This window comes from Sylvia atricapilla, chromosome 1 (assembly GCF_009819655.1).
Source record: "Sylvia atricapilla isolate bSylAtr1 chromosome 1, bSylAtr1.pri, whole genome shotgun sequence".
Classification (NCBI taxonomy): domain Eukaryota; kingdom Metazoa; phylum Chordata; class Aves; order Passeriformes; family Sylviidae; genus Sylvia; species Sylvia atricapilla.
Genome location: NC_089140.1, coordinates 133,496,364 through 133,568,452, shown reverse-complemented (window position 1 = coordinate 133,568,452; position 72,089 = coordinate 133,496,364). Strand labels below are relative to the sequence as shown.

Here is a 72,089-nt window from a genome sequence, read left to right as displayed (position 1 = left end):
CCATCTTGGAGCTGCTTGACATTGGCCCCATTGAACATAGAGGAAGCTTCTAACAGCTTCTCACAGAAGCCAACCCTATAGCCTTCCCACGTCCAAAATCTTGCTATGGAAACCTAATACAAAGACTTAAGAAAACTATTCAGTTATCTTGCAACTCAACATTTTGCAATGCTGCTTAACATTCAGCTACAGTAAGTGAAAGCCAGCACTGGCTAGTGTGCTGTACTTCTTATTAAAGTTAACAGAGCAGTACATAGAAAGATTTATGGTTACTAGCAGGGAGGGAGGGAATGTTTCCAGCAAGAGGGAAAAGAAAATCATTCCCAGTGCAAATGTTACTTTCATTTCGTTTGTGTACACTGTGATTTATCTACAGCCCCAAACTCAAAATATGTGATTCTGAGTAAGAGGAGGCCTTTCATTAATGAAATGTACTTTCATGAAGTCAAATGAACAACACTCATTACAGATGAAGTTTTATACAATTGTCTCAAGATTGAAGACATATCCACGAATTTAAACACTAAAAGACATAAACTGCCTAATTAAAACAGATGACAAGAAGCGCTTGGGGAAGCTGCTTAGTGTTCACATCTGTATGAGAGATCTTTTGTTCCTATTAAATCCCTTACGTATGATGTTGCACTCTTTTGACTGTTATATGATAGTCTGCTTAATTTTGGCACAAAGCACAAGGACACATAGGCTTATATAATAATAATATTTCTTCAAGACTTTATCAAAAAGGCATATACACATTTATGTACATGGCATCCTCTAAGTTCCCCAGCCTAATTGTGTATTTGGGGTGTTACAGAAGAAAGTCTTTTGCTTTTGCATAATGACATTAGATACAGAGGGACAATTTTGGGGTTTGTGAGCTGGAGGAAGCAAGCTGGTAATGAGTCCAGCCACTGCTTAGCTGGAATCTCTCCTGATTCTTCACCCTTCTGTGCCAACATGGGCTTTTGAATACCTCTCCTTTAAAAAACAGTGAGGACTGGTATATGCCTTTCACACTGAAGCGAAGATAAATAAGTTTTGGTAAGAGATAAGCTTTCTTTTTATGCTCCCACCTATTTATTTGCCATCAATTTCCAATTTGGTAGAGGTGATTTTTCCACATCATCTGTATTTGGACTTTTCTTTGAAACCTGATGGCTCTGCCCTACTGTCCTTCTTCCCTATGGCCTTGGATAAAAGATGCCCACATCTGCTGTCAGTCCATCTGCTGATCCATGAAGCTTAGCTGTGCTCTGGCCCTGCCATCCTGCTTTCTGGCTTTGTGAATATTTGTTTCATTTTGTGCATATTATGGCTAGCACCTGCAGAAACTATAAAAAGTATGACACTGCCTGTTCCAGTTGATGTGTTTATGGAATTTCTTCATATACGTTCATGATCACATTACACAAGGCAACCCTTCAAAATGAATAGGGAGACTCTTTTCACATATGAATTTAGAAAGCAATATGAATACCATGTTTGGGAAGAAATGTGCATGTCCCAGTGTCACACATGAAGTTTTGGTATGGACCATCACTGCTTAGAGTTCTGAGTTCCCCAGTATTCAAAATACACCAGTGGGGGCTATTTAATTTTATGCAAAAGTATTATAGAACCAGATTTTAAAAAAACACAATTGCATCATTTTAGAGAAAATATTGAAGTGTTTAAAGCAGGGGTGAATGTAAAATTTCCTAGGGAAGCAAAGAGACTTTTGCCTTCTGTATGTAGGAAAACTTCAACAAGAGAATTAAAGTAAATATCTTGCTTGGTAATAGTATAGATGACCAATAATTGCTAACATTTTCTTTTATTATTTTTAAGTGGTAGCATCTAACATTTTTTTGTTTATAGAAAGAAGTTCAGGAATTTAAGTTAAAATCTTAAATGCGGTGTTACTTTGATACTGTTTTAAGTCTGAGACTGTTGCCATTATGTGCATTAAAAACAGATAGAAATTTTTGCAACTTGAAGAGCTATCCAAAGAAACTCAGACCTTATTTCACAACTAAAATATCAATATTTAGTGAAAAGACTGAGTTATAGATTTGATGCTGAAGTTATTTATTATTCTAATATAGTAACTAAGATTTAATGGCAGCTGCCAGTTTTTAAAATGCTGACTTTTAAAATACAGTGTAATTTAAAACAAAACAAAACACCAAACAAACAAAAAAAACCCAGAAAATTTGGAAATGGACTGATAAAAACCAAATGGACTGAGATTAAATGAGGGGCAGTGAAAAGGCCCAAAACTTGCTAAAATTATTCCCATCAGAATCCCAAATCAGAAAATAAATGTAAACAGAGAGAGGAGAAGAACCTAAAGAAATGAAATGTTAGAAAAAAGAAGAGAAAATTCTGAAACCAAATGAAAACAATAAAAATGAATGGGATGACAAGAAGTGCATGAAAATAGACCAAAGCTTACCAAATTGATCCTCATTAAAATCACAAGATTTCATTCCCTTTCCTGAAAGGAAGAATTTCTTTTTAGGAATAAGAATGAAATTCTGAAATGAAATTCTTCCTTTCAGGAAAGGGAATCAAGTCGTGAAATCAGAGAAGAAAGGCTAACAAATGCTCTGGAAATGAGATACAAGCAAAACCAGTGCAACTGAAAAAAATCAAAAAAATTTGAAATGGGGTGACTAAAAATAAAAAGGACTGAGATGAAATGAGGGGCAGTGAATTTCAATTTACTGGCCTCTGATGTCATTGTCAAAATAACTCTAATTAAAATCCTTGAATCAGGGAAGAAAGATAAACAAAGAGTAAGGAGAAGACACAAAAGAAATGAAATGCTAAAAATAAAAAGGGAAAATTCTGACACCAAGTGAAAACAATAAAAGCGAATGGGATGACAAGAGTGCAGGGAAATAGACCAAAGTTTGCTGAAATAATCCTCATTGAAATCACAAGATTTCATTCCCTTTCCAGAGTGGAAATTCTTCCTTTCAGGAAAGCGAATAAAATCTTGAAGCCAGAGAACAAAGTCCAACAAACACTCTGGAAAGTAAATGTGATTTTAAAAAATGCAGTTTAAAAAAAGAGAAAATTTGAAAATGGACTAACAAAAATACTGATATGAAATGGGGTGAGGTAAAAAGCACCAAAACTTGCTAAAATTATTTCGATCAGAATAACAAAATCAGACAAGAAATGCAAGAAATGTAATAAAAGAGAGAGGAGAGGAACCTAAAAAAATGAAATATTAAAATAAAAGAAGGACAATTCTGAAACCAAGTGAAAACAGTAAGAGTGAATGGGACTAAAAGATATGCAAGGAAATGGACCAAAGCTTGCACAATTGATCCTCATTGACATTGCAAGATTTCATTCCCTTTCCTGAAAGGAAATTCTTCCTTCAGGAAAGGGAATGAATCTTGAAATTAGAGAAAAAGTGGAACAAATGTTTTGACAATGTGGTATGAGGAAAAAAAATTAAAAAAAAAAATTATAAAACCCCAGAAAATTTGGAAAAGGGAGGTTTCAACCAAATGGACTGAGAATAAATGAGAGGCAGTGAAAAGGACTCAAACTTGCCGAAATTACTAAAACCAAAATCCTGAAATCAGGGAAGGAATGTAAATAATGAGACAAGAATTTGAAGAAATGAAATTATATTTTAAAAAAGGAAAATTCTGATACGAAGTGAAAACAATGAGTGAATGGCCATGGGAATGTGAATGGGATGACAAGAAGGGCAGGGAAATGGACCAAAGCTTACCCAAACAATCCTCATTGAAATCACAAGATTTCATTCCCTTTCCTGAAAGGAAGAATTCCTTTTTAGGAATGAGAATGAAATTCTTCCTTTCAGGAAAGGGAATGAAATCATGAAATCGGAGAACAAAGACTAACAAATGCACTGGAAATGGGATATGATCAAAAACAATACATTTGAAAAAAAAACCAGAAAATTTGCAAAAGGGGTGATGACAACCAGATGGACTGAGATTAAATAAGGAGCATTGAAAAGAACCAAAACTTTCCAAAAATACTAAAACTAAAATCATGAAATCAGGGAAGAAAGGTAAACAAAGATTAAGGAGAAGACACTAAAGAAATGAAATGCTAAATACAAAAAAGGGGAAATTCTGACACCAATTGAAAACAATAAAAGTGAATGGGATGACAAGAAGTGTAGGGAAATGGACCAAAGCTTACCCAAATAATCCTTATTAAATGTGCAAGATTTTATTCGCTTTCCTGAAAGGAATTTCTTCCTTTCAGGAAAACGAATAAAATCTTGAAGTCAGAGAACAAAGGAAAAACAGAGATCAAACACTCTGGAAAGGAGATATTATCAAAAGCAGTTCAGTTGAAAAACCTAGAAAATATGGAAATGGAATGACTACAACCAATTGGGCTGAGATGAAATGAGGAGCATTGAAAAGTACCAAAACTTGTCAAAATGAGTATAATTAAAGTAATGAAATCAAGGAAGGAAGGTAAAGAAAGAGGAGAAGAACCTAAAGAAATGAAATGATAAAAAAAAAAAAAGGAAAATTCTTGAACCAAGAGAAAAGAACAAAGTGACTCTGATGACATAAAGTTCAGGGACATGAATTGAAGCTTGCCCAAATAATCCAGTGTGTGACTGGAAGGGAGGAGACAACCTCAATAGCTCCTTTACAATGAAAATTTTCCTGGTGTGACTTTCCCTAGCTTTCCCACAGGTAAGGACACTGTTATTGTTTACATAATGCTGAACTTGTTTTTTCCTGCAGGAAATGCATGACATACAAGCTGAATGTCTTTATAATTGTTACAACAAAATATGATGGGTTTTAATTTTCATTGTAGTTGGCCTTTTTTGATTGTTCAGACTTGAATTCTTTCATAAAATGTTGCTGGTTACACTGGAAAAAAAAATCACATCTGTTGTCTTGATTTTCAGATCAAGGAAGAACAGTATGAGGAAATGCTACATCTAATATATAATCAGTACTGTTCAAAGAGTTAGCAATATAATCTCTAAGAACATTATTTAAACTCAATATTAACTAGAAAGATGTAATTTCAGACACTGTCATTTGGATACCATTAGAATCCATTTAAATTAAGAGATGGGCATTTTATTTTATTTTTAATTTCCATAATTTTGCATCATCTGATTACTGAAATTCTTTCTTCTGTATCCCACCATTGACCAGCTAAAGCAGCATTTTGTGTTTGTTTTGTTTCTGTTTTTTTCCTTAAGAACTACAACAGTGCATCAAATTTTAAATGGGTTATCTAACAGATTTTTTACATTTTTCAATTTACTGGCCTCTGATGACATTTTGTTTCAAAGAGTATTTTTCTGATTAAGACACTCTGTGTGATTCCTTTGTATCCCTGCAGCAGTTAACCTGACTTCTTTAATTTGTCAATCATTACCGTATAGGACTGTTTGCTGAGTTAGCTAAATAAATGTAGATAGCATTCCACCTGTGGTAAAACTCAGAGGTCCTGCACGATAATTAGTACAAGCTACTCTTCTGAATTAAAAATTAAAAAAGAGGAAGATTCTTAGAAATTAAGCTACTTAGGACAGGATGAAATAAAAGTCAGATAATCCAGCAGATCAAAGACTGTCAGTATAATGCCATGAAAGTGAAATCTCATTGCCAATTCTCTTACCCCTGCAGCTCCTCACTGCTAGCACTGCTCAGACCTTGGTATAAGAGCCATACAGCCATGCTGGTGAGGAGTTGTATGGACATGGGCTTAGACCTTCATGGCAGCCTCTGTATGTTGGCATCATTACAGAGCTCCTTTCAGTGGCCAAATCCATATGGCAGCCACTGAGTATATGTGCCTGATTCCAGATATACTTCAGCTCCTGCATCCACATTCACTGCAGTTTTCTCATACTTGCACTGGAGTAACCTAGCAGGGTCTTTCCATTTCACCTCTGGAGAAAAGTGTACCACCCAGCACATCTTCACATCTGCCCAAGGGTGCAGCTGAGTGGCAGATAGATGGCAGTCATCACCCTAATGCCTTGCAAAATACTCAGAGACTACAGCAATAAATGCAGTGTAAGAACTTTATGTTGAATAAAATAGTACAAAATATTGTCTGCCTCCCACAGGAGCTCATGGGTCTTTTTTTCTTGACTTTAAATTCATGTAGAATTCCACCCATGCTTTTCAAGCTAACTGGAAAGTTTTCTTGAAAACTTCTGTCAAATTTGGAATAATTTTTTTCTTTTTCTTTCTTTTTTTTTAATGAATGCTTTTTCTGTATTTAACTAGGCTCAGCTTGTTAGAGTATGGTGCTAATAACAGCAAGGTTGTAGGTTCAATCCCCATACGAGCTATTTACTTAAGAGCTGGACTTGATCCTTGTGGGTCCCTTCCAACTAGGAATATTCTGTGAATCTATGATCTCAAACTCATATTGCTGTTGACTGTGGAATTTCTCCTCTTTCCGTAACTCCTCAAGTTCCATCAGATTCTATTGTTGTATCTAATAATCCAATGAAATTCTGACTGAAAACATTAGTGAGCCATATGCCTTTGCATCTGCATCCTTTGAATTGTTGTTAGTCCTCACTGGTGTAGATACTTACAGATGTTTTTTTTATTTATGATCTTAATTAAATTTATTTTAGTTTAAGGTATGTTTAGCAAATTGTAATTACTACTATTTCTTTATATATAACCAAAAAGATTAATGAGTCTATCTTTTCATTTCCAATCCCTTAGATATAATTCTGGCTCTGCTTTAACTTAAAAAATATAATTACAGGTCATACAGTAATTTTATTAGTGAATACCCTGAAGACTACAGGATACATATCTTCTAGAATGGCTCATCCTTATATATTCTGTTTCTTCATGTATTCCCTTACCTGCCAAATCACCAGATATAGTGGCATAATCTTCATTACTTAATTATAATTATTAGTCAGGGGGTTTCTACCCCAGACATGCAGCTTTTGAGCAGTCTGTTTAACAGATTAGCAACAGGTTTAAAAAATAAACCATTTGATAATGGGACTATTATCTGCTAGCCACCTAAGAACAGTAAGAGAATAAATATTCCTTTAATATTTGGAGAGCACATACACACATATATATATATATATAATGAGCAAGTACAAATACAGAATAAAGGCTGTCTGTGCATCCATTGCTAAAATTTATCCACTTTTGAATGCACTGCAGTTTAAAGTACTTTTTCATGCAACATATGAATTATGCATGTATATATATATACATATATGAAAAATGTTTGTATATTCCTAATGTGGACTAGGTATTTCTTGGAGGAATTAAAGTAAGAGGGAATGGCTGCTTGATATCCCAATGAAATCTAATTTGCAAGCAATTTGCAACTATAAATTTCACTCAAGACATTTCCAGGTGTTTGGTGCACAGCTACACATAGGAAGAATTTCCCAAGAAATGAACCTTAATGGCTGCAGTAAAATGGATCAGAGGCTTTACCTTTGCATCTCTACTTTCTCTGAATCTCTATTTCATTGATCTGTTTTTTGCTTTTGTACTGTCCTTGTTTTTTCTAAAGAAGGCAAATGAATAGGCTTTTTACTAATGAGTTATATTAGGCTGCTGGATTTCCAGACATATATATCATGAATTATAGTTATATATTACAAAGACAGTTTTTCAATTCAGATTACTAAACACACTGTAGCATGCTTAAAATCAGAATCCTTGAACTATGGGCACAGTATATTTTTGCAGTGAGACATTCACCATCAAAATCTTCCCAGTTTAAAGAAAATGATTCTTTTATTTTGCTTATATTCCTTTATTCTTTCCCTTGGAAACTCAGATGCAGAAAAATCTTGTTTTTTGACAAGGTCAGTGAAGATAACTGAAGCAGAGTCAAGAGGTTATCTCTTGATTTAGTGCCAGTTTGTGCCAGCTTCCATGGATGTCCTGTCTGCAGCACTCCAATCTTCTATTACTCTTGGTATTCCTTTTTTTTTTTCTTTTCTGACAAAGCCTAAATGTCACAAGTTGTCACAGAGCTATGTTACAGGTAGGCTGGATTATCCTATGCAGAACTGTCTGTACTGAAAGTGATACTTTATTCTAGGTCTGTTTAATGGGCAGCTGGAGGACTCAGCAAACTGAAATATTAAAGTTCCACTTCTCTGCACTACTAGTTAGAAGAGCAAGAAATGAGTAACTAGGAGCCTATAGAAAATTTGCAGCAATATGTGGAACTTTCAGTGACCATCCCTTTGTCAAGAACACTTCAGTCCTTAGAGAAACAAGCACCATGTCTGTACTGAGCCTGGTCAGGAAATACCAGAATGTTGCCTGCAAACAGCCCAACAGCAGCTCAGTGGGAGGTTGTCTTAATAGATTTCTTGATGCCTCAGATTTCTGAATAACGTTTTGAAGTTCTGTCCCTCTTTCATCAGATTTTATCTACTCCTACAGGAAGAAATTGCCAGGATTTGTTCCTGCACTTGATACCCAGATTCAGGCTAGGAAGTTGAAGTCTTCCAAGGAAGCATCCAAGGGAGTTTTATTTTCTCCTTAATGTCTACAGCATCTTCTCTAGAAAGCTGTATCTGTTTAGGGCACTTAGAGATTAACAGCATGGCCAGAGTGTACACTGTCTCTGGACACACAGATTAAGTGTGAGGAGATACTGGCTCCCCCTCTATTTTTATCCTTCCAGCTCTAGATTTGTGATGAATAAGGAGGAGGAGGAGGGCACACATGGGAGTAAAATGAGAGATGGGTTCAGCAATGTCAGCTAGCTGGCTTTCAGTGCAGGCCAGTCATCAGGGACAGTGATAGAAGGTTTAGTGCTGACAGAGCCTGTATCTATGCTTTGGCCCTGGACAACCATGAATAAAAAAGTAACTGTGAAAAATAACAAAATATCTTTCTGAATTATAAGACCCTCACATGCTAGTTCTCATGAAAACGATCCCTGCTGCCAGCGTTTCCAGGAGTCCCAGATATCTCCAGCAGTGCAATTATGCAGGCTCAGTAGTAAACTATTCTACACATTTGGAGCTAAAGGGCAATGTAATAAATGACTGCAGTGAACTACATTGATATTGCATCAAATTGCATCTGAATCCACTACTACTGGGTTTTCTGGTGTTGAAAATCTGCCCTTGAGGATCTCATTGTCCTCTTGTTTGTCTGCTTACATCCTCGTTGATACTGCAATGCCAGTGTGAGTCCAAGGTAGATTAGGAACAGCTGTTCTGTAGCAAACAAACAAAAGCCTTTGTCTATTAGCCACTATCACTTTTTTTCCAGTGGGGAGAAAAAGGCCAGATGTCTGTTTGCAGACAAATGAAACTTCATCAAATGCTTGAACTTTTCACAAACAGAAAATCTGAAGCTTGATCCAAGAGTGATTTCAGGCTAATCTGATATTAGTGGTGTTTCATTCACTTTGAGGAATAATGCTAATTCCTGCAGTTCATGACACAGCCTCTAACTCAAAAGTCTCTGAATATTGCCATGAAAAATTTCAGTGTTATTGTGGTACTGCTCACATGAAATGTGTCAAAGGCTTCTACATGCCTAACAGGAATATATTCAAAAAATCGTTTCAATAAATAAGCAGCATAACATGGCAAGACTAAAGCCTAAAAGGGAGAAATGAAGTGCCAAATTGCCTGGCACAATGAAGAACTAAAATGTAAAACAACTGAGTCTAGTCCTAAATGTATTTTTGGTATATTTAAATGCTCCTCCAAATGATCATTCTAATTGCAGCCCACTGATATGTGTAGCTACAGGGAAACAGGGAATATGAGGACATCTCTTCTGCTGTGAATTTCCCGCTGTCACTCACGGGAGATGCATTGAAAGATGCAAATGGGATTTAGACACTCAGGCTTTAATTTACTCCTGTAATTCTAATGACTAGATGTAAAATGTACCGTTGATATGTTCTCTGAAGAATAGGTGACAGAATGTGAGCGTCTTAATCTTCCTTTCACATTTTCTTGTATTTTAGTTATAAGATGGGAAATGCTGAAACAAAAATGTAATACATCTTTCTTCACTACAGGCTATCACTCTACACAAGGTCCAATTAAAATACTGAGTTATTAAATTTAGGACATTTTATTTCAATTTATATCACTTGAATATACTAAGGTACATCTTCAGGAATATGCACAAAGTCTTGAAATGCACTTGCTCTGTCTTATGAATGGTTTAATGCAGATTTGCTTTTACAAATAAGGAAACATTTGTGTATGGAATTTCAAATAAAGGTGGTTTTGTCAGAATAGACTAAAATGGTCTATAAAATACCTTTGTAATAGAAAACAAACTGCATAATTAAATTTTCTTTGAGTTCTAATGTACGTGCATATTTTGTACACACTTCAGAATTAAAAAGTTTGTGTTCATCTTGGGTACATTTGGAGCTTCCTAAATCCCTGGCACTCATAACATATTAGCACGTGGTTTGTCTTACCTTTACTACATTGCCAAGTTTTATGAGTCAAGTCATATCCAAAGTCTTATTGAGACCTTACATTTTTTAATAACCCTGTAATCTGGGGCAAGGGACGGTGAGAGCTAGAATGGCTACTATGATTTTTTGAAATAGGTTCTATTAAGATTAAATTACCTAAGTAACAATAGAAGGTGTAAAAGTGTATTTTAATGTAATACATACATAAACACACACAAAGGTGTGTATGTGTCTGCTATAAATTTGGACCTTTGACAGAATAACTGTCATGTTCAAAAGTTTAGGCAGAAAAGTGTGGTACTCCTTGGAATGCTTTTGCTCAAGCCAGCAGCTGTCCGTTGCTCCATCAGTATTTAACATCTAGAGAGAAGTTCTTAAAACACCCTCTCTCTCATTTAACCCTGACTATCCTATTGCTTATTTTAAGGTTTTACTATAGGTCTCTTAGGTTCTCATGAACCTAATACCATTGCTTTTGGATTTAAGACGATAGTTTCTCTTGCCAAATCCAGCTCAGTCATGCCTTAAGACCCAAACTGTAGCTTTGATGAATAGCTTCCACTGGTTGAAACAATGGAAAGGATGAGTAAAACTGAAGTAATGTAATCCCACTCTGACCATCTGGCTCATCTAGGGGTTCCTCTCTTTGAAGTTAGCAGTTATCCTACAGAGTGCTCATCATGACCTCTACAAGTTTAGGCCCCATGGTTTTCTCCAAATCACAAATCACATCAAAGAGAAGGCATTAGATATGGCTAAGCCAAACAAAATATGAAAAGAATTTTAAAACAGCATCATTTCAACTGCCATCATGTAAGTAAAACAAATCACTTCATTCTTGGTCCTGGAGAAATGGTCCTGGAGAAATGTAGACATCAGTTCTGGCATCCACTAAGGAAGGATACTGGATTAAGTCCCTGAATCATCATAGAATTGGGTTGGGATGGAAAGGACTTGAAATATCATCAAGTTCCAAGCCCCTGCCATGGGCAACGATACTTTCCATCAGGTTGCTCAAAGCACCATCCATTCTGGCCTTGAACATTTCCAGGGATGGGACAACTCTAACTTCTCTGGGAAAACAGTTCCAGTGCCTCACCATCTTCACAGTAAATAAGTTTTTCTTAATACCTAATCTAAACCTGCCTTCTTTCAGTTTAAATAAACTCTTCCTTGTCCTATCTAAAAGGCCCTCTCCCTCTTTTTTATAAGCCCCCTTTAGCTACTGAAATGTTGCTCTAAGGTCTGCCCGGACCCTTCTCTTTTCCAGGCTTAGTTCTGTCAACCTTAGTTCTGTCAACCTGTCTTCATAGGAGAGGTGCTCCAGGCCCTGGATCATCCTCATGGTCATCCTCTGGACTCACCCTATCAGGTCCAGAGCCTTCTTTTGCTGAGAACTCCTGTGTCTGGGATCCTTCCCTCTGACTCAAAGTCTTCCACTTGGATGTTATGGATGCACAGTAGAAACAGATGATCTGGAACCATGACTAAATACTAGCTGCACTCAACAAGATTAAAAAATCTATTTGGGCAAAATAGTAACATATTATGCTTGTTGCCTTTTCTTCCAGATCTATCAACATGCAAAACATGATTACTGCTATAAAACTACAACTTATTGTGCTTCTTCAAACTTTAATAAATTCAGTAAATTTTAAACTACTGTACTTTAGAAGTAGTTCACTACTTCAGACTTTGTGCTGTTTCTGCTTTAATGACCAGTGGAGACATAATGTGTATGTGCAGGCCAGATAAAGGAGGTTCTAATTTAACCTAATTAAAAATCAAGAATATTACCAGTGTCAGCATGGAGCTTGAAAAGATAATTGCTTCAAAAATGGTATGTAAGAAAAAATAAATTTAATTTAGAAAATGAAAAAATCCACACAAAAAAACCCACTCTGGGTTTTTAATAGTTCTTTCCACACTAACTAATTAGCCTCTTAGGTTTTGAAAACTGCTCATGAAATGTTCTGTTGGTATTGAAGAGATTTTTTGGTTTTCTTTGCAATCATGAAGTCTTTTGTCTTGGCTTTTTTTCTTTTTTTTTTCTTTTTTTTTTTTTTTTCACATATTCAGGATTTTTGCCTTTTTCATCCCCTTTGGTCTTTGGACTTGCTCTAAAATTAAAATGACAATTTAGTTCTTAAATTTATCCATGAATCAGCTAAACAGTTGTGCTCTTTCTGTGATGGGATAATTAAAAGAGTTAAAAGATAATTGAAATTAAGAAGATAATTGATAATTTAAAAAGTTAAAAGATATTTGAAAACTTTATGCAAATATCATCAGTTATTAAGACATTGTTTTTACTAGACTTTAAACTCAAGCCTTCCTTATGGTTTTTTTATCTTTTATACAATAACATGTAAAAATTAAACAGAGATTTCAGTAATAGAAGTTTCTTCCAGGTATCAACAAGCAGAGCTGATTCTTCAGTCCTGAGAAGACAAGTCCAAGGGTAAGAGAATGGCTGTGAAGAGCAGCCTTAGGTCTCTAACAATGGGAGTGAAAGACTAAATCGTCTTCAAGGATATAATGTATCTATAGACTCTGATTTTCTCCTATCTTCTGATGCTATTCAACCACTTGAGATAACCACAGCTGTTTATCTAATGCACTGGAAATTTTGTAGTAAAATAATGCTAATATAATGGTTCTTAAACCACTTCTGGGGCTGACATTAAGGAAGCAGGCAGAATAATGAAGATATCACCACAGTTGTTGATCTTTGCATGTTATCTAGGCCCACACTGCCACAGTAGGAGTTAAGCTGCTTTACTTAACAGTAAGGAATGAACAAAGGCAGTTTTAATACTGGTAGTGTTACCACGTTGTACTTATCTAAGCAATAACTTATGTGGTGTAATTGCAGGCTGAATTAGGTCACACTTTGCCACGTGGCTTATTCCAAATTAATGTTACTTCTGTTTGATTGCCCTTTCAGGGGCAGCAATGTACTTCAATAAATGAATAAGCTTGGGCAACATTTCCAGAATTGTTTAAAACTACAAAATTAGGCAATTGCAATTCATGCAGTCTATGACAGAAGTGCTATTACTGTCAGAAAAACTACAGAGCGTATTACTACAACTCCTGATTTGTTCTGCAGACTCAGTTGAACACAAACCAGTTGTAATATTTAAAGCATAATAGCTGATAGGTGTAAGAGAGACAGTCCAGATTTGGACGACTAGCAAAGAAAACCCCAAGTACTATCACATTAGGGACATGAAGTACTTTTAACTGAAGTAAGAAATGTTGTAGACAGTTCTTAAAACTTGTTTGTATACAAATCCTTTTCTCCTGAGTGGGATACAGTTACTTTAGATTCTAGGCAAAGAGCTTACAAACTGTCTACAAATAGGTCCTCAGTCCAGAAAGCATGGAAAGACAGCAGTGACTTGCTCAAACTGCTCTGCAGTGTTTAGAAGAAATGAACATTAATCCCAGAAGCAGCTAGTGGAGAATAATGCTTAAACTAATGTGCCCTACAAGATTAGTTTGGGTGGGTGCAAGCTATAGGGATGCAGCACTGTCTCCAGGCACACTTTATTTGCCATTAGCTGAACTATATTTGGACTATTTTCACTGCTAAATATACAGTGTGTCCTATGTTTGTACAGTCCTTAGCAAAATGGGGCCCTGCTCTTGACTGACCTCTAGACTGCACAATGATACTAATAATAAATACCAGGGAAATAAATGATTACTTAACACAATTGATATGTTTCCTCCAGCATGGAAGAGCAATATGAATATGTATGCCAGCACACTGTAAGCTGATTCTCATGTATACTACATATTTTTAGCACAATGGCCTTGATCCAGACATTTATGACAACATCTTCTACTGTCTTTCATCATTTTGCAGTGATGTTATGTAGGGCACTCTAGATTTGAGGTAGCTGTTGTCTGGAATTAAAATTAGTGTTGTATGAAAATGTAGTTTAGTAGCACCCTTTAGACAACTGCTGTGCAAGCAACTGTTTGTTAGAAAAAATAAATGACTGAATAGATGGCACAAATAACTTTTGTCCCAGTGTTCATATGTTGTGCTGCAAAATAAACATAAGTCTAGAAGAGAAATCCACTCCACTTCCTCTGCTGCCTATTTTATATGCTTTACTGTTTATAAATAATTGTTTTTTAAGAAACTAGTAAGAATATTTAGGATTCCATTTCTGTCCCTCTCATGATAAACTTCTGCAAAAAACAGTTCAAGTAAATTCAGATGTGGTAGAGGACTCACCAAAAAGTTAAATACTGGTACTGATTATAGCAATATTTCTTATGACCTCATGTGAAAGGAAGTTACGGGACAGAAAATAATGAGATTGGTAAAGGAAGACTATTATTACTCTATTAGCTGAGACCTAGTCAACATCTTAAATTGTCCTCATTCTCACTGTGTATTAAAATGGTCTTGAGAGGTTTCAGCCAGACTCAGCATTAGAGAGATACTGTAAGATTTTCTCTGGTTTTACACACAGTCAGAGCAGGAATAGAGAGAAAAGAATTAAATGTGGAGTAGTTTTACTGTTAGATCTGTGGGTGGCATTTGCTAACACCATAGACTGAACTGGGAGAACTGATGAGGAAAAGCAAAAAAAAAAAAAAAAAAGAATTTCAAGGATGGCAAAAAGGAAGTGCATTTAGCATGAAGTGAAGTGAAGTGAAATTGAAGTGACTATACTCAACTGATCATTAAAAACATAATAATGTTGCAAAGAAAAGTACAGGGGGAAAAAAATAATCATATTTTTTTCTGATATTGTCAGTAGGTGCCTGATAATTCTTGCTGAAGCTGTCTCAGTAGCTTCATGTGCCAACCTAAAGCATCAGACAGAAGAATAACTGCCTGTAACAGCAATCTTGATTTGGTTCAAGGTGAAGCATGTGTGCTTTGAGGATGTTTTATCTTCACCTGCCTTCAACTGCAAAAGAAAGGTGCTGTCAACATCTGTGCCAGTTTAAAATTATTCCTAGTAATAAACTTGTATTAGTCAACTTCAGATAAGAGTACAGAAAAAATCCAAACAAAATATGTAGTCATGATTAGAATTTCATGTACATAAAGTTATGACTGTGATTTACAACATACTTTCCAGGCATAGGAGTAAGGATATTCTTCTAAAACATCAAAGAGATTAAGAAAGCTCTCAGCTGAGACTAAAAGGAGTAGGAAAAAATGCCAAAAATGAATAAGAGGTTTTACTCATGCAATTTGGCTAGGAAAGAAGTTCATAGATCTGGTGGACTTGATAAGGGTGCTTTGTGAGTAGATGTTGCTTGACGTCCTGAGGGTTTTTATCTGGCCTACTAACACATTCTCTTCCCTGGACTTACAAGATCCAGCTCATCTCATATGCAGGCTCCTGCAGTTTTTTTTCTTTAGATCATCACTTTGATATCTCACCTTAAGTTTGCCAAGCTCATTTAGTACAGAGGCAAGACTCTTTTTCATATCATTCTTCACTCTGAATCTTTAAGAAGGATGATGGAATTAAGCCCCTGATGCCAGTAATTGATGCTCTGCTTTCTGTTGTGAAAATCAGCCTGGGTACATGGTAAAGAGTAGCCACTTGTTTGTGCAGTAGGTTGAAAGTACTTCTGCCAACACAGATATTCGAGTTGTTTGGAATTGCATGTAATCTTAAAAGATAATTAGTGTTGTCTTCTTCGTTATGCAACTAAAATCTGTGGAAAGAGAATGGTATCACATCTCTCAGTTACAGCTGTAATTACTGTGGGAGGGTTAGAAGTCCCTGTGTGTTCATAGGCTTTGTGTGATGTCTGTTCATAAATGCAGTAATGCCTCTCTCCGTAGCTATAGACCAGGCTTCCTGAGCATTCCTTCAGTGCCCCATTGTTAATAATTAAAAATAAAAAAAGGAATGGGGTTGAGTGCGTGAAAAAAGGCCACCGGAGCTTTCACTGAAGTAGTTTGTTAGACTTATGAGTAGGAAAAAACATAAAAGGTTGTTGGCCAAGCTGCTGTGAATGCTCTTATTTGTATAAACCTATAGGCTGTGTATTCTTCTTCCATGAAATAGTAATTTTGTATGCAAACTCCTGGCTTTGGAGGCATGAACACTCATAGGCTCAAACTGTGATTGGAAAAATGTACTGAAGACCAATCTAGTGAACACTGTTAAACTCAGTGATGCCATCTCAGGGTGTTTCTGGACCACAGCTTCCCGGAGTTGGAAAGCATTCACACGTGGCTAGTTTATCTTCCTCTTGTATGACAATTATTAATGCTGAATCTTCATCCTGATGCTCACCCTTAAATAAACATCTTCTCCCTGTCAAATAAGACATCCTCCCAATATATTTCTCTTCCTCCTCAAATAGATGGGATTTGCATACAAATGCAGAAGAAATCAAAGAATAATATATGAAAGGAAGTGATATCAAGTTACGACAGGAAAAGTTAGGACATATTTCTTCACAGAAAGGGTTGTCAAAGCATTAGGACAGGCAAGTGGTTGACTCACCATTCCTGGAAGTATTTAAGGGATATGTAGGTGTGGCATGTGGAGACATGGTTTAGTAGTGGACTTAGCAATGCTATATTTACAGTTGGACTCAATGATTTTAAGGGTGTTTTCCAACCAAAATGGTTTAATGATTCTGTGAAAAAATGAGATCAATGAGAATAAAATAGCACAGAGCACTCCCTATTGCAATGACCATTTGTTTAGCAAGAACTCTGGTCTGACTCAACACCAAGATGTAGCTATACAACCTTATCAACATAAGTTAACTTTAGCTTTTCTCGAGAATTGCAATACTTTGTTATTCCAAAGAAATACTTCTAGTCGAACAGGGTCAATAAACACTTCTCATGGTCTGCCACAGGCACTGCAAAATTAAAACTAAATATAAAAATTGCACTGTGAATCCCACTTGCTTTTGACAACAGATAACTGCAGCAGGAAAACAAGCAAACGTAATCGAACCGGAAGTGTCACAAAGAATTTCTCTGTGGTCCATAATTTTGAACCTACGGCAGTTGCGCTTTTTTGTGTGCCAGGGTAATTTTTCGGTCTCACTGTTAAAACGCATATTCAGAGGTCAGAAGCACAGCAGCCGTCAGCTGCCACAGTACCCCTGTGCTTCACAGACTGGGTTTGGTTTCAGGCAGTTTTACTCAGGGCAGAGAGCCAGGGCACTCGAGCTCCCACTGGATTATCCCGTGTGGGCCGGGGCCCTGGGCGGCTCAGCCGCCGGCACAGTCACCCTCCCTCCTCCGCACGCGGCCCCAGCCTCCACGGGTGGCGGCGGCCGCCTCTGTGGGACGGGGCGGGCCAAAACCCGGCGGCCGCGGCGGAGTGGGAGGGGAGGTGAGGGAGGAGGTGACGAAGGAGGAGCCGGAGGAGGCGGCAGGGCGGTGCTGCGCCGAGCCGAACGCGGCGGCCCGGGCCCGCCCCCGCCGTCTGGGGGCCGCCGCGGCGCTCCGCCCCGCTCGCCGCCCGGCCCGCGGCTGCCGGGAGCGGCTCCATGCGCTCGTGGCGGCAGTGCGCAGCCGCGGCGGGGCGCAGCCGGGAGGAGGAAGCGGCGCGCGGGGAGGGAGGCCGAGGCCGGCGGCGGTGGCGGCTCATGGCTCTGCGGGCGGACGGGCGGCCGAGGCGTGCGGGCCGCTAGCGCTCCCCGAGGCGGCGGCTCCGGCGGGCGAGGGGACGAGGCGCCGCCGGCCCCTCCTGCGGCGGCGGCAGCTCCGGCTCCGTGTCGGGGGCTCGGCGGTGGCAGCTCCGGCTCCGCGCCGCCTCCCCGCGGGCGGGTGTTATGGCCCCTTGGGGGAGCGCAGAGGGCTCCCCGGCTTGGAGGTCAGCGCAACTCCTGCTCCTCGTCGTCTCCTGCTGCGGTAGGTACCGGGCGGTGACGCCGCCCGTCCGCCTCCGTCTCGCGGGCCGGGAGGCGGCCGCGGGGGAGGGGGAACAAAGCGGCCTTTCTCCCGGCCGGCCTCGGCGGGGTCCCTGCAGCCTCCCAGGACCGCCGCCAGCCCGGCTGGTGTCCCCGGACTTCTCTGTCCCCAGCCCCGTCTCCCTCTTCGAGCTCGACTGCTCCAGAATTCGCTCCGGGGTTTTTTGTTTGTTTTGTTTTGTTTGGGTGTTTTAGTGTGCTGTTTGTTTATTTATTTAGTTATTTATTATTTGTGGGGGTGGACGGAAATCTCTGGGAAGTCCTTAGAGCTGGGGCCGGGATTCTGGGATTTGGCCCAGCTGCCCTGGGCTTGCTCTCCCGCAGATGTGCGTTGCCGGGAACTCCGGAGTTGGCGCGGGGCCGCACAAACAAGCCAGCCCCAAATCCTCTGAGTCACGAGTAGTCGGTGTGGATAATAGGGATGGATGCTTGGGAGATGTTCCACGTCCGGCCAGGACGAACGAGGCCTGGTGTCGGGGGCAGGGCGGCCCGTCCGGGCCGCGGGGTCGGGGGCTGGCACTGGCGCTGAGTTTGTGACACATCAGCACAGGCCTGGAAGACCTTCCAGGGACCTTTGCTTCTGCTCAGCCTATCTGCAGTTCATACCCGAATAGGATTTCATCCCTGCGTATAAACCCATCTTTAAACAGAACTGCTAGTGAAAAATATTTATGTAAATGTACTGAGGTTGTTTTTTACAGTACAAAGGTGGCCCAGATGACAGATGAAAACACAGATGCTTGACGAAGACGGTCATCTCATGTTTTCTCAGGGAGTTGTGTTTGTTTTATGAAGTCGAGCATAGTCCATGGGCCTCAAGCAGGAGAAGCAGCCTTTGGCACAGAGCTGGGCATGTGCCTTGCCCTGAGGAGGACAGCGACAGGGGCCCTGCTTTAGTAGTTTCTGAAGTAGATGCCTTTGCTCTAAACACGTGATTGAACATAAGTAATTGGAATGTCTTTTTCTGTTAAAAAAGCAGGCTTGTGTCCGGAACATCAAGATATTTCAGATTTGCCTTTGCAAAGTGTTTTGTCCAGCACATGCCTGTGCCACAACAATCAGTCCAAATTCTAAAAATGTAGGTGTACTACATAAACTTGTAGGACCATTTCCAGTTTCATATTTACATGAATAGAAAAGTAAGGAAGGCTTCTCAGGGCTGCAACTCTGCCAGTATCTGTAACCAAATTGTTACACTGGTAAAGTTTAATTTTTGAACAGGTGTATTTGCGTGAACAGAGTGGGGTACTGACCAGTCTTTTAAATGCGTATTAAGTAAAGCAAAAGAGTTTCATGTCAAAAGGTAAACTACAAGCCCAGCTGAAAAGAAGTTAGATCATGGTGGAGCCGGAAGTGGTAGCGAAAGTATCAAGTGTGGATATATCAAGCTGTTCTTCTGTTTTCGTACGTAATGTTCTTAAAAAAAATAATTTCTGTGAAAAGTTCTTTTTTAACAAACTCATTGTGCTGGTTTTATTATACTCATCACAGAATTGAAATTAAAAGTCAAAATTATAATTGTGGTATTCCTTCTCAGCCTGACCGAAGTAAAGTGTTTTGAATTGTGATACTGTAACTTAGGTGTTACTGTCAGCATTTCCCTTACAAAAGCTTAAATCACAAGAATAATCTTTGTTTAGAGAAAACCCAACCAAGTTAAATTCTTTCGGAATAACATTTTTTATAGACCTTTAATCAAGACTTTTGAAAGTTCGGCCCAGAAGGCTTCATAAGTTTCTTCTGCCTTGCTAAGAAACACACTAACATCTGTTAGTGCCACTGCCAGGAAGGAGAAAGTGCTTCTGATTTTGATCAGCAAAGAAATTTTGATCAGTGTCACTTTATCCTTGTAAGAAATTAGTTTCTTTTAGCAGTTTTTGTTAAAAATATCTGAGGTTCTGACCAGTTTCACTGCTCAAAGGAGAGGAACTTTATCCTCCCCAGGCTTCAGTATCCAAAACAAAAGCAAGCATTTACTGTGTAGCATAGGCCTTTCTCTAGCTTTCACTTTGATTTCTCCCATTTATTTATTTTGGGAGAAGAAAGTGAGACTGGAAACTCTGTCCTATTAAAGCTTTTTACCTTCCTGTACAACTGCTTTTTGCTCTTCCGAACTAAACTGATTTAGTATTGACATGAATTTGATCAAGACACTGCTGTCAGCATAGCTCTGGACTGTAATGTTGATCGTGAGCAGAGCCTTGCAGATATCATTATGGTAAGGCTTTGAATGCAGTAGGCAGTACCCAAGCTAAATGCATGCTTGGAAAAGCAATGGTGGTGCATCACTTCAGTTCTCTTCCATTATGCAGTCGCACAGCTAAAATGTCTAGAATTTTCTGCTAATCAAAATACTAAATTCACTAAGGTTGTTATGTGGGCATTGCGCTCTCCAGAGAATGTTTCACTGTTTCCCTGTAGTTGGTGAATTTTTGAAACCTTCTTTCTGATGATGACTATAATTATAAAAATTTGAGAAGGAGGAATACTGATGAGTGAAATATTTGAATAGCGCCAACTAAGAAGAATTATGGCTTGGTAGGGCATTGGGCAGCGGCATTTTTTGGTTTAATATTTCCAGCCTTCCAGTTGGCTTGAGAGTTTTATATCCAAGAAGTAATTGGTTTTATGTGTCTCTGTATAATCCTGGCCTAGCTTTTACTGGGACAAATACTGAGACGTTTCTGCTTATCTCAAAGGCCATAACAGTTATCTGAGTTTAAAACAGAACCATATGTTATGCAAGTAATTCTTTTTGGGGAGAAATGTCATTTGAGAAATCAGTCCTGTTCTTGAGGGAAATGTTTTTCAAATCAGAGTTCTGTGATTTATCAGCTGGAAATAAAGTAAATCTTGGAATCATAGAATCACGTAGGTTAGAAAAGACCTTCAAGATCATAAGAGTCCAACTGCAAGTCCAGCACTTCCAAATCCATCATGGAACCCTGAATGACACATATCTGTATATGTTTAAAGGACCTCCAGGGATGCTAATCTTATTTCTTTTTTTGCTAAAGCATGAGCCTAGGTTAGAGAACTGAGTTTCTAATGTTACCATTTTGTTTGATTTTTATTTAACTCTTGACAAGATGATGGTTTATATCTAATTGGTACTGTGATGGAGCACTTTCAGGACCAGCTTGTGAAGGATTGATTTTCAGAGCAGAGGCTGAGTTATGACTGAAAATTCGAATTTATGTATATGTAGTTAAGACATTCTATATTCTATATTCTATATTGATTTGAATTTCTGTCACACTGAGCAGAAGACTACAGGCAATTTCTATAAAGTTTTGTACAGTTGGTAGCAGTCAGTGCAGTGGTACAGCAGATCGGTCTCCCTGCTTCTGACTTCTAGATGTAAATGTGTGTCAAAGAAAAGTATTTATAGTAGTAGGACAGGGACAATAAAAGAGTTCCAAGGTAGAAATGGCAGCAGCAGAGGCCAGTCTTAATTATCCTTATCTCTAGGTTGTTTTTTGGTTTCGTGAGTGCCCTTGGAAGCACTAATAAGTGAGTTATTAGTGAGGATCAGAAAAGGATTATTCTCCAAAATTGTGACTGAAGCAGTGTTTTATGTTAAACTACTGAGACCGCAGTGCTACTGATAGTATTTTGTCCTCTTAAAGAAAAACATAGTACACTTATATAAGCCTTAAAACATTTAATTTTGGATTAGAACCATTCCAGGTTCCTGTAATATAGATGTTACTTGAAATTATAACAATACTGTATATATAACTCATTCTTCATTTGGTTGTAAGGGAAAACAAGTAAAATTGTCATAAAAGTTCAGTTGTCAGGACCCGAACTTGTGTGTCAGTTTGCTGACATGAGATGAGGAAGAATAAAAGGTTCTTTGGGTTCATTCACCTTGTTTGAAATAATATCCTGAATCATGTAAGCAAATAGTCTGCCAGCCAGTTTATTCAATTTTCTAAAGAAGCTGAACTCTAAAGCCAGAACAGACTGTCCTAAAGGAATCGCTTAACTTAATAAATTATTGTATCTTAAACTCTTGAATGTCAGTTGTAAGTGATATTTTGTGATATACTGAACAGACATATTTTGCTAAGCTGTAAATCGTACTATTGGCAAAGCCACTGCATTTCATTTGTTAGAACAGTTTCATAGTCCTTTAAGAGAACATGTCCCAATTTTAACACTGTAGAAATTTATGTTGTCTAATAATTTAATCGAATGCCAACTTGTCCAAGTATGTACATATTCAACTGACTGTTCAGAGTCAATATTGCATCTATAGTCAAAATGTCTGTGAGGTCATGTGGATAGTATTTAAAGCAACATTCATTTGAGAGGAGGAGAAAAAAACCCCATATCCTAAACAACCTTATAGCAAAAAGTTTGAAAATTTAATATAAGGTAGTTGCTGTGATTGTTATTATGCACAAAATGAGAATACTGTCAGCCAGAGAAAGAGCAGAGGTGTTCTTGTAACCAAAATCATGACAGAAGCCATCTGACTCCATTCCTGTCATCAAAGCAAAGCATGTAATTACATGGCTTTTTCATCTGTTCTGTCATTGCTAGGAGAGAAGTTCTACTGCGTTAGTGTTGGAAGGACCCTACAGGTGAATCTGATTCTTTTACTTTGGTCAGTCCTGTTTTAAAATCAAATAGATTGAAATTGTATCAGTATTATTTTCAGCTAAGCGCTAAATACTTGTTTTGTAACAGGTCTGGCTAAAACTTACAATTATTATCAGTCTTGTGGTTTGTTAGCAGATCTCAGATTTTTAAACTTTGTTCACTTAGTGTGCTAGGTACATTCCTTCACACATTATGTACCTTTTACAAGATGCTTCCAGTTTCCCAAGGTGTAGACATTATTTCCATGCTTATTAAGTATAATTCACTAATTTCCTTACGGGTTTTTAAAAATTCATGAGTACTGTTTGTACTGTGTAAATAGTGTGGTTTTGCTTTCTTAGATGTCTCTGCATTTTCTAGTTTTAGTCTTCCATTTATACTGTCCCAGATAGTTAATGATTATGTTAAAATACTGGAACAGCTGAGATATCTAGCTGGGCAGTAATTGAGAGAGTGTGATTTGTTGACAGCCTGGGATGGTTGTAGCTTGTATGCATTTTAGAATTACTTGCTGTGGCGTTTTTGCAGTACCAGTTATTACTTGAGGTGTCTGTTGGTTGGTAAAACTGAGCCTCCATAGTTTATATGGTTTTAAGAAAATACTGGGTACTAGTGCATTGGATACTAAAAAATTTGGTTGTAGATTTGAGTTCCTGTGTTTATCCCCTCAGTGGAAATAAATGCTCAGAGTGCTTTATAGCAGGCTGTATGATAGCATACTCTGAAGAAGAATTGTGTTGTTCTATGTTCTTTTTTTTTTTGTTTCCTACACTTGATTTTTTTGCTGCAGTTGTTACTTCACTGGTGATTCATCATGCAAAGCATTACATTTGCTTTGAAATATGTGTTATTGATTCTTGTGAGTATCTAAGTTAAAACTACTAAATCCAGCATAATTGACACATCCGCACCAACACTTCAAAAAAGCCCTAATCTAAGTTGTGGTTTGGACTTGTTTCTCTGAACAGATACTTTAAATTTGGATATACTGTAACTTTTGGTACATTGTGGTGGTGTCTTCTTATCAAGGCTAACATATTTAAATAGCTATGTACAAGACATTTTTTTTTCCCCCTCTGCTATTGTATTTGACACAATTTTAGGTTATGGGGGAATTTCTGTATATCTTTCTCAGATATTTTGTGAGGAGCAACTTTTTGGAACTAGTCGGGAAGTTAGCAAAGAAAAATAACAACCTCCCCAAATTTAAGAAAGCTTAAAGTCGAGCATGTTTTGAAGGGGGAAAGGGAGTCACACAAAACTGTTTGGTTTAGTACCTTGAGTTGAGGTGGTCTCTCACTTAAGCATCTTATGAGTTTTATTACTTATAGGACTTTCCCAGATGCATTTATTTGGTTGTGGAATTTTTTGTTGTTGAGAAAGGTCAACGTGCTCACACTTAGTAAATTATAAATTCCGCAAAGCAATGAAAGTGAACTGGTTGTATTTCTCTGTGACTAGAAAGTACATTTGAACTATATACTGGAATGGGAACTGCATGTTTCACCCAACTGATTATCTGTAATTCATGACTACCCTGTGCTTAACCTTGGAGATGTTTTCCTGGGACTGACTGTGGGTAACTAGAGCAGATATTCACAGTCAGTTGTAGCCATAAAACAGTAGAGTGATTCTCTAACAAGCTGTGTGAGCACGCTTTGGCATGTGGTGGAAGTCTGTAAGGAAGTTGCTTGTATTTAACAGTTAAGAGCATATTAGTCTGCTAGAGGGTCCTGTAACTTTATTACTCCAGCTTCAAATGACCTATTGGGAGATATCATAGATAAGTCCCTCTGTAAGTACAGAAGGATTGTGAGAATAGTTATTATGTGGAAAAAATAAGATTTTCTTCTAATTTGTATCTGGTATTACTAGAAATAAATTTGTTCTAGTCAATTATATATCTTAAAAAATTAATAATCCTACTAATTTAAGGAGCTGTTCCTTTAGAAAGAAGTTTTCAATAACTGAAGGTAAGCAGTTTAGAACAGAAAAATAAAGTCTTGTTTGATGTGCCTTGTAGTGGGAAGGTACACACTTACATTCATGTGCTCTGGCTTCTAGATTTTAGCTGAATATGAATTTTGATAAGACTTTACTTAATGCCTTTTTTTCTGTGCTTCACAAAGGATATTATAATCCAGTGAATTAGTATACCCTGGTAGGGTGTTTTCTTTCTATGAAATTGTATGGAGTATCTCAAATAAAAGCTTCTGTTAGGGATATTGTAGTAACTGGGACTGAGATAATGAATAAATCACATGCAGTAAACAAATCCATACATATGTGCTTCTCTTATCACATAGATTTAAGTGGAGACTTTAACCTTCCCTTTCTTTATTTCCTGCATGTAGAGTTCAACAGAGTAATTTTCGAACAGAGATTCATTTTAGAGTCCTAATTAAGGTGCTTTTTTGTTTATAATATTGTTGTATTTACTTCAGCCTGCTCTTCATATTACTGAAGAATTACATTTCTCCATTTGCTGTCTTCTAAAGAAGTGCTCAAGGAGACTGTACAGGGATTTAACTCAAAATAGGCTTTTAACCACACAAAAATATTTGTAACTGGACTTGAGAGAATACATATTTCATATTTTCCAATTTGTAATTTTTTAAAAGTATGAAGAAAGAACATATGTCCTTCTCATGATCTAAACATCAGTTAAAATAATCTGAGAGACATGTCTGCTCTTAAGTCAGGAAGATGAATGACACCAGACATATGACTCTTGATCACAGCAACTTGCAGCTGGAAGCACTGACAGGGATGGATTTGGGTGATTGTATAATTAGTAGAAATAGTCCCTTGTCAGGGCACCTCCCATTTGTCATGTTTCCTATCTAAAGATACTGAAGGAGCAGTCAGTTCCATGGCTAAAGTTCAGCTGGTGTCTGTGGTTGGAGAGATTCATGAAGACAGGAGAGCTGGGATGGCAAGGGAAGGAAAGTTTGGGGTGTCTTGTTAAGGCACATTCAGAGCTAAAGATGGCAGAACTGTTCTTCAGAGTGCAATAGGAGGCCAAGATATCTGCAAGAATAGCTCTTTTTTAAGAGATTGGGCAAATAGGAGGGAGGAAAGGAACCAGCCTTTTATTTTGAGGGTGTTAGGGAGGCTGAGTGAGCATCTAATCAGTCTAAGAGGTTACTCTTTTGGGCAGGCAAAAAAAAAAGGGGTTGAACGCAGAAAGGGCTTGGAAATTGCTTGAGGTCTTGATCTCTGGCCTTCCAAGTATTCTCGGGCAGAGGAGTGTTTCAGGAATATTGGATTCCCGCATTTGGCCTGCACTTTAGCAAATAAGTGAATAAACAAGTAGAGATCTTTGAACATTTTGTAATTCAGTGAATGGCTTTTGTCAATATTTTTAAGCATTCTTTTTTGTGATCCCTTTTCTGGCTGATCCTGGCATTTGGCATTTCTGCACTCCAGCAGCTTTACTGCAGGATGTGCCTGGGAGCTGCTTGTTTATAGTCTGGTTACTAATGACCTACCTCCCTATTGTTGCTGATCTGGCTAATGCTGTTTCCAGTGCCTGTTGCCTAGGTGTTGTCTAGTTTGTCTCACTTCAGTTCCAGATTTTAAATTATCTGTTGTGTCTGTCATCTGTGCACACTGTAACAAAGCCTCAGTGGTATCACAGTTCTCATGGAAATGACAATCCAGTATACCACAGGTGAGTGCTAATGCTGCTAACCTCTTTTTAGGTCCACAATACTAGCTTTCTGGTTTTCTTCATCCGTTGTGGAAATGTGGGACAGTACACTTCTGACTTTACACTGTAGATGAGTACATTTTCCTGGGGGAAAGAACTGTATCCTCTTGCTTTAGTGAGGAGCACAGTCCACTTTCCACACTGTCAACTGGAATTGTAAGGCTTGTGTGTGGCACTGTAGTGGGCTGACCCTGACTGAACACCATGCACCCACCAAAGCCACTCCTTTAACTCCCTTCTGCAACTGGACAGGGTAGAAAATGTATAACAAAGAGTTAATGGGTTGAGATAAGGTCCTTGAGGGAGATCACTCACCAAATACTGTCATAGATCAAACAGACTCAAGTTAGAGGTATTAATTGAATTTAACAAATTTGGGGCAGGAAAATGAGAAGCAAAACAGACCTTAAAACACCATCCTCCAACCTTTCCTCTTTTTCAGCTCTACCTCATGCCTGCCAGTGGCACAGGGAGACAGGGAATGGGGGTTCTGTCAGTTCATCACAGTTCATTCCTGCCACTGCTCACAGAGAGGAGTCCTTCCCCTGCTCCATTGTGAGGTTGCTTGCATGAGAGACAGTTCTCTATGAACTTCTCCAGTGTGAGTCCTTCCCATGGGCAAACAGTTCTCTGTGAACTGCTGCATCATGGACCATTCTTCCATGGGGTGTAGTCCATAAAGAACAGCCTGCTCCAGCCTGGATCCCCACAGGGCCACAAGTCCTAGCAGGATACCTCCAGTATGAGCTTCTCTCTCCATGGTGTTGCAGATCCCTGCCAGGAGCCTGCTCCAACGTGGGCCTCCCATGGTGTCAAATCCTCCTCTCAACATCCACCTGCTCTGGTGTGGGCCTCCTCCACAGGTGCTGGTGGATCTCTGCATCCCTGCGATCCTCCATGGACTGCATGGGCTGGCTGCACCATGGTCTGCTGAGGAATCTCAGCTCCAGAGCCTGGAGCACCTTCCTTCTCCACTGGCCTTCATGTCTTCAAATTGTTCCTTTCACATACTCTCACTCTGCTCTTCTCTGGCTGCAGTTACATCTGCACAATAACTTTTTTTTTTTTTTTTCTTCTTGAATAAGTTATCACTGAAACTCTACCACCATTTCTGATGGGCTCAGCCTTGGCCAGCAGCGCATCTTTCTTGGAGCTGGCTGGCATTGGCTCTCCTGGACACAGTGGAAGCTTCCAGCAGCTTCTCCAGAAAGCCACTCCTATAAACTCTCTGCTACCAAAACCTGGCCATGCAAACCCAATGAAGGTACTTCGAGGGTCCATGAGGAGTTTTCCTGGAATAAGAGATCCTGTTTTCTAGCTGCAGATTAGGAGGAACAGCGCAACTGTCCTACACAATAACATCCTTCAAGTCAGATCTGCCCAGAGAATAAAGTTAAGGCCATGGCTGGGTCACACTCCTAACTAACAGAATGTTTTATTAGTGCTTGATAGTGACTTTTTTTGAATTAATATCTTGAAATATTCAACTGTACATCAGTCTTAAAATGTTAAGTAGAAGCATGGAAGCCCGGAATATGTATGTGAGGATTAAGTGAATAGGTCTGTGTTTAACTTTGGTTCGCCAGTGTTCCAAAACTATCTGTATTTTGAAGCTTTACGAAGGAGGTGGATCTGAAGTCTGAGATAGCAGTTTAAAGTGTTGGTTGTGAAGGAATTCAGCATAAAATGTAAAAACTTTCAGAAATGAGTGATGATTAAAATATAGCTGAATTTAAAATTTTAATCTGAGGTTTTACTGACCATACTGTGCATTTGGGAGCCGATAAAGTACTCAAAGCACCTAATTTGAAATAAACATGCCATTTCTCAGGCTTGTGTGTTGCTCAACTAAAATGATCACATCCAAAAAAATTTTTTTTGAAGGAGATGAGTTTCTGTAATGAGAAAGAGGTCTGAAGTAGCTTTAAATTTAAATTGTTGAATGTGATGTATAAATTACTGCTATGAACGTAAAGATCATGGTGTTAGATTCTTACTAAACAACTCCTTCATGCCTGTACTGAAATACATTGTACTTCGGTGTTTTTCTGAAGTGCCTTGATGATATTTTAATTTATTTAGACAGGTAATCAGTTTGGTTTGCACTTTATGGGGTTCCATTTTCCTGGGAGTGCTTTTCTCCCTGTATCTGGAAATCTGCTCTTAAACAGGAAGGATATGTACTTAAATTAGCAATATACTTCATTATATAAAGGCAGATAAATAGGAATATGAATATGTAGGCATTATGTCTGACATTGATCTTGTACTTGTCACCATGCTGTGTCACATCTTTTGCTATTTTAAAATTCAGTGCCTCCATTTAAAAAGACTGTAGGAGCAAGTGCTGAATTTTGTTATCAGGTTGGCTTTTAATAGAGTGAAATGTATGTAAAATGAAAGTATTTTTTACCCTTTATTTTACAGCTGAATTAATGCATTGAAGCCTAATATACCTCTTTTCCTCTTCCAGCTACATTTCCTAAAAAGGAAAGCTATAGCTGTTGGAGCCTTAGAACCTTTTAGAAGCAGAATAAAGTATCACCTGTTGTAGCATGATCAATGACTATTTAAAAAAAAACCCAAAACACTCATTTGTGACAACTATACAGTGGTGAGGACAAAGGCCGACAGAATTGCCATCTGTGTGGCTGCCTTTAGCCACAGCAAGTCTAACAAGTTACCTTCTGGGGACTGAACCAGCTAAATGCTTCAGATGAATACACAGGTCTTGAGAAATCACATTGTCTTGGTGCCCCAACTGATAATGGCAGATTCCATCTAAAAGTTGCCATGTAATGTCAGTACTGAGCCTCTGGGTACTTCTGCAGATGATCCAGAAAGGAGAAGGAAGTAAATAGGCAAGCGGATAACCATCAGTGTGAAGTATAAACAGTGTAAGAATTTGCAGGTATGATGTCTTCACAATATCTGCTTTATCACATATAAGCCTTTCTCTTCAGTTTTGCAATCTCTATCAACTTGAAAATTCTCAGTAATCTTAGAAAGCTGTGTATGTATCTACCATCAATAGCAGATGAGGAATGGAAAACTCTGGTACAATGAAATATTCCAGGCTTCCTTTATATTTCTTTCTCAGGACTTAACATCTTCTAGAGATACCCTTTTCATTTCTCAAAGAGCCAACACACAGCAAAGCCAATGCCCTTAAACTGTGGCTTAAGCTATTATTATTGTGCCCTTGAACTATTATTATCCATTAGGCAAAGTTACGGGTAAGGAATTGTAAGGGATGTAATCTGCTTTCATCAATGCAAAAGTGTAACAGTGCTTTTCTTGTGCATTGAAAAGAAGCTACATCAAAAAGAATACAACTGCCTATCAAATTTGGTAAGTAATTAACATAAAAAAGTAATGTATTTTTCACTTAACTCTTTAAAAAAACATTCTTCATCCCTTTCTTCAAAAAACCATTTTTTTCAGTCATACACAGGTTGACTGAGTGTCCCAACAAATGACTGTTGTTTCTTTCCCTCGTTGGCTGTTAACTTCATATGTGATCTCTCTTCATAAAAGAGCATGTATGTACCTAGTGGTGACTTGCTGGTACTAGGCTTTCTTCTTAAAAATAGGCTTACTCCAAAAGCATACTATAAACCTGATTTGCTTCTGAATTTATTGTGCTCCAAGATGTGGCATGGTTGGTAGCAAACCTTCAATAAATATTTTTGTTTTAATATATTCTTTGGATAGTCTCCTAAAAGCTCTTCATTATCTGAGGTTTATTTATTGAGGTAGACTAATACTGACGGTATTCCTGTTAAGTATACTGAGCAAGGTAGAAGCTGAAGCACAGAAAATAAGTAACTCTTTCATGGTTGTACCTGCATAGTTTGTTACTCCGCATTTCTGATCTGATACTGCTTGTCTGTGAGTGAAGTGGGGAGTCTTGCTTTGGTGTAATTTAAGGCAGAGTCAGTGTGGGAAAAGACTGGCTTATTAAAGGAATGTGAGGCAACAGGAGCATGACTTAATGATCTGAACTTGTCTTCAGAGAAGTCTCAGTTCTCAGTGTAGGCAGATTAGTCTTGCCCTCAGAGGGAAGATAGAGAATGAAGAGCCGTCCTAAATTATTTAAATGCCAACAGCATCCTTCTGGGAAATACCCAGTTGCCGAGTTTTTGTTATGGAAGTAGGCTACTTCCAGAGCAGTATCTGTTCTGCTTTATTTAAAACTCCAGCTCCTATTCTTGTTTTAGAGATGTTGCTACCAACTGATTTCCTCTCATCTGCTCGTTAGAAACAGTCTGTTGTATATGTCAGCTGTGTTTAAGTGAATGGATGCAGTGCTTTAAGAGGTTTAGTGATGATCTGCTGCTGCCACTTAGAGTTTCTTCAGATCAGAAAGATTTTCTTGGAAGCAGAGGTAGAATGTTCTTTATCATGGATTACTGTATTGTGTGTTACAATCTGTTACACTTAGTAACAAATCGACCATGAAACCATTATCTTGGGGTACATATATAAATATAAGGTTTTTACTTTAAATTTTTATTAACTGGATTTTTAGTGCTGTTACTGTTGTGCCAAATGTAGAAATAGTCCAGAGCATTTGGAAGTTGTGGGGAGGGTGCAGATGTGCACAACTGAGTGATCTACAGGAAGAAAATCTTGAATTGATAGTTACATTGTTGGGTAATAGCGAATATGCTCAAATTAATCAAAACAGCTTTTGGAGGATGATATTATGAACTGGATTTAATGTGACCTTCAGTCATATGGTGTTAATCAGAATGATTCTTGTCAGAGTTTTCCACAGAGAAAGTATTTTTTTTTAATATATTATCCCATATATTTTAATAAGTTTTTTAAAGAAGCTGGATTGCAGAAAGAAAAAGTTGTTTAAAATACTCTTAGGAATTTTTAATGACCTGTGTAAACAAGTCGTGAGAGTGTTTTTTGATCAAGAAAAGCATAGTTCAGAAGAGCTTATGTCAAAGAGAGGTGTACTAGGCGAAGAGATAGCATACTGGAAGGTAATTATAAATATGAATGTAAGGTATATGGTGATAAGGGTTTTGGAAATACCTGTTAGATGGCATTCTCTTCTCCAAGGTGTTCATTCCTCCTACTGTGTTTAACCCTCTCTTCCTGTTTGTGCTTTTGTCATTGGAAGTCTGACCTAGAGCATGCCTCTCTGTGTGCGTGTGTGTATGTTTACTCACAGCTGCCTGCTTTTCCCTCCCTGGGGAACTGATGGTTTGGTAAGGTTTTTCAGAGCACTGCAGTGTGATGCTCTTTCGTTTTCGCAGTGCACATTCCCAGCATGCAAGTTTCTCTGAACCCCCTTTCCTGGTTCTGCTGGTGGGACGGGCACGTGGGTGAGCCTGGGGAGTATTAGAAATGGGCAGCCTCATGCTGGCTGTGTTGAAGCTGAGGGAGACGGTATGGTTCCTAGTATGGCTGTGTTTCAGTGAAAGGAGGAAGCTTATTTCTTTGTCATTCATCTCCATAGACTTTTTCGTTTGGTTGGTGACATTGAGGGGGAGTGGGCCAATTCACACCTCTGTAAATATGCTTATTTCAACTACCTAACTTCCAGGGAAACCTCTTTACTCTTTCGAAGTGCAGTGAAGTTATATCTAAAACATGGTGGTTCAGAGTGCAATGTACCACTCAGTTTGAGTTAATTTGACTCTGAGAGAAACATTTACGGTGAATTTTGTAGATATTTCCAATTCCTTGCAAAGCACTTTTATAGAAATTATGGTTCTGCTGCTCAGGACTGCATGGATGTAGTTGATAGACAGATTAGAATATCTGTGCATATTTAAGAAGGAAATATGGGTGTAGTTCAGATTTCATGTTACATAAAAGAATGAAAGATTCTTGAATGCTTTGAGCTACTGTAATATAATAAAATCTGGGATTTTGTGACCATAAAATGTAAGACTTTATCTTAACGACTGCTGAGAGTAGGCACAGAAAGTGCATTTAGGGTCATACAAACAAGCCTTCATTTGTAAAGTATGGCATCTGTTAGTAATTGTGATCCTTTAGTTTCTGTGACAAATACTTGCTATGTAAAAAGCCAAAACCAGAATCCGTATAGCAAATTACTTGTGTGTGTACTTTAACACATTTAAAGTTTTTCAGGGATAATTTGTGAGTCTCATGGATGCAATTTAATAGTGGGAAATTACATACTTAAGTGTTTTGAAACAGACTCCATTGTGTTCTCTTCAACCAATGTTATGTGTACTATGGCTGCCTTGAGGTTGGGCTGTACTCTGCTGAACTGAAGCTGTCTAAACTGTCTGTCTAGTCAAATGCTTATCCAGCTCTACAGAAAGGATTTTATTTCTTTTTATTTTGCAGTTGTGGAGACATAGTACTATCCAACACTCACGTTTGTAGTCCCTGATAGTAGAAGATTGTGTTTTTCTTTTCTCACTACTGGGAACCCCCATGGCAAGAGGCTGTAGTACCCTAGAGTCCTGTGCAATATGAGAAATAGTATTCTGACTGTCAGAAGTGCACGTGTTTCCAGTGCATATAAAGGTGGTAATGTTAACTGTCCTTATCTTGCAGTTATTTTATTGGAAGTGTTTTCACATAATCTCTCTTGTCTCTGTTTACCACCTCCAGGACAATCAATGTAACTCAGGCTTTCCAAATGTTTCATGAAAGGGACAAGCCTTTCCCTTTGGTGCTTAGAATTTTGTACTTTTTTCTCAGTTACTTGGGGGAGAGACGGAAGGTGAAGCACAATGAGGAGATAGTTGTTAGCACAGGATAGCTGTATGTCAGAGTTCTGTTTCACTTGGTTTTTCTCTCCTGTTGTTCTGCTGTGTTTCTTTAGTACTGATAGCTTTATTACTTAAAACGTTACTCAAGCCTAACCATTCTTTCCTTTGTGCTTCCCATCACCTCAGTAGTTCTGTCCCTAGAAAACACAAAGTCATCATACAGTGCTTTCTTCAACCCTACCTGTCTGCTTTGCTTCCTGTAAAGCACTGCCATTTGATTGTTTTGGAACATGATGGGCTGAGTTTCCAGTTGTTTTATGAATTGTGTGTTGTTTTCATTGTCCTTTCCTTTATCTGACAAAAATGTATCATACCCAGTTTCTACAAAAGAATGAGTTCTGTGGAATAAGAGTTGTTTTTCTTGTTTGTACAGTTCCTGACACAATAAAGCTATAATAATGAGAAAAGCCTATTTGTACTGTTACAGGAAAATAGCCATGCAGTGTTATGTTACTGTATCATGAGCAAATAAAGAAGACTCGAAATTATCACAAATTTATTTTGAAAATTTATTTCTAACATTCTCTATGGTGTTTGAAATAAACTCATGCTAATGTGTGAGGTACAGCGCCAGCATTATTCTTGCAGGCGAGTTACAGGAGAGTTACAGGATTCATAGCAGATAACATGGAAGGGAAGCAGGAAAAAAAAGGAAGAGATCTTTTCAAAGAGAGGGGGAGAATTTGGGTCTTAGCAATATGCACCTATTTGTCTATTGGTTTTTAAATTGTAGAAATACGTACAGATGGCTTCTAGACTTTGTTAAAATATCCATGAGGCTCTCTGGAGTTTCCTATTTGGAATCAATGCAGTAGCTCTTGTTCAGTTTTCTCAAAGAATATAGATTTTGCATAAAATACTGGAGACAAAATAATTTTTACTGAATTATAAATTTTATTGGCTATTTCCCTTATCATTTGTTTGCTTTGATGAATCAAGTCTATTTGCACAAAAGAATCTAAAAATACCAAGGCTGCTATGCACAGAATTCTTTCACTGGTGCTGAGTGTACCCGTGCAAGTATATCTGCAGACATTAGGAATATGCTTTAGCAATTTCAAGATCTGATTCTTATTTAAAGAAGTTACTAATCTGGGTAAAATAATTTTCATGTCTTGCAGGCAATCTATCTTCTATTCATGTCTTGTCTTTTCTGGCTTGTTGTGATTCACAGTACATTTTGAGGAATGCAGTATGTTATGACCAGCAAGTCACAGCAAGTTCATCTCTTATTCTTCCTAAATTCTGAGGATATTTAATAAATAGCATTGTTTAGACAATTCTAGAAAGTTGGTGTAGGTAATTAATAGCCTTTCCTATCATAGCAATTGAAATTTCTCAGCTGACATTAGAGCAAGAACTGTGTCAATTCAATGTATTTTCAGTAGCAAGAATAGAAGCACCTACATGTTGTGGTTGCCTTGAAATTTGGTGACACCTCCACTTCTGTCTGCTGTCACTGGAGTAGATCAAATAGCTCGTAATAAATAATGAAATTAATTTTGCACAAGGTTGTTTGCCTGAGATGAACAAAAAAGCATTTTTTCACGGATGTTGAGGGGAACGGCAAAAAAAGTGCATTGCCTTAGGAGCTCTTCCCCCTTGGCCTGTGCTTTTCACTATGTTGTTGCAATCCTTGTGAATGGGTGCAGGGTTACACTATGCAAGGTAACTTCTATACTTTAATTAGTTCAGTGAAGCATTAACAAGGGACAGCAAGACTGTCTTGTGTTACGGGAAGGTAGCTGGGCAGAAGTTTTTTAGGTTCGTTTTCAGTGTGAATAGGTGCGTGGGGTCCAAAAACTCCAGTTACCAGATCATGCATAAACAAGTCTGCACAAGTCTTTGCAAAGTCTGTAGTTTGTGTGAACTGTTTTCATAAAGGAAACAGGTTTTCTTGGGAACTCTACAGTGCTTTTTAATTCTATCAGAAAGAAAACAAAACACATGAAAGAGTATAAAAAAGTCGTCAAAAATCAAAGATTTATTTCTAATAAGTAGCAAGAAGGAAAGAAAGCACAGTTTTATCTTTCAAATGAGGATATTTTTCCTAGATGCAATAAACATGCAGTGTTTTTTATGATTTTTATGTTTGATATATGTGCAAAATGTGTTGTAAATAGACTGTTGCTTTACTGCCTTTCCCAGTAACCTGCTTGCTTTCAAGTCACTTGTGTCACTACAGTGAATGCAGCTGGGATGTGTTGCAGTTAATTCTAATTTATTGTTACTGTCATAAAGGTGGAAGTCGAAGCTCCACAGCACTATACCACTGACTCCAGTGTTCCCTGATTTGCTCAGTTCAATGTTCTAAAAAGAATATAGCAGATCTGGAAATTGCAGTTTGATTTCTCAATCCCCTATTTTTGCTTCAATCAGAACCATGAAATTTCCTCCTTGATCTCTGTCTGGATTGTGACATCGTAGCTCTTCTGCTGAATAAAGACTTGAAATAAATAGATGTTGTAACTTTATTATTCCAGTGGACTTTCTGGATTTTGGAACCATTATTCTCTGGATGGATCTTTGGGCCTTTTTTTTTTTTTTTTTTTTTTTTTTTTTTTTTTTTTTTTTTTTTTTGGAGGGAGGGCACATGAGATGTAGGCTCACTAAAAAGATGCAACAGTAGAGCAGTGTTTTCCTTCTTTTCAGAAACCCTTGTGATTCTCCCCCACCCTCCAATATCAAGTACTCCTACACTATTTCAGTCTTTTTTGGAAAAAAAATCCGTTGTAAATCTGAGTCATACTGTAATCTGGAACCAGAAGCTTGGATGTTTTGTGGGTTTCTGGTACAGATTCATGGAGTAATAGCAGATTATATTTTCACTTCTTCAACCTTATAGTAGATTTTTTGATGGTTGCAGTTATTATTTATGAATAATGATATAATTTCTTCTGTTAGTGCTTTTTCAGGATGGCATGGGCCCAAATCATGAAAGGAAAAGAGGATAACCAGCACTATTATATTTTAAGAACATATGACCTGATGAAGTCCTGCTGTTACCATCTAACTTGTGACAGAGTAATGAAATCTTATTTGTTCATAGATGGTTACAGGGTTTTGATTTTACTTGTATGAAATAGAATACGCCAGCTCTATATAAGTTGTTGTATGCTAGCAGTTGTTCTTGTACTTACAAAGAATTAAGATGAGAAATAATTTAGCATGATGAAAAAAACAAAATGAATATTTTTTACTGCAAGAGTGATTTAAAGAAACCAGTAGGCAAAAGTACAAAGCATGTGAAGAGTATGAATCAAATTTGCAATGCTCTTTCCTCTACTGTATAAGCACTGTGCAGCCCACACATCAAAATTTTCCCCTAGTCTGGCACTTCTCAAATGTGATGTAATTTAAAATTCTGAAATGAGGTTTCAGAAAAGGATAGTTACTGCAGTCAAACATGTACAAATGGGCTGAGCAGTTCTTTCGTAAAATAACAGTTTTTAGTACTTTAAACATAGCTGTTTAAAATAGCTAGAAACTTAGGGTTTTTCTAGTTCTTTAAGTGATATAGCAGGGGAAGTTTCCAAATAGGAGGGCAAAGTGCTAGTTTCAAATCAATGATATGGTCTAATCAGATAAGAATAGGCTTCCAAGCCTCATAAAGGACACAGCTCATTTAAGGATGGGTAGGCAGTATAGTCCCTCTTGCTTCCCCTGTAGTTTTGGATCTGTTCCCTTTTCCTCTGATTCCCTGATTTTTTTTTTCTCAAGTTGAGAGTTAGCTGTAGTTTAGGTGACTGAATTCACTGTTTAAATTGTTTAATTTTGGTTTAGTAATCTGTTTTATTTTCTAATATCTGTCTAATGTGAAATGCTGTGTGAGATTACCACATGAGAACATGTATGACCTTCAAGCATTGGTCAGTCAGGTAACCTCCTTCATACCTGCATGGGCAGAATTGTAGGTGTGACATGAATAGAACTACTTATGTGCTTAAAATCAGGAATCTTGTTGAAGCTGAGCCAGTGTCTCTGCTAGATTTCCAATTTCCACTGCTTGCTGCCAAGTATATTAGAGCTGTCTATAAATAGTTTGTGGAATTTTTGACTGAGAATAAAAAATAATGGCAGGTTCTTTTCTGTTCCTGCCTTTTAAAACAACAACTGAGAAGCTTTAACTGTTGTGGATTTATTTGTTCAGAAATTTTCACACAAATTTCTTTAAGTCAAATTAGTTTAGCTGCTACTTTAAAATTTTTTACTTTAATAATAGCAGCCTCAAAATGCAAGGAAGAGTGGAAAGTGGGAAGTCACAGCTCAGGAATGTGAATCATTTGTAGACTGCAGCACCTTCCAAATGTTTGCTTGATGTGTCCTGGATGGTGCTGTGGGATTTGTTTTAGGACTCCAGCATCATCTGGCTGGCAGTATCTATGTCAAATTTGTATTATGCTAACATGTCAGATGATAGGTAATTTTAAACATTTTCTTACGTTTGTTGCAATGGCATTCACAATCAATGTAATATTAGTGAATAATGTGTGCAGTGCTTATGAATCCAGAATGAGAACTAGTGTGGCTTACACTGAATGGTTGCAGAGGCTGAGCTTATTCCTGAAATTGAGGTGGAGCCTCCCTGGCAGCACTGGAGCTGTAGTGTGCAGGGGACAAGCTTGGGTTGTGTGTTGGTATATCCCACAGCCTGGCAAGAGGGGATTTGTAAAACTGCAAAACAAATTATGCTGAAGACATAAGTTTGTGCTAGATAAGTTTCTAAAGGGTTTTTCTTGGGCTAGGTCTAGTGTGGCCCAGAAGACTCAGTACCTGTTACAAGTAGGAGCTCTAAAAGAAATCCAGTTCGCTGGTTCCAAGGCCCCAGTGTAATTTGCACGAAAGCACAGGAAGTGGAGCAGATCAGGAGATTCAAAAACATGCCCCTTACCTGAAATAAAATACTAATGTAGACAAATCCCAAGTTCACACCATAAAACTATCAGGAATGAAAGATGTATTATGTTTTGGTAGAGAAGCTAATAGAATTTTAATTTGTAAATTAAAGCATTTCAAAGCATTCACTGATGTAATGAACTTAGATTTTTAAAGTATGGGTTGTAATGGTCAGTTTTTGAAGAAAGAATGCTGACTTTTTTAGGTGTGGAGGTAATTACAGTGCTAAGAAACATAAAAGTACTTGGACATTTGTCTTTGGAGATTTTTAGTTCAGTGTTACAAGATTATAAAATCATACCATCGTAGAATGGTCTATGCTATTAAAGGACCATGTCTTTAATGGTAGGGGACCTTCCACTAGACCAGGTTGCTCTAAGCCTCATTGAACATCACCCTGAACACTTCCAAGGGTGGGGCATTTCTACAGAGGGAAAACTTCTCTGTTCCTCACCAGCCTCACAGTAAAGAATTTCCTTCTGGTATCCAGAATAAACCTGCTCTCTTTCAGTGTAGTCATTACCCCTTGTCCTGTCACCACAGGCCCTCTCCAGCTCTCCTGTAGGCCCCCCTTTAGGCACTGAAATAACCACAGCTGAATAACCAGAGCTCTCAGCCTTTCCTCGTAGGAGAGGTGCTCCAGCCCTCTGGTCACCTTTGTGGCTCTACTTATGGCACCTACAAAAGTACGTGTGATGTTCATTCATGTACTGATTAACTTCTGAATTTAGGCTTTTCGGAGCAAATGTGGATTTGGAAGCTTTATGACTGTATTATTCGCCAAGAAATGAATAAAGACCCGTTTTTCAAAAGTACTGTGAACATATGTGTTGTACGCAAAGTCCTTCCGAGAGAAGGAAAGGATAGGGTAAGAGAGTGATTACAAGAAAACAGTGTTAGACAAGTTTTGAGTATACAGTGCAGACTTTCAGCAGCACCATACCCATTATTTTATACACAAGAATAGTTGTCTAAGAACAAAATGGTAGATACTGGTTGTTGTAAAAGGTAAAAAAAAAAAAATATCTAAAAGCTACTTGAAATTACTCCATTGCAGAATTGCTTACTTTTTGTCTTAATCTACTACATAAAGTTACGTCGCAGTTGATCTAAAATAAAAATGGTGCCACATAAAATAACAGCATTGAGTATTGTAAACGAATTCTGTGCTTTATCTGCTTTTACAGTGAAATTTTATGTGGTTATTTCTATCTTTTGTATTGTTAAACATTTAAATAAGCTACTGTTTCAGTATAGTTTCATCTGTTAGTAATTTTTATTCTCCATTAAATTATCTGTGTGATCACAGTGTTTGCATATACAACACTTTCTCATTTTGTGTGAACGTTGGCTTTCCCTGTTTGAAATTTTAGATATATTAACTCTATCCTCTTTGTAGCAGATGTTCTTCTGTTACTGTAATTTAGAATAAAAGTTGTCACTGTTGCTCTGCTTGCCTTTAGTAGAAAATTCTGATTGATGCCTGTATGGCAGTAAGGCTTTCTCTCAGTGTTTCAGTTTCTGTGTATTGCATGTGTAATTTTATATTAAAATAAATGGTTTCCTCACATAAAGGTTACTTTGCATCTTGCTGCCCATTTTACATCTGATTTACCTAAAATTCCGATGACTCTAATACTTAAACCTAAGGAAATAAAGAAGTGAAAGTGAACTTAACTAGTTAATGCCAAACCGTTGATTTAAAAATAAATAATACAAAATATGTCAATGACTCTGCTGGAGATCCTGCAGCTACACTGCAGATTATTGATCAGTTAATGCCTAAAAGTCAGTATCATCCCTTCTCATGATGCTTTTTCAATTGCCTTTTGTCATGTGTTGCATGTTGCCCTTTGTCAAGGAAGTAAGCAGCAGTTGGGTGTAGGACAAGAACTACTGGTCAAAGTATAATACATTGTTTAAAAAAAGACAGTGAAGACAGGAAAATAATGAGATTGCTGTGGTTTGTGAATGCTATTCAAATACATACTGGTGCACAAACTAACTTTATTTCATGTGTACCTCTAACGGAAGGGATGTAGTGATTGCACACTAAGCTGTCAGAAAGGCAGAAAATAGTAAAATAGTGGTTCCTGTAAAGGCTGGGACTGGTATTGTAGAAATTTGGGAATGATGCTGCTGCTTTGCTTTTTTACTGGATATGGAGATACTACAAATGGTTGCCTGGCTTCAGTGGACTGCATGTTCTGAGCTCTGCTGCACCTTAATTTGAAGCATTCCCTGTAGCAATAACTCCCTATTTCACGGACTGTTCTGGGAGGGTAAGTTTCAAACTATTAGACTGCTCTTATTTTTTTTCACTTTGCTCCATTCTTTGCTTCACTTTCAGTTCCTTCACTCATGTAATTTGAAGTGCACATGCAGCTCTTCTGTCTTCTGAGGAAGGGAAAATTTGAATTTCTGTAGTTCAATTTAGCAGTGGTTGGAGAACAGATAGATGGTGCACAGATAGAAAAGAAACTACGGGAGGAACCATAATTTTAGAGACTTGAGTTATAAATGAAGAAGAAACATGTCTAGTTGTTTTGCACACCATGTCCACCTGAGATTACAGAAAGTGTTTTTGGCTCATTAACTGCAGGTGGCCCACAAGTAAATAATTCAGTACAGTATTTTGGGCTACATACTGAACTAATGCTTTAATCATAGAATGGTTTGTGTTGGAAGGAACCTTTATAGGCCATCTGGTATATCTGAAGAAGAGTAGTAGTACTTGTTTTTCTGTTGGTCTCCTACATGCCCTGCTCTGAGCTGTGACACCATAACCATGGATTAACCATAGGTGTGGTGAGCAGGCAGTGGCCTTGGCGCTTTTCTCCCACAGGCTCGGCAGAGGAGCCTGACTGCGGTTCAGTGGGACACACGCCATCTTCAGTGGAAGCTTGTTTCTGTACAGCTGTGCTTAGGTGTTTGCAGGAAGTTGAGCCACTGGCTGGGACTGTCACAAAATGTGGTTATCAAAAAGGGTCATTTCCAGGAAGCCTGATGTAATATTGCAGAGGCATCATGGATGCTCCCATATCTGTAGATAAGCAAGGTTATTTTTATTTTTAAACTCAGTAGTCAAAGTACCATTGCTAAGTGGCTTTTTAGTGAGGTGATATGGAAGGCAGCACCAATTTGTTCATGAAAGCACATAGTACCCTTGTTTTGATTAGTTAGAAGCAAAACTTGGTAAAGAGTAATGCTAGGTAGTTTCAGGTGACAGGAGGCAGGTTTGTAAGGTACAGGGTGGGAAAGAATTTTGGGAGTAGGATGAAGAAAGGATGTTTGGTCATGAAATACATTGTCTAAAGTAAAGGGGGTTGAACATGTATCACGATAAAGGGTGTTTAGAAACACAGTATATACAGGAACTGTTGTTGATCTCCTGCCTTTGATAATTGTGGTTCAATAAAAATATCCTGTCCAGTCTGCTTATGTAGCATTCATTATGCACCACAGTACCTTTTAACTCAAGGTAATTTAGAAAAAGCTCTCTTCATAGTCATTCAGTTATAGCACTTCTTCATTTTGTACAGTTCTGTTTATTGGGGGTTGTAATTTGGCTGTTGAGGATAATGGCACAGACTTAATCCTGATACAGAAGAATTTAGCTTCAGTGGAGATAGGTGTGTGTGATTTTTCTTTGTGGACAGTAACTAGTTAGTGTAACAGCAGAAATAAAGGTGACCTAAATAGCCTTTGCTACCATGATTGTTTTTCTTTTAATTTTTTCATTTCAACAATCTGTTTTTCTGTAAAACACTATCTGGATTTAGCTGACTCTCAAGATACATTATGTTCTTTCAAACTTAAGTTGTAGAGTTTGATTTTATAGTCGCAGTGGACAAAGTTGCATATACCAGATCTTTGTGTGTGCTTTTGCAGTATTTATCGTTTCAGTGTATTAGATTAGTATTATTAATTTTAGTCAATTTGAAATCAAAATGGCTTCATTTAAGAGTCATTATTTGCTGCCTCAACTATATCAGCATTTAGGTAAACTTGTTCTTTGTCTGAAGCTGTCATGTTCATATATATATATTTATATAATGGGTGTAGAAGGTTGTATTGTTTAATCTATTTTGACTAAGGGACACTTAATTATAGGAGGATGGAGGTAAGTAGGGTGTCTGTTTTGGCTATGCTTTTTGTAAATACATGATTTTGGGTAAAAATCAAAGGAGTAACTCTTGTCAGGACCACAGGCTTAGTTTTATGCTCTGAAGTTACATGCACATAATCCTTTGAGTCTGATACTCATCCCATTTTGAGAAAGCTGTGCTGCATAGGCTATGGGGAAAGATGGATTATTGGGGTGTAACATCCTAAAGTGAATGCTGCTGCATTGTGCTTGGCCTCCACAGTGAGGTTCAGCATCACTGCTACTATCTGGATTTCAAATATATAGAACTTGGCAGATGATTTTTCCAAACATGTCATGTTTTTCAAGTGTGAAAGCATCTTTTTCCTTTGCTCTTTAGTTGAAGTGTTTGCTGCTGCCACATTTTCTTTGTTGCCAGCCCACTCCCCTGGCTTGTATTTAATCTCCTATCTATGATAAAATTCAGAAGTAGTGAGTCAAATACCTTCCAAGCTGATGAGTTTAGTCTTTTGTCTGGTTCTGTTCACCTCTCCAGACTAACTCATAGGAGTCTTGCCCCAGGATATTGGAAACTGATGTTGTGACAGTGTCAGGATTTTCTGGGTGGGGTATGGAATATTTGCATAGTTTCACATGGATTTGTAGGGCAGAAATTCTCTAACTGTTGGAAAACCTGAAGGCAGACCTAGTGTCATCTTGCTTGCTTCTGTGACCGGTCAACTGTGAGACATGAATCAAAAGAAATTAATTTGAGTGTCTGTGGAACTACTTGACTGTCTCTGCCTGCTCCTTGGATGATGTAGCATTGCAGCCCAGAGGATTTGAGTGGAACAGAAAAAAGTGATGGAGGTGAAAAGGTCTGGCTTTGTGCTGTGAAAGTAAAATAGAATTTTTTTGATACCTCTGTAAGAATGGCCGAACAACTTTGAACAGAACCATTCTTCCTTTGAACACTTGGGAGATTTTAAGATGTGTTGAAGACAGAAAGGCACCTTAAAAGTCGGAGGTTGTTCCATAATGTAAAACATTGTATCAAAAGTCCATCTCATTTAGTAACCGGTTGGGTGGGTCTTTTATATTGAAGTCAAGCAATCTTTAGAGATATAACCTTGAATGGTGGCAACAAACTCCTGCACCTCAGTAGAAAGCCATTAAAATCACTTTCCATGCTTTTGCTTAACCAACAGGTTACCATTGGTTTACCATTCTATTTATGTAGAATGGTAATTTATTAGTAGTATTACCATTCTATTTATGAATTTATTTTGTTTTGTTTAGAAAAAGCATATTAAATGCTTGATTTTATCTTGATCCTTGTTCATTTGAATTTTTTAACTTCTGTGCAATTGCTGACCATGTATTAAGCTGCAGGGCTAAAGCTGACATACATTTCTGTGTTGTATTTGTACAAATTGCTTATAAAAGGATGTGGAGAAGATGGGTATGGCCCTGGTTACACAAGTGATTCCTTTTAAGAAGTCAGCGCATAAAAATAATGATGGAAGATGTTGGTTTAAAAAAAAAAAATCCTGGTTTCTCACAGGCAGCAGAGAAGGCAGGAGCTTCTTAGTGTGTAGCTTCCAGTACTGTCACACTCCTGTAACTGATACAGACAAGCCTAGTGCTAAGTTTTGTTAGGTAACACCTGTTTCAGTTTAAAACTTCAGACTGGAGTGGGAATAAATAGTAAATATTTCTTTAGGACATACAGAAATATAAAAACTTACTGGTGACCTAAGAAATTTTATTTTCATTTTCTGCTGTGTTAAATAAACTAGCAGGAATTTCAAAGATAATTATGTTCCCATATCTTAATGGAAATTATTGATCTGTTATCTGTTATATTTGCCTTCGAGTGCGCTACCTTTATATGGAACCATGTAATTATTTGTTGAGATATTTGCCTAAAAACTTCATAAAGATGTCAGCAGTTAGTAACACTTAAATGGCATCTGAACACACTCTTTTCCAATAACAGTTTTCCATAAAAAAGAAAGTAATAATCTGAGAGATTTCTCATCTTTATTGTGTTGGGAGTTTATTTTTATTAAAAAAAAAGACATTATTTTGATACTGTAGTACTTGGATCTGAGCTTAGGCTTCATCATCACGCATTAGTGCCACTTCTGACTAATCACTGAAGTTAGTTTGACAAAAAATCTGACATCACTTTATCTTGAGAGATTGTTAGATGGTAAAGCATATTTAGATGGAAAATATTCAAGTGTTCTCTCTTTAGGTATTGGCTTAAGTTTTCTTATCCCATTAATTCTGAATCAACACATATGGGATTCAGATGCAAGTTCCATTTTAGTATTATTATTACTGATTTAGTATCATTATTACTGATTTATAGTTTTTGTCAATCTTTGACATATATACTTCGCTTTGTTTTCCATCACTTCAGTGTTATGTCAGTCTTTCCATGTTTTATGTATTTTTATCAGAGCTGATTTCATTAGTATTCTGGGGTTTTTGTTTTACTGGTCTTTATGTATAGGCAGCTTGTCAGGAATTCAGATTCTGGGACCATCAATGCAGTGCTCAGATACTGACTGTCTTCAGTGTAATTACTTCTGGGTTTTTCATATCTCTAGATGTTTGTGGGTTCCTTCTTTTTGTCATGATGTTCATTTTCAGTGTTCAATAACAACTACAGATACAGCTGTATGTGCTAATGCTCCTTTTTACAAATAAAAAAGTGAATAATCCCTGGTGTATTTGAAAGATGAAATGTCTGTAAGTTGTTTTTAGGTTAGACAAGAGGTCTTGAAATGCATTGATGTTTTCTTTATGCTGGTGGAAATAATGGAAAACAAAACAATCAGAATTGTGCTTCTATGGAATTCGTTACAAGTAAAATAATTTTCCAGCAAAGATGTTTGTTTTGTAAATTGAGAGCTAAGTGTTACCATACACACAAAATTAGAGTGGCAGCATCTCTTGGTATGTCAGTGATATGCAAAGTGGAGAAATTATTTGGAGAACAGGTTTTTAAAACTTAGATGTATATTTTTCTTTGAAAATAATTAAATTGAAAAATAGTTTCTCACTAACACAGTGCTTGAAATAGCTTTTGTTTTAAAAATACTTCAGTGTTTGGAACATGGAGGAGAATTGTTGCAGTGTGGAATTTTTTTAACAACTGAGACAAAGCAACTTGATATGTAAATATATGCAGTGAAATTAGTACTTTGAAAATGGGGTGGAAAACATGTCAGTTTGTAGAGCCAAGGAATTTAGTTTAAAAATAATTAAACTTGATATTTTTCTACAAATCAGCTGATCATCAGGTTTCTAACTGTATTGTGTCTTTAAGAAGGTAAATATTATGGCTTTCTAATGTCAACCCTGTGAGCAATTTCTGAAACATCATATATATAAGAAGAGCATTGAGATGCTAGCTTAGGTACACTGTGTTCCTGGTAAACTCGTCACAGTCTAAATTGATATAAAAGGAATTTGTGTTTTCTTCGTATATTTAAGGTTCGTGTTACCCGGACATAGTACACTGACATTGCAGTGCTGGTAGAACAACTGATACTACATGCGTGAAAATCTGTGTGACATGGCAAATCTTCAATATTACAAAACTTTGAAGGATTAAGAGTTGTGGTTTTGGGATTTGCCTAGGGAAGTATTTTACATTTTAGATTCACTGCCTGTATTCAAAGGAGCTTATGTGTCAAAGTATGTTCTTTGCTCCTGAAATTTCTGAAAGATTTTACTAAAAAAATTGATGTAAAGGTTAAAAGAAGAAATGACAGATAAAGGAGGGGAGATATACACACAAACACAATTGGATGTCACATCATGGCAGCAGGACTGCCACCTGCCAGCAATGTGTTGGCTTGGAAGGTAAAAGTAGTATGGAGTTTGGAGGGATAAGTTTTTTTTTGGTCTCTTACTCTTGATGACAACATGGGTCTTGTTCATCTTGGCAAGTCTTCTTCATTTTAAAGAACATTGGTGGGGAGTTACTTTCAAAGGTAGCTGGTTCCTTGCTGCGTCTCAGCCATGTTTCTGGATAAAGGGTATAGGCTGCAGTTTTTATGAAACAGATGGGTGTAGTCCCCTAGATGTCTTTATTTGCATAGCATTTACTTACAAATCTTGCTCCAGAAGGAGATCGGGAAGATGCACTGAAACTGACCTTTCTTGAAAATGAAATAGCACTTGATGCAAAATACAGAGTCTACCATCTAACATGCATTAAGTTTCTCAAACCTGACAGTATCAGTCTCTGCTTGTTCCTTAACTTTCTAGTACATCTCATTGTTCCTAGTAAACTAACAGTGCTTGGGTGGGGTTGTTTTTTATTGTATGGTAACTTTCCCTCTAGTTTTTTTCTCTTTAATTTTATGATAAAACTTATGCAGGACCTTTCATGTTTAATATTAATTAAAATAACTTCAGGTTTGTTCGTTCTGTTCTGTAAAAAGGTATCTGAAGAATTTTTACAAATTTTATCTTGGAAATTAGCTTATTCATTATGTTTAATTTTAGGAAATGGTGCTCTTGCAGAACATTCTGAAAATGTGCATATTTCAGGAGTGTCAACGGGTAAGTCATTTTTTGTAATGTTTAAATTTCATGCATGACTTAAATAGTAAATATTGAAAGCCACCTGGTATCTTATGAAGAGATATTTGGCTATAAAAATTATTACTGCCTTTTGCAGCATGTAATAAGGAATGAAGCAACTGGAACATGGAAAAATTCTCATAAGATAAAACTGATACCTGCATGCTCATGAACAGATTATGCCTTTCTAAGTGGACTGCTTAATTATTTTTCCATACAAACATTGAACTAAGAGAAAAGTTGGTTTAAGTTGAATTGATATTTTCTTTCCACAGTAAAGTTTTTGTGAAATGAAATTTACTGAAATGTAATTTTGGACACTGCTAGTATCAAATAACATAAATCCAAGAGTTATGCGTTTCACCTGATTAGATTTAACAACGACTGTACACTTGACTGCACAGTTTCTTTAATACAAGAAAAAAAATTAGGACTCAGAAACTGATGACATGCTGAGAGAATGTGGGGTATGAAAGCAGCACACACTGCTCAAAGGTTTCTGTGTTCTCTCCCAATAAGTCAGTTTTAGGCCTCTCCTGGGCAGCAGCCGCAATCGAGTCTGTTGTGTGTTAGTGATGGGACTGTGTGGCCATTGAGGTGTACAGTCTTTGTTCTTCAGATGCTGTGCAGTGTCAGCAGCTGCTGGGTGTGGTTTATCATACAGATACACAGAGTTTGTGCAAATGGGAAGATAACACTCCTCAGCAGGTAGCAGAATACAAGCTTGGTTCTTTCCCTAGGAAAGCTACCTCTAATCCCTAAAATTCAAACTGATTTTCACTCCCCCTTTGCCTAAAATAAGAGTCAAAACGCAAAGTTTTCCTTTTTGAGAACAGCTTGTACATCTCACTGTAGTTATCCTTGCAGTATTGCTTTAAACATTATGTTGTTACTTGTATGGTTGAGGTTTTGGTTAAATTTACAGTCAGTGGATGGTCTCTGTTACACCTACTGGTTTCTATTTCCTTTTTATTGTTCACCACTCAAAGACTGTTACAAGTCTATTTATAGAAGATCTTTCTTACCCATTCTTGTCCTGCATTATGAAGAATGCTGTTGCTTTGTAACAGTACTGGTGCACCAAGTATCACATGTACTACATTTATGGCACAATGTAAATAATAAATATCATCATAGCTACTTGCCCCTCTTGGAGCAATTATTGCTGGAATTGGAATGGATGAGAGACATTAAGTCAAACTAAAATCTCGTTATGCAGCTTTCAGGGTAAGTTTAACAACCCCTCATGCTTTGTTTACTGCAAGAGTTGTGTCACAGGTCACAGTACAGGCAGAAAAGCATCTGCTGGGCAAGAGGTGGATGGAATTTTTGACTCTGCTTCCAGTACTTTCGCCAGCATGCTTGACTAGACAGTGCCAAGAAGAGCAGAACACAACGTACTTTGTATGCAAGATAACAGCAGCTGGTAGATAGAACTTTAAATACTGACAAGGAAGATCCATTTAGAAATAAAAAATAATAAAAACTTCGTACTTTTTTTAGTACAAAGTGCAAGTTTTTCACTGGGGAATTTCTAGGTAATGGGGAAGAAGTGATCTATTAAGGATAACCTGAGGAAAACATCTAGACTAATCCAGTAGCATTTTCCTTACTGCTGTTTGTATGTACATCTTAAATTTTAAGTGCATAGCCCAAGTATAATAGATGGTGATAAATTAAATTTTTTTTAGTTCCTTTTAAATAAATTTGGTCTCCCAGAAATATTTTCAAACTTGCAGGTTATATGTTTCATCAAGCATACCTGGGCGACTTTATATTTAGCAGAACAATTTTAAGCAGTTTTTCTGTAAAACAAAAACAAAGACATCTGGCTTTTAATCTTTCTAAATCCAACTTTCATTTGGTGCTGAAACCAAGCAAGTGATTTTCTTGGAGAGTTGTACAGAGATGGGATTTAACATGAAATTCTTGTCTTGATAGTAGATTTCCTGTCATGCTGCTGCTGTAAGACTACATGACCTACCTTACTAAATTATGTTTTAATGGCATAGACCTCTGTGGCCTTTGGTAGTTATGCTTCTGCTGTATATTGTATTGCCAGGTTACAGGTACCTCTCTAATATATGAGCATGCTTTTTCTGCCAGCAGCAATTAGTGGAATGTTGTCTCTTTGCATATAAGCTATCACTACAGAACAAGTGTTTATGCCTTTAAAATCTGAAGAGTTGAGAAATATTTTCGGGTCTGTCTTTGAGATATGTTGAGCCATAATTGTCACAATTGTAAAACCAATTCCCCATCTCCCCAGCCCCTCACTCTGCATTTTAAAGAACTGCAGCACTGTTATATATATGTATAAAAAATGATTACTTTTTACTGAATATGTCTCTGTATTGTAGAGCAAAGGGCATTTTAAATTAAAGCCTTTTGGCTTGGCCTGGAGGCAAAGATTCCTATGCCTTCTTCCCCTGTAGTTCTCCACATAAGACTTTCAGTGGCTCCTGAGAGTTACAATGCAATAATTATCCTCCCTGTTCACGGTTTAGACTTTATCACAACATTATTCTCTTTTTACTCTAAGCTGTTTTAAACACCTTCAGATCATTTATCCAGCTGCATTCATGTCCTTACCATGTCCAATATAATGCATACCTTATCATCCTGTGGTTCACATTGAAAGCTAATTCTTTTATCTTTTCAACTAATCTCCTGGCATTACTGTGAAGATAAATCCCTAATCTCCCTCTCCCTGCTTTTCTGAAGTGACTTTTTTCCTTGACATGTTGTTCACTCTTACTACAGGTACTTTACTTCTCTAGGTCTTGCTACAGAATTTTTGCATAGGTTTCTTAATTATTTTACTGTTCAACTTGCTAGTTGAATTTGGTACAGTAAACTTTTAATTGTCTCTCTTCTGTTCACTGGTCAACATCCTGTAGTTTACGATAAAGTTCTGTAATGTGGGATTGTAAACTAATTTCAGGAAGAAGGAAATAAGAAAAAGTGTTGTGTCTGTTTAAAAAAAAAAACCAACAGAAAAATCCATATATAGCAGAAAATTATGTGCAAGCTCTTTTGACTGTTATTTTACACTGTAATGTATGAAACATCCTCAGTCCTAATTGCAGTATTGCAATTTGCTAAAAATTTATGTCAGAGTAACAAACAGAATTGCCAGTAGATTTTTAATAGAATAAAGGTTATGAAAGAGTTTGAAACAGGTGGATGGTCAATGAGCAGAATAGTGCCAGAGAATACAAGGGCATTGAAGGGAATGTAAGCAGACACTATATTCACATAGAAATGGTTGTGCAAGAGGAATTTGTTCCCCCCTCCAAATATTATTGCCACTAGCATGAGATTTGAGAACATCTTGGGCATGCATCACTGGGTGTCTCTGCTACTGTACAAAGCAACCTTCTCAATTTCTTTCCTCCTTCTGCCTTGGTTGCAGACTCATTTCCTTTTATCCTGACTTGTCTAATTTTCATTCTCCTGTTCTCTTATGTATTTTTCATAATTTAAATAAATTATTCTAATCCTGTAATTAGAATATCCTGTAATTTTTAATTGTCCTAGACACAACTGACCTGTATAACAAATGCTTATAGGGCTGCTAGCAACTGAGATTAAAAATCCAAATTTTCCTAAACTTAAAGTAAGGATGTTTGCCTCTGTTGATGCATTTCTGTTTTACATGCTGCCAGTTTGATTGTATTTTTTATCCCATATCTTTCGTGACTTTGCTTACATTCTGCATGTTTACAAATATGTGAATAAAATGTACGTTACGTTACAGTCTATAAAGATGTGGGAGAAACATTCTAGTTAGGCAGAGAGCAACTGATTTTAAAGGCTTGCTATTGTCTTCCAGTATTGCCTTTAAAGCTGTTCTATTTCAAAAGGTTATGCAAGATTCTAAAAATCTCTGAGAAATTATTCTCTCAAAAACCACTTCTGAAGTACAGCGTCTGCACAGTTGATCTTGATCTTTATACATATATCTTGCTTTTTTAAGCAAATGGGAGATTTCTGTTGTCTCCTGAGTTATAAGGAAGAGATTTTTAGGGTGTAAATTACATATCAAGTATGCAAGTAGGTTTAGCTTGTCTAACCAACTTGAAGTTAAGAAAGCTGTAATTTGCTTTTCAAGTCCATTCCCTTTTTTTTGAACCTCCGCTTTGTCACATGAATATTTTCTTCAGTATTTTCTCTTCTACAGCACTTGTACAGTTTTGTTCACCCTGTATTATTGCGCCTGTGCTCATTCTTGCTTCCTTATGCCCTCCATAGTCTGCTACTCTCTCCCCATATTGGATGCTGTTGCAAATGATCATCTTTTGCCCTCAGCTCTGTAGTGTGAGCTTTTCTGGAAACAGAGAAAAGACATGTTAATAAAAGAATGTAGAAATTGCAGGTTGGTTCTGCAGAGGATAAAAAAATTCCTAAGTTTCAGTAAAATTGGAAGGTTTCATGTGCTCTGAAAGCACTACCTAGGTTATACAGAATTTTCATGTGGAATTTCTTCCATTCATACTTGTGTACAAATACATTACTCTTTGTACTGCTGTGGGCTTTAGCATGTTAACATTTTTGGAGGTGAACTCTGTAAAACTGAATGAACCCATGATGATTGGATTGTGTTTTATGTATTTTAGTGCAAAGTTTCCTTTGTCAAGTAAAATTAATAGCTTCTTTAGAGGTTCTCAGTGACAGAATTTTGTATGTCAGTTTGGAAATACCTGATTGCAGATGTATGTTGTAGTGTAAATTTCACCTCTAGGCAACTTTTTTGAAGCTGGGGAGTATTTCAGTAGTAACCAAGTAGTATGTGGAATTCTTGCCAGCATTTGCAAGCTTGGTACAAAGTGGCTTAGGCATTCTTCTACTTTTCTGCATGTTTTTGTTCTGTGTGTTTTTGGGGTTTTGTTGAAACTGCTATTTTACATTAACAACTGAATAACCAGCTTTTCTTTCAAATCTTACATTTATTGCCTGAACAAATGTTAAGTATCAGAAGATCAGTAACACAGGAGCTGTGTTCCAAATTATCATGGTGTTAGAGCACCACCTATAGGATTTGCTCAAAAATTAAAAAGAAACTGAATGATTGCATATTCAAATTAAATAATATCTTTCTGTATTTTGTGACTTTCATCCCAATATATTAAGGCAGCTCCTGTGTCCTGCTGTTTAAAGCATTATTGTCTTAGAATAATGAAATAAATAGAAAATTTCCTGAATTTTATTTTTGCTCTGGTAAATTAATGTAGAAAATTCAGACATATGTCAACATTTTTCTCTTTTTGTCTTTCTAAAATATGTTTTAAAGTGTATTTGGTATGCCATATGGAAATACTTTAAGAATAATTTAAGATTATAATGTTTTATAATTTCAGGTCTATATATTATTGCAAAATTATTTTAACAGCTTGTTTATGTATACAAATAGAAAAAAATAACCTGTTCATGAATTACATTATTACAACTTCTCTGCTGTAATAAATGCCATTCATTCTTCATCATGTTTGTTTATTCATCAGTTCTGATTTGCTGTTTTAATCAAATAGGAATTCTGAAAGGTTTTGATGATCAGACTGGAAGTGCCTCCTTATTTGTAATAATTCTTTTGTTCAAACTGCTGCGTAACTTACTGGGCTACCAGTAACTTTGACAGCTTGGCAGATTTTGGACTATAAGTGATAGAATTGAAAAATAAAAGCACAAAGGGCAGTTACTTTTAATGTGTTATCTTGCCACTGAGACTTCCTTATAATTTGAAGCTCTGCAGTGAGAGCCTTCTAGCCTTTCTGTTTATGTGAAGGTTGTGCATATGCTATATGACAGGTGTTGGATATGAGGCTGCTAAGAGGGGATAAAAAAGGAAAACAAAATCCACAACGTTAAGTGTAAGTACATTACTTCAAATAAAATCAGAAGAATTTGGAACACTCGAGCTGTGGAAGGAACAGCAGCTGAGTTAAGGCCAATGCAGAAAGCTACACCTATTACAAAGTAAGAGTACAAATTACTGAGTTACTTCAGTTGCAATTAATTAGACCTATAAATATAAACTTTCTTAATATAAGTCCATTATCAGAAATGTAGTTATGCAGATCTCTCTCATGTAGTAAGTGCTCTTTTCCTTTCAAGCATTTGAAATCATGTGTGGAGGTCATTTCCATGCCAAGAACTGGAAGGGGAAAGGTATTTAAATGACTGTCAAACTCTGGGTCTACCTAAGACAGGAAATTTCAGCTGCTTGAATATTTAGCTTTAATTTGTTTTTCACCTTCTAATGCACTTGTCAGTATAAGGTCTTAATGCATGGTTAAATCAAACAGAATCTTTGTAAAGACTAAAAATAAAATCTAAAAATAAAAAAGTCTTTACCTTAATAAAGTTCTCAATGTCCACACAGAATAATCTTTTTAAATCTGTAACAGTAATTGACAAAAGTAAAAATGGCTGCACTGGCAGTGTTGGAAAACATCTTTTGGCTAACACGTTCCACTACAAACTCCTTTAGAAGTTTTGGGGTTTTTTAACTGGTATGTCATCTAACTCACTTTGATATTCTCCCTGATTAGGTGCTGATTGGTTGGATGGGGCTTTTTGTCCTATTGACTTTTAAAAAAATGTAATTAATCAAGTTCCTTTCAATATGTATGTATTTTTTAGCTTGTGGAGATATTCCAGAACAAATTCGATCACCAAGCGGAACAATCACAAGTCCAGGGTGGCCCTCTGAGTATCCTGCCCGAATTAACTGTAGTTGGTACATCCATGCCAACCCAGGGGAGATCATTACTATAAGGTAACAGTGCTCCTGTATTGTCCATGTGGATTGAAGCAGTACTAACCAGACTTTTTTAACTGTCAGTTGTGCACATACCAGTTTTCTCTTCCTTCCTGTAACTGAAGGATTTCAGTTTTGTCTGTTTTTTACCTTTCCTTTATCTGATTTGCTCACACACAGCCATGTAGCATTTGTTTTTTTTGGCTGGAGAATCTGACTAGAAAAAATTTCATTGTGCTCATTTATTTGAATTTTTTCAATGTGTTTGAAACATAGGAATTTTTCATTGAAAAGTGTGTAGACTAAATGCTGTAATGCTTCATTGCTCTAAGGTCTCTTGGTGTGCTTAAAAATAGTCAGGAACAACTAGTGAGTCAATAGATATTACTGCAGTTTAGGAAAGGCTGAATTTTGATGCAGGGAGCTCCTCACAGTTCCACTTATCTTACAACTTTTCTGAAGTAGTGATGTAAAAAACTTGTGGATTCAAGTTCTCATCAGTTCGTTTTCTGATAACTGTTTTCTTTTAGCATCAACATAGAAGTTAGTACTGCTTCATAGACTTGGTTATGAAACTGCAGATTACCTGCAGATTTTCTTCAGTTTCCAGTTCAGACTTGCTGACCTAAGAAACTGCTCTTCATAATGAAGTAATTGCTTTGACATCAGTTACTCATATAAATTCTGCTTCTTAATTTAAACAATCTTTCTACTAAATATTTAGCTGGCATAAATGCAATGTAAAGTAGGTAAAACTGTTCATCTACATGAATGCTTTCTAAACTTTTCATACTGTTTGTTTTTAACGAAACTGGTTTTTTCTTTCTTTTTTCTTTTCTGGTTGTTTACTTCCACTCATACATATCACATTTCAGTTCTGGTAGTGCACTGTTGTCTGTACAGCCCTGTTTTGCACAGTCATTACCATGATGGCTTGTCTTGACTGAGTGCAGCTATACCATGGCAGTCCATGACATAATTCTTGGGTAGCTGAATAGTGCAACAGGGAGAAAGTCTTATCTGAAAACATAATTTTTAACAATTTAACTTTATAATGTCAAATCGTATTACTGCCATAAGTGTAACATTAGCTAAAATTCTGGTGAAATTTGAGTTAAGATCACTTAGTAGTGTATGAAAGTCATGAGACACATAAGGACAATTTAATTAACAGAATTTTAGATTAAAACAATGTTTTTGTAGCAAAATTGCATTTCTTTAAATGGTAGATGCAATATTTTGTTTGACAGAATGGATACTTGCTGTCATAATATAAAAGTATCAGCATAATTATACATGGGTAGACAAGCTACTCTTTATTTCAGAAAAAGTATTTCTTTATTTCAAAAAAAATTGCAAGCTAAATTTTCATGTGTAATAATTCAGCAGCTTTTTTGTGTAATATTAATTTCAGTAGTAATTTTTACCTTTTCTCTTTCTCAGCTTTCAAGATTTTGATGTTCAGGGATCTCGACGATGCAGCTCAGATTGGTTAACAATTGGAAGCTACAAGAACATTGAAGGCTATAGAGCATGTGGCTCTTCCATTCCCTCACCATACATCTCTTCACAGGATCATGTTTGGATAAGGTTTCATTCAGATGATAGCATCTCCAGAAAAGGCTTCAGATTAGCCTACTTTGCTGGTATGTTTCAAATGATACCTAGTATAATTTTATGGTTTCACTTTTTGTTTCCTGTTTCAAGAATTATTTCCTTCTAACAGGGTACAGTACTGACTGGGGGTCTTTCCTGTGTAGTCAGCTCAAGGTCTGTTGAAATCAGAGAAATTTCAGATGCGGTAATGTATTTCGATCCCGTGCACAATTCGAATATTCAAAGTGGGAGTAACAATAAGCAGATTGAACGGTATTTGGGAAGAAAAGGTTAGCCAGTAGTAGTAGGCACCTGGTAGTTCTTTTAACATAATAAGGTTTGAAATGTTTTCATCAAACTAAAATGAATTTGTTAAAGTACTTGGGTAAACTTCTGTGTATTGTAAATACAGTGAGAGAGTAAAGAAATAGCAGGGGTTTTTTTTACATTTCTCACAGAATTTGCATAATTTTTCCCATCTCCAGAAGGCATACTATCTTCTAAACAATAAACTTAACCCTCCCCCCCACATTAATATGATAGATTAATCCAGCCAAGTGCAGACGTAATTCTGTACATGCAAAATTTTTGTTGTATAGTTACAGGATGTGATGAAAACTAGTTACCCATATTGATAGTTTGAGACTGTTTTGTGAGCCATTCTTGTTCTATTAGAGGCTCCCAAGGGAGAGGAGGAAGCCAGTTGTGGGTCAAGACTAGTTCCAAACTTTTCCTGGCTTTAAGAGTTATTGCAGTTTTATGTAATAGCATGATTATGGTGTCCACATCATGATCATCCTGAATACTGGATTAGATTTTTCTTGGTTTTCACAATGATTTCATGTTACCTTGCTCCCTCCAAGTGTGGTTATAGCCACTCACTGGCCTGCTCCAAATCTCTGTGCACATCGACTTTGGACTTTTCCATTAAACAATTCATACTTGTAAACATATCCAATGCTACCCAGCCTTCAAAACTGTTCCAACAAGATTCAGTAAATCTGCCCCTGATTTCCTTTAGTCTAAGGTGTATTTACTCCTGGTTTGTACTCTGCACTCTTCTTACCTAGTAGCTTTCTCCACTACATTAGTCTCTTATAAATAAGTTTCCAAGCATGCTTATGTCTCTTTCACTGTTCTCAAGTTGACAAAAAAGCTCCTTTTGTGGTTCAGCTCCTTGCACTTCAGCCGGTCTTGAAGAAGTAATACAACCTTGCATTTGATGCTGGCCCAGCTTTCAGGGCAGTGTTCTACCTGGGTTTTGTGCACTGTCTCACCAAAAAGTGTGTCAGGGAGAAGAAGCCACTGGCTCATCAGTCATCCTGTGCTGCCAGTAGCCCAGGTGAACACTGTTACCCTGTGTCAGGCATCAACTTCTGCCCTTTTCACCTCCCTCTCGAAGTAGGTGCAGAGGAAAGGCAGCATTCCTTCCTAAGGGGTTTTTAGAAGGAAGTATACCTTGGGTAAGAGTGTGGAATAGGTAGGGGAGGTAAGCAGTGGGCTTTTGTAGAATTTTCCTGAAAACCCTTTCCTCTGTTTTTTCTGATCTTGAGAGAATTTCATTATGTAACGCCTCTTGGAAGAAGCTGTTACATTTTCAATAATAAGCAGTTTTTAATGCTAATTGATTTCTTCTATTTTGTGTTCTAGATTAGAGTGCTTAAGACTTTAATCCTATATTTATAACTGTCCTTTTTAAAAGAAATAAATTTTATTTTGGGGAGGTTTGTTCATTTTTTAACAAACAGGCCTTACTGAGACTTTGGCTTGAGATTGCTCCCTATGTTTGATACAATACTTGGGAAGTATGTCACAATGTGGTATGAAAGGTGAAATTGTAGTATTTCTGTGATCACAGTGGTCTTTTAATGTTCTAAACTAACCTGTATATAGGAGAAGGGTTGACAGTTGCTTTAATAATAATCTGCTAATTTCTGCCTTTGAGTGTCAAAAAGCTCCTGGAATGCTAACACTTTTGCCATGTGTTCAACTGTGCCATTATGTTTGGTTTTGCCTCATCAGCATCTGGCAGTAGTGCTCAGATTAACACCTCAATAGATTATTTAATTCAGTGTTTTTAAGGCTATTCTCAAAGTTGGCAGGTCATCATAGAAAAAGGGAAAAAGCATAATACATTAGTTACTTGGATGCAAGTTAGGCCTATCTGTGCTGGAATGATAGAAATACTACAAATTCCAAGTGCAAAAGTGACCATTAGGGAGCCTCATGTTTTTAAAATCTGATGTGGAAGATAGGTCATGTGAATTGTTTGAATTAATTCTTATTTAAAGAAAATAATAGGTAAATATTTATATGTAACTTAAAACAAACCAATAATAGGAAAGAAAAAAGCATTACAGGTAGGAAGGGTACTGGACTAGAAAGCAAATTTTGTGCCACTTTTACTTGTCTTTCTTCACTCTGTCTTCCTCCCACTACTTATCAGTTATCAGCCTTTTTAATTATGGGAATTGAAATGGGAGAGAGCTGACTAATGGTGATGTAGAGTGGAAAATAAAGTTATCAAAGGCACAGAGGTCAATGGCCACTAAATGCAGGGAAGAATTGTGTTAGTCTTTTGGCTACAACTGTATATGGGTGCTGCTAATAATGATCTTGTGCTATCCTGAAGTCTTTTGTGGTACAGCTCCCAAAGTTAGTCTTATTTAGTACATCTCTTATGATTTTAAGACTCTGATTTTTGATTCATAGGCAAATTTTCTGTGTGTAGAGATTGCAGAATTGATAATTGAGAATGGTAAATCAGGATCAAGTATTCAAGCTCTTTTCTGGGATGTTTAAAAGCTTGTAGAAGGAAGAGCTTGGTTTGAAATTGTATCCTGTTTTGTTACTGCAGTATTGCCATCAATATTTATAACTCAATGTTACAGCTTTTTTCTCAACCTCTTCCAGGTTCTGCAATGCAGAAGGACTGAGCTAGATTATAATCAGTACTTGAACAGGTTCAATGATGCATATTCTACTACCTCCTACCTACTATTCTATTCCCTCCACCTGTGGAGCATTATCATTCAATGTAGATAGGACTAGTGTAGCAGTTCAGTTTTACAGGTTTTAAATCTAAGGCCAAGGTTCCAACTTCGCCATGCTAATATTTTGAACCATATGTATGTGTATGAGTGTAATATATATATATATATATATATAAAAATACTTGTATTTTTGTAACAGAAGATAGTACCATTTATCCTTCATCTGTTCTTCGGGTTTGTTTTAGTGAAATGAACATGTTCTGAAAATGAGTCACTCGCAGCACATACCTTTTGCTCGCCTTTCATTCTTCAGTCTTCAAAGGCAAATTTGTAAACTTAAACATTCTTCTGCAGTGCTTATAGCATTTATCACTCTCCGTGATTTAATTTTTTCTTGCATTCACTTTTTGAAAGCCTTAGCATTTATGAAACTTAAAAATTATGTGTTGTACTTTTCTAAAGAAAAGTTATTTTAAGTTATTTTTCATGCTTTCTAGGGTACATTAAAGTAGAAAAAAAGGAAAACAGAAGTAAGATATGACTTGACCTATCACAGCAGATTAGTTGCAGGAAGAAAAATTCAAGCTAGCTGTGAAAACTTTTATCATACTGTATAGTAAAGCACTGGGACTTTAAAAGTACTTGATTGGAGAAGGCCCTTAAGTGCCTAATCAAACACCAGTTGGCCTTGTTTTGAGAAGATGATTGTATTAGATGGCCTTCATTCCAATCCAAGTTGTTCTCTTGTGAAAAAAAGGTAGAACATGCTTCTCCTTGGAACATTAGGATTTCAGTGAGTTCATCATGCTTTCCCATTTCCTTGTTAAAACCTTGGGTATAATGTTCCTTAGAATGAATGTATATTTTTTATGTTTATTTTCTGAATTACTGCTGTGTAGGACCATCTGCATTGCAGACTTGTTTTAAATATTTTGACCATGACAGTATGTTTTATAGCAAATTTTACAGTCTGTACTGTGGTTTGTAGAAATAGCAGTGATTGAAAATGATACAGCAGTGTTTGACTCAGCTGAATTTTGCAGAGCTGAAATAACTTGGATCCCAGGTATGCTTCTTTGTTCAACATGGCTGGAACTTTAAAAAGTAAAGGCAAGCATGCGTTTTTGCATTTGCTGCACTCCCATCTTAGTTGCTGCAGGAGAGGCAGGAGCAAACAGTGGGAAAAGGAGAGAACAGAGGTTTCTTTCTTTAGTTTGCGGTAGTAGGTAACCTTCAGCTGTCAGCTTCTCTCTTGTCTTAGATCCTTTGGTACAAAGTAGGAACCTCCAAAACCAGAAGAGAGTCTGACTGCTTTTCTGGGAAAGAATTTGAGGAGATAACTGGTACTGCAGCACAAAATGTTTCTGTATTTTGAGTGATAGATGAGAGAGTTACTTTTAGCATATTGGAAGTCAGATTTCTCAATAGCTGTTAATGAGCATTGTTTTCTTGCTTGGGTTAAAGTTATTTGACTGAAATCAGCTAAAGGTAAGGTTCATGCTGATGTGTTGATGGAATTTTGACTTGAAAAAACTGTTTTGTCTTGAAATTTGATGAAAGTTGCCATGGTTTAAAGACACCTCAGGCATTTGCTTTGCCCTTCTGAAGTACCTGGTGCAGCAAATGAATATGCAACACCAACCATAAAGTGCTAAAGTCTAAGAATTTTTTTCTTTTTGCTCTCAGGGAAATCTGATGAACCAAGTTGTGATTGTGACCAGTTTCATTGTGCTAATGGAAAGTGTATTCCAGAAAGTTGGAAATGTAACAATATGGATGAATGTGGAGACAACTCAGATGAAGAAATCTGTGCCAAAGCTAATCCTCCAACAGCTTCTTCCTTTCAACCTTGTGCAAACAATCAGTTCCAGTGTCTTTCCCGCTTCACCAAGCTTTACACTTGCCTTCCAGAATCTTTAAAATGTGATGGTAACATTGATTGTCTTGATCTGGGAGATGAAATAGACTGTGATGTGCCAACATGTGGGCAGTGGTTAAAATACTTTTATGGTACTTTCAGTTCTCCCAACTATCCTGACTTCTATCCACCTGGCAGCAACTGCACCTGGCTGATAGACACTGGTGATCATCGCAAAGTAATCTTGCGATTCACCGACTTTAAACTTGATGGTACAGGTTATGGAGACTATGTCAAAATATATGATGGATTAGAGGAGAATCCACGGAGGCTGTTGCGTGTACTGACAGCTTTTGACTCTCATGCTCCCCTCACAGTTGTTTCATCCTCAGGACAGATAAGAGTGCATTTTTGTGCTGACAAAGTGAATGCTGCGAGAGGGTTCAATGCAACCTATCAAGTTGATGGCTTCTGTTTGCCCTGGGAAATCCCATGTGGTGGAAATTGGGGGTGCTACACAGAGCAGCAACGCTGCGATGGTTACTGGCACTGTCCAAATGGAAGGGATGAAACCAACTGCACCATGTGCCAAAGAGATGAATTTCCCTGCTCTCGAAATGGTGTTTGCTACCCTCGTTCAGATCGCTGCAACTACCAGAATCATTGCCCTAATGGTTCAGATGAAAAGAATTGTTTCTTCTGTCAGCCAGGCAATTTTCACTGTAAAAATAACCGCTGTGTGTTTGAGAGCTGGGTTTGTGATTCTCAAGATGACTGTGGCGATGGGAGTGATGAAGAGAATTGCCCAGTCATTGTGCCGACTAGAGTGATAACTGCAGCTGTCATAGGGAGTCTTATCTGCGGATTGCTGCTTGTCATTGCACTGGGATGTACTTGTAAATTGTACTCACTCAGGATGTTTGAGCGAAGGTAAGTAGAACTCAACTTTATTAAACATTTTGGTGTTTTCTGTTGTTTTTACTTAAAGTAGTTTTATTGCCATATGGATATCATTGCACATGATAAAAATATTGCTGCTTTTTCTTTGATAGTAAAAAGAGATTAGTTAATCATAGAGTTATCAGGTTGGAAGGGACTCATAAGGAATATGAAGTCTAACTCCCTGCTTCTTGCAAGACATCTGAAGCTAAACCTTGCTGAGACCTATGGATGAGCATTGTCCAGATGCTCCTTGAACTCTGAAGGTTGGGTGCCATGACTCAGTTCCTGGGGTGCCTGTTCCAGGGACTGACTACTCCTCCAGTGAAGAAAAAAGGATAGAAGTATTCTGATCACTTCACTGTAGAGCATTAAAGTTTTCAGATGGCATTACCAGAAAGGAATTGTGGAGAAACTGCAGTTAATTAATTTACAATTTTTATCATGGTTCTTTATATAGCATCATGTTTCTTCTCTTGTAGGCTAGTTCATACCAGGATTACATATCCTTCAATCTTTTACAATAATATAAATGCTACTCATGGTGCTTTTTATATTTAGCCCATGGGTTTGGGCTGGTTTGTTTGTTTGTTTTTAAGAAATTTATTGTTGGGTTGGTTTTTTTGCTCACATTTCAGCTGGACAGACTCACAGGAATGGCTTTATATTCTTTGCCAATTAAATTTCAATTAAATTAGCAAAACTTCATCTTCTGAAATTTTTTACTTCAGATTATAGTAGTCTGATGTACTTTCCCTCTTAAATATATATATATATATATATATATATAAATGCATAAATCAATGTCGTATGTATTCTGAAATTTCTTTTCTCTTTGAAAGATCATTTGAAACTCATTTGTCAAGGGTTGAGGCTGAACTGTTAAGAAGAGAAGCTCCTCCATCCTATGGACAATTAATTGCCCAGGGTTTAATTCCACCAGTTGAAGATTTCCCTGTTTGTTCCCCAAATCAGGTAAGATTTCAAAATAGCAGGCAGACCCTTTAAATTTTAAGGAGACTGAAATAAAGATATTTTAACTTTCATCTGCTTCATTTTCCTCTACAGCATTTCTTTTTTCTCCTTTCAAGTCAATAGTGTTATACAAATGATTAGCCCTTGAATGAAATCATGATACAGTAACACCACAGTTTCTTTTGCAGGTTTTTTTTTGTTGATTATGCCAGTAATGTACACTGGAGAGCCCCCTCTTGCATGAAAAGTAATAGATTGGTAGATCTAATTATATGTTCTGTATTACTGTTGTGAAAGTAAATATTGCAAGATGGCACTTTGTGATTTGGGAAAGACCTAAACTTCTAATGCACAACGGTAGTTCATGTGCGCCATGTGTAGGTGCCTTCATGCCTGCTGTGCATAATGAGATGATGGACAAGGGCAGGGTGTAGTACCACATAGAATTATCATGAATGAGTAACAAAGCAAAAGCTAGTAAATGGCAGTTAATAATTTCTATTCATCCAGATTCAGAGATGGATGATTAGTGCATTTCTTACTTGGTTGATAATTTCTTTCAAAAAAACTTTTTAAGTAGTTAAAAGTGTCTTTTGGTTATAAAGCTCTTGCGAGAAATAGAAGAAAAGTTTAAGTCTGGGAATCCTGCTGTGCTCTATTAGAGTTGGCATTAACTATATTGTGTTGGAGTTAATACAGCAAAGTTTATTTTGAGAAAAAATTACATTACTATCACATGTTCTTTCATGCTCACATGTTCACAAGCAAGTGGGATCTGTCACAAAAGATTTTGCAGAGGAAAAAAGGAAAATAAATTGCGACTTGCATGAGAGGCTTTAAAAAAAACATTGTAAGGATTTTTTGGATAGCTAAATTAATACTGAACTTCATTAATGAAGTTAATAAATGTCTGTAGTGAAGACTGAAGTCCCTTGTTCTTTTTTCAGTGGGTTACTTTGGTTATAATAAAGATCAGTATGTTGCTGTTTCAAACCAATTCTGTATTTTACAAATTTGGCTTGCTCTCCCCTTTTCCACAAAGATTAACCTGCACCAGTTTATGATAGATCTGTGTTCACAAGTCTCTTGAGATAGGGTTGGCTCAAGAAAGTCTCTTTGAGACAGTGCAGTTGTCATGCCCAGATATGTAAATCCTGTAGTACAGGTAACTTCCAGGAACAAACTAGTGTTTCCTGCAGATGCCTACCATGTGGGACACTTCAGGTTTTGTCTACATGAATATGTGTAGAAAAATTACAATTGTTAGAGAAACCTATCTTGCTCAGACCCCTTTTTCGTCTTGAAATCCCATAAAGGTGATGTCAAGATCTTGGGATTTACTGCAATGAGTAGAGGGTGGGTAAACTGTCCTCACAGAGACGACAGTTCTGAAAAACCCAGACATGTAGTGTCTGTAGTCAGACTAGTACTGGAGCTTTTAAAAATCTGTGACTACAGAAATTTTCTTTACTCTTTAGTTTGACTTAAATTGAATTAACCACTGTTTCTTTGGATGCATTTTAAGTTCATTTCAGAATATATTGGAATTATATGGAATTATATGGAAGTTTAATTACAAAGTTTTTTTTAAAAAAAAACTTTGTAATTAAACATAATAAAATGTAGTTGCTTCATAGTATTTCTATGTAATCATGATTTCACACTTGATAAAATATTGATGCATGTACAATAGTTTTGAACAGTGACAGTGTTACTGAATTCCCATTATGAACACCAGTATTTCAAATAAGACTTGTGGCCTTGAAAACTGAAGTAACTATACTGAGCAATTAACTAACGTAGAAATAAGAAATGAGCAGGCCATCAAAAGTAATGAAAATGTCATTCTAGAACATTGATGCTTCCGAGATAAAAACTTTACTCATATTTAACCAATGAAGTTGCATTGATTAAAACCCTTGTTCTTCAGAGGAGACAACATTAGTAAAGACTCGAGGCAATGTAAATTGAATTCTGTAAATTATAAAACTCGGTTTTTAATATGGTAAAGTGTTGGGGAAGGGAGTCAGTATTAAGTCAGGGTGTGTTAAAATTTGTCTTCAGCAAAATACTCAAATTGCAAATCTGTGTAGGACTGAAGATTCAAGCTCTAGGAATGCTCAAGCTGTAGGAATGAATGCTAGATGCTCTAATTTTAGTGTAGTGCTTTCTGCCTAAAGTGATAGATGCCTTCAGAGCTGGACTTTCAAAGATAAGTAGCAGTCTGTTCAGTAGCTTTTGAAAGTAAGGCTGCTGTACACACTTATTGCATGCTTGAACTCAGTCATCCTGTGAGCTAAGGGAAAGGAAGAGGAAGGTTGTGCATGAAGTGTTGTTCAGATATTCCGCTGTGTTGTTTCAAGGATGGTGGAAGGGAGATGAACATGACAGCATGAGGGCACTAAATTTCAGTTTTTATAAATGAAGGGAAAATATTGCATATATGTTAAGGGCTTAATTGGGGAATGGGTCTTCTGAAGAATATTCTACTTTTTTGCCATAATCTTTATGAAAAGTTGTGAATATGGGCTTTATCCTCTAATTAAAAACATTTGTGAATATTTATAGAATGATAGGCATTTGAAAGATCTTCTACCCTATTTGAGAATTGAGCTACTTAGCTGAGGCAATGTTTTCTCTTAAATTTGAGTTAGGGATACCCAAGACAAAGGAGTTTGTTTTACCTTATAGTTAAAAAGTTTTAAACAGGAAAAATCAGGCATGCGTTCTTCTGTAGCTGGATAACTGGAAAATGTATACTGAATTTGGGAAATTTATAGTTTGGAACACATTAGATAATTTTATCTAAACAGAAGCATTAAAGCATTTTGAAATTGGAATTAACTGATTATACCAGAAAGGGGGAGGAAAAATGAAACTATAAGCTTCTGTTGTAGAAGATACTTAATTTAGTCCTTTTGAGGCATCCCTATGGTAGTGGATAAAGAAGGTGGCCTGCCACCTTTGTTAAGTCTTTCTGGAAGGCTTTGTTTATGAATCCTAAACTTTTTGAGGTGTGTTTCTATGTGCTGTACTTGAAAACCCACAGTGACTACCTTTTTGGTAAGACTGTAATAGATTTTGTATGCCTGCTCTCCTGGCTCTGTGGTTGTACTTTTCTTTAGTCAGTGTTCCGTATCCAGGCTATAGTGCCTTGTTTTTCACATTGTCTTTATTTAGAAATCCTTGATTAGAGCAGAAATGCACCTTATATAGAAGTCATTGCTCTTTTATTACCTTTTTGTATGTATTTCCACTTAAATTGCCTGTTTATAATGTCTTTTCCTCTAGAGTATCTATACTTTTGTCATGCCCACTTTTTTTTTTTAATAGCCTATTGCTACGTATACCAGATCCTTATTAAGAAAGATGCAGCATTTTCTAATATTTAAAATTCTACATTTAACTTCTTTAAATTCTGTTTTGCACAATAGTTATCATTCTTTCTTTGCTAGAACAGTACCGGCAGACTGTCAATGCTTGATTGTTGCTTGTCTTCTCATGTAGGCTTCAGTTCTGGAAAACCTGAGGCTGGCAGTACGATCTCAGCTCGGATTTACCTCAATCAGACTTCCTATTGCTGGCAGATCAAGTAACATTTGGAATCGAATTTTTAATTTTGCAAGGTCACGTCATTCTGGATCGTTGGCATTGGTCTCGGCGGATGGAGATGATGTTGCCGGCCAAAGTACTAGTAGAGAAGCTGAAAGAAATAATACTCACAGAAGTTTGTTTTCAGTTGAATCTGATGATACAGACACAGAAAATGAAAGAAGAGACACAGCAGGAGCAGTTGGTGGTGTTGCTGCCACCTTGCCTCAAAAAGTCCCTCCTGCAACAGCAATAGAAGCCACAGTGGGAGCATGTGGGAGTTCCTCTGCTCAGAGCAGCAGTAGCAGTACCACGGATGGTGGAAGAGAAGTGACAAGTGTAGAGCCCCCAAGCACAAGTCCCGCACGCCACCAGCTCTCGAGCGCACTAAGCCGTATGACTCAAGGCTTACGCTGGGTACGCTTTACTTTAGGGAGATCAAGCTCAGTCAATCAGAACCAAAGTCCTTTGAGACAGCTTGATAATGGGGTAAGTGGAAGAGAAGAGGATGATGATGTTGAAATGTTAATTCCAGTCTCTGATGTAGCATCAGACTTTGACATGAATGACTGTTCAAGACCTCTACTTGATCTCAGCTCAGATCAAGGACCAGGGCTTAGACAGCCTTACAGTGCAACACATCACAGTGTAAGGTCATGCAGTCGAGATGGCCCCTGTGAGAGCTGTGGCATCGTACACACTGCCCAGATACCCGACACTTGCTTAGAGGCAACAGTGAAAAATGAAACTAGTGACGATGAGGCATTATTACTCTGCTAGGTACGGATTGTTTAGGAAAGATTGTGTACAAGTTGGAGCAATATCTGTCATTGTTTTGTACTTCACAGTTAAAATTAGTTTTTAGTTTTAAAAAATCCAGGACAACATTATGTTAAAGCTTTTTTTAGCCTGTGTGGTTGATTAAACTTTTCTTATACTGGATGACATTATGGAACTATAGGAGTGAACATTTTAATGGCTCTGAATACACAATGTATGTATCCAGTATAATCAGATTACTCTTTAAACTGAAGTTTTCCCAATTAGTTTCAAATTTAGTTTATCTTGGTACTATAGTTCAAACTCAAAACATGGCTGCTCAAGACTTACTGGCTGCCTCTTTAACCCCATATTAACAGGTGAATTTGTACAGAATTATTTTCCTTTAGGACTTGACTCTGTTGTATTATTGCCAACATATATGTAACTTAATATACTAAATACTGGTAAGGATTGTTAATGTAAAATATGTACTTTTCTTTGAGTTTATTCAACACTTTGTCTAAATATTCTTGAATTTCATCATAATGTGAACTTACTTAAAGGGAGGAGAAACTTTCTCCAGGAGCATTCTTTTTCTTTCAGAAGTACAAAATGCAATGATATATGAAATTATTTAGGCATAGTAGATAAACTGATGGCAAAAGCTTTTTTAGCACTGACTTTCCTAAACTGCAGTCTAATATGGTACAAGCCAAATAGTATGTAAAATCCCCAGTCATTAGTCTTTTTGATTTGAAGTAAAAAAGGGCCGAAGATATTACAATATGTATTGGTTCTTTAAATATCCGGTATGTACAAATACACTACAGAATAAGTTCCAACTGGTAATAGATCTTTCCCTAATACTATAGGGTATAAGGCTTGTTTGGACTCAAGGGATTTGCACTAAAATCATATTAAGGTCTCTAATGAGCTTAGTGCACAAGCACTATCACTTTAAGTACTATTATTGTCTAATATTGCAATGGCTATATATTTCCATGGCTCTTTTCTTGGGGTGTTGGCGTTTTTGTTGCAATTGAATTTGCTTTACTAATTCCCTATTTATTCATTGTATTTAAAAACTGGTTTACTCGGTCACAGACTGGTTGTTTAAAAAAAAACCAAAAGAAAACCCATTTAGTGTATTTTTTTATGATATTACATGTTGGAGCAAAACAGATCAGTGAGAATAAAAGCTCATAACTTCCAATTTTGTGATAAGCAGGTTAATATGTGGCTACTAGTGTGACAAGAAGAAACTACACCTTTTAAAAACAAAACTGTCAACTACTGTTTTATTTATTCTTTGCCAGTCTGTTTTTAGTAGGCTTAAAGATCCAGTATGAAATGTATTTGTGTGTGATTGTATGCTATTTATTAAATTTTAAATACTTTGTTGAATGTCATTTTAAAGCATGTTTAAAGTCTTGTGCATTTCTGTCGTGTTATGCTGTCAGGCAGAACTGACTAAAATTTTAATATGTATCAAAATTAAATTGAATTTTTGTTATGTTTTTGAGGTACTTTTAAAGATAAATCCAAGGTCTGTCTGGCTTTTTATTTTTTTTAAATCCTCATCTCTGAAGTACAAATCACATGCAGAAGAAACAAACAATTGAATGGATTCCAAAGTGTATATATATCTTCTCCCTCTTCTCTTCATTCACAGACACTGGGATGAGAAAAATAAATGATTTTACCATCTGGTTGATTTTTTTATGAGAGTTAGCAGGTAAATTCTGAGTTCAGGATGCAGTTATGTAGATTTGTGCTTTTGAGGAACCTTATGTGCAATACAGTTGTAAAAGATTTTATTACAATGACCCATGCGGTTTCAGAACAGATCACATCACACGGGTACCAGATCAGGTACAAGTTGGCCCATAATTACACATACTCAAGTAAAAGTCATCAATGGCCATTTTTATTCACATTGAATAATATCTAAATCTGTGGGTAATCTTTAGTCTGATTTCAGTAGCGTTGCTTATAGAGCAGGCAGCTTTGCAATAGGAACGTGGTAACACACCTTGAAGTATATGTGAACAGTATGTCCTGGTATAAAATACTGGGTTTTTAAACCTTCCTAATTAATTGTCATTAGAAAGTGGTTGTGGAAATGCTTGTCCCTGAGGCAGATAAATTTTAAAGAAAGAGTCTTCACAGAATACCTTCGGTGTTTAACACACATAGTGATCTAAATTTGTTCCATTAGATGCCCCAAAATAGCATGTACCTATGGACTCCATATTGCAGATGTAAAAAGAACACAATGTTTAATTTGTTTTAAAGGACAAATGCTACACATTTAACTGAGAAGTTGGATTTGGTCGATAATTTGGAAAATTGTAAATAAAATTCATATTTGTATGAGGTGAATTTGTTGCAGTGATTTTTTTTTCTTAATGATATTAAAAGGAGTGATTGATTTTTCTTTTGAGCAATGTGTGAGTGGTTGCATTTGTTTAGTTTGTTTTTATTGAGGTTTCTGATAAGACATTACTACCCTGTTTCTTTCTATGCTGGAGAGCTGGAATTAGTGTTTCATTTAATTGATTCTTGATTTAGCTATGCTACAATATTAGGGCAGTTTGAAAAAAAAAAGTCAATTATTTACTGTGGAATTATCTTGTTTTCTGTAATAAATCACTTTCATCTGCCAGCTTTGAAGAATCTAGGTTATTTTTACACAAGTTTTCTCCTCAAGTTATTTAAACATGGAAAGAGTTTGTTGTCCTTCTTTTTCACATACCACATTTTTTGTCATTTGATTTGCACTGAAACATTGAGGGGGCTGACTGAGCTTCAGATGGTGCAAGGGCTTGTTTTCTTTTCAAAGTTCATTTTCAGTACAAGTTCAGCAAGCGTTGCTGATAACTCTTCTTTCAAAACAGGTTGCTGGAGCGGATGCTGGAATTAGTTACTGTATTTTGTGTTCCACTTTCCGCCCAAATGCCAAAGCATGGACTTGTGCCAGAGCTTGGATTCAGTCCGGGGAAATCAAGTTCAGGTTGGGACAAAAATACTGTTTCAGTGAAGTCTATATAATAAATATTCACTGCGCATCAAATAATGGCTTTTCCTGTTGGCATGAAGTTTTGCTTCCTTTCTGAAAAGTGTTTCATTCTCCTACGTGCATCTCTAGATACTCAGCTGTGACAGTTGTCCTGAGGAAGCGTTGCACATTTCCCATAAATCTTTGTTTCAGTCAGAAGTTTTAATTTTCCTCCAGTTGTGATGAAGCTTTTTGTGAAGTGTTTTGTCAGTTTGTGGGGGTTTTTTTGACTGCATTTCTTTCCTTCCTCCCTTGTGAATTTTTGAAAATAAGCAGTTGGTAACTGAATTCCTCCAGAACATTAGCTGCAACTCAATTGCCCAAAATGGGATGTGTTCTGAAAGGACAAGGGAGAAGTGTCTTGTTCCTTTGCCAAGTCACCAAAAGTACATAGAGGTAAGCAGGTTGATAGTTAAAATTCTTTCCCTTCTATCCTCCACTGGGATTTCATTGTTGTATTTAGCTTTTCCTTCATTCAAGTAAGTTAAAGTTCATAATTATTTGACTTGATACAAAGAAGTTTTATAGCACAACATTCATGTCAGTATGTCTAGTTGAAGTCTCTGTTTATATGCAGTATCCACTGTGTGGTGAGTAGTAACTTGGGGGAAGAGAATGTAGTATTCACTAAACTGAAATATTACCTAAGAATTCAGATGGACAAGACTCCTCTCATCATTGTTGGAGGAAATAAGAGATGTCACTCTGAGCAGTGTCAGTCAGTGACTCCTAATCACATTTTGAGAAAAGGCATTTACAGTAAACAGAATTTAGCTAAACTTTGTGAATATCCCGGCACAAATTAGTGCTTGTGATATTTTTACATGCACACTGAACTCCAGGAGAAGAATCTAGCTTTCACATTTAATTTCTCCTCATGACCAAGTTGCATCCTGTTAATCAAGGAACCAACTAAAAGACTCAAATGCAAGTGAGGTTTTTCAGATTGAGATTTTTTTTCAGATCACAGTTAACCTGTATGCTGCTTCTGCAGGAAGGAAGTGGGTGGAAAACACAGGAAAAAAATGAAAAGATGAGTCACTGGATTTTGAATTTGAAATTTAGAAAGGTTGTAGTGAAACAGATGAGAAACTCTGAAGGAATATGATTGTATTACATTGCACAAAGGAATTTTTTTGAGACAATTGCATGAGACCTTCCCAAAAATGTCATAATGGGTAGGACATGTAAAATCAGGAACATAGAAAGAAAGGACTTAGGGTTCAGTGTGAACTTCTTAACTGATAATAAGGGTTTCTTATGCAAAATGTAAAGGACAAAGAAATAAACTTGTTTCAGGGAATAAGGGCATGATCCCTGAAATAAGCATACATTGTGCATATTATCTAACAGAGGCAGGTTATTCAGAGCAGACATCTCAGATTTCATCACAGCATTGTTGACTTCTGTAGTTACAGAGGTTTAGTAGAATTGCTTTTGTACCTTTGCAATGAAATAATTGTGCATTTCATGATGAAGGTATGCCAACAGAAATTAAGAAATAGATTTATCTGCTTCTCCAGGTGTATATAATTGAGGAAAAACAACTGGTAAAATGTATTGGTTTTAATCTGTTGTCTTTCCTGTGGTTAGTTAAGAACCACCTTGAACAGCCACAGTTGGAGGAAGAAATTCTGGTGCACCAGAGGAAAAACAGGAGCAATATACAGGATAGTGAGGAATGACATAGACTGACATTGTATTTTTGCAGTGGCATGGCAAGGAACAGAAATGTTCAGTTTTGCTTTCTCTCACCTACTGTGTTGGCCAGCAATTATAGTTCTGACTTTGTGTTCCTTCAGTAGATGATGAGTTTGAGAGTCGGGGAAAATACGGCTAAAATTTTGCAGTGTTTTTTAGATAATGCATCTAAGAATCCATTTCCAAAAATAACCGATCCCTGTGTTTCATTTGTGGTTTTGTTTCTTGGAGTTTGGAAAAATCCCACTAAGAACTTAGTTTCTTTTTCTGAGATTATACACCAGGAAGTAACTGACAGGTATGATGGGGGATTTTTTCCCAGAGCATTGTGAGGATTAGAATTTCACTGCCCGAGTTAAACTGTCACACATATTTAGAAAGTGGACTTTTTATTGAACCCTTATTGAGCCAATGAATACTGAAAAAACAAAGAGCACAATATGAAGGTTTCTTAGTTGCTCCTGTGCTGGATTCCTGGTCTTTCTTTTTTCTTTGTTGGTTGTACAGTCCATGGTTCACCATTTGTGTTGATCAAAGAGGAGGAGGCAGTTGGCATTACAGAAATGAGAGAACAGTCACTACTTATCGTTGCTCTAAAAAGTAGGATGGTCTTCAGCATGTGCACACCTTTGGCTGGCTTCCTTTGTGTGGGACCCAAGGCTGGGTGCTAATGGGCTGCACCACTGCTAATGTATATGCGGAAAGACTGTCACTAGGATCTTGGATGTAAATATGCTCTCCAGTATTTAGGAGAGCATATTTGTAATAGTTCCAGTGATGTGGAACTAGAGGATTGAACTCCTTTCTTAATGTTC

General features: G+C 37.1%; 1 protein-coding gene across 1 annotated transcript; it reads left to right on the top strand.

Moving 5' to 3' along the window:
- The first annotated feature begins 17,951 nt into the window (after positions 1-17,951).
- LRP12 (LDL receptor related protein 12) lies at positions 17,952-68,897 on the top strand. Its single transcript, XM_066334731.1, has 7 exons — positions 17,952-18,301; positions 46,964-47,020; positions 53,684-53,819; positions 55,245-55,447; positions 60,077-61,178; positions 62,030-62,162; positions 65,670-68,897. Exons 1-7 carry the CDS (start codon positions 18,223-18,225, stop codon positions 66,531-66,533), a joined length of 2,574 nt encoding a protein of 857 aa, XP_066190828.1. The 5' UTR covers positions 17,952-18,222; the 3' UTR covers positions 66,534-68,897.
- The last annotated feature ends 3,192 nt before the right edge of the window (positions 68,898-72,089 follow it).

Excerpts from the sequence above, each read along its gene's own strand:
- LRP12 (XM_066334731.1), top strand. The coding sequence starts at position 18,223 with ATGGCCCCTTGGGGGAGCGCAGAGGGCTCCCCGGCTTGGAGGTCAGCG. Across the intron at positions 47,021-53,683 it reads TATTTCAGGAGTGTCAACGG|CTTGTGGAGATATTCCAGAA; the intron begins GTAAGTCATTTT and ends TGTATTTTTTAG. Across the intron at positions 53,820-55,244 it reads GGGGAGATCATTACTATAAG|CTTTCAAGATTTTGATGTTC; the intron begins GTAACAGTGCTC and ends TCTCTTTCTCAG.